At 32.6% G+C, this 72,089-nt stretch overlaps 1 protein-coding gene across 1 annotated transcript; it reads left to right on the forward strand.

Annotated features, from left to right (window-relative positions):
* Window positions 1-17,408: 17,408 nt before the first annotated feature.
* LOC143043821 (uncharacterized) lies at window positions 17,409-27,253 on the forward strand. The gene is made up of 4 exons (XM_076215999.1): window positions 17,409-17,587; window positions 19,622-19,740; window positions 20,664-20,751; window positions 27,117-27,253. The coding sequence occupies exons 1-4, from the start codon at window positions 17,482-17,484 to the stop codon at window positions 27,251-27,253; spliced, it is 450 nt and encodes a 149-aa protein (XP_076072114.1). The 5' UTR covers window positions 17,409-17,481.
* Window positions 27,254-72,089: the final 44,836 nt, after the last annotated feature.

Consider the following 72,089-nt stretch of genomic DNA (forward strand, 5'->3'; position numbering starts at 1 on the left):
TAATTTTCTAAATCATATCGTCTTATTGTGGTTAACATGTTAGAAATATAAATTAAAAACCCACCGCCAGATTTTCCAGTTCTGTCTTTTCTGTTTGTATCCTACCCCTTAATATCTATTTCCTTATTTTGGACAGAATCTGACAAAAATATTTCACTTAAACACAGCACATCTGTGTTAGATTTTGATAGCAAATATTTAATTTCAGAAAACTTTGGCAATATATGATTTATGTTTAAGTGACATATATTAAGTGACTTGTGTGGACATATAAAAGGGTTTGTAAATGGAGATGATTTGAAATTAGATAAAAGAATATGTGTTGAAGTACATAAATGAAAAAAATAACAAAACTGTTATGAAGATGAAATGACATAAATAAGCTTCAATATTGCAAGATTTAAGAATTACGATTTTACCGATCAAGGAAAGGTTTCTGATTCTCCACATTTTAATTATTGATTCCATTTTTTCTATGCATATATCTAAATTAGAACAAACCATTTCTTCAAAAGCGTTCAATTTTAAACCTAAAGTTTCAAAACCATCTGTCCATTTAATAGGAAGGGAACCTTCTTTGTTAAATTTATTTCTTCCAATCCATGTTGCTTTGGGTTTAGAAAAATTGACTTTTAACCCCGAACACTTCTCAAAAGCATTAAAGGAATCTAATAAAGTTTGCGCAGAAAATACATCTTTCAAAAATCAAGTGGTATCAAAAGCCAACTGTGAAATTTTTATTTCAGTATCTCCAATTTTTATACCAGATATCTGACTGTTCTTACGAATACTTATTGCCAGCAGTTCAACGGCCAAAATAAATAAAAAAGGAGACAAAGGACATCCTTGTGGAACACCTCTCTTAATTTTGAATGGACTAGAGCTAAATCCATTATTAACGACAAGACTAGATATATTTGAGTATAAAGTTAAGACCCATTTCCGGAACTTGCTACCAAAATTAAAACAAACAAATGCTTTTTGAATAAATTTCCATTTTAGCGTATCAAAAGAGTAGTCGACTAGTAATATAAGCCCTGGGTAATGTTTGAAAGTAGTAAACAATATAATAGCAGCAATAAGTCGTAGATTTTCACCAATATATCTACCAGCCACATATCCCGTCTGGTCCGGATCTATAAGTTTCGGACGAAATGATTTCAGTCTTTACGCAATAACTTTGGCTAAAAATTTGTAATCAAAATTTAAGAGATAAAGACGACGCCATTTCGACAAGAGTGTTCTATTGTTATATTATTGTTCGTTTCTGTGTGTGTTACATTTTAACGTTGCGTCGTTTGTTTTCTGTTATTTTTGAGTGTAATTTCACATTGCGACAAGACGTGTCACGGTACTTGTCTATCCCAAATTTATGTATTTGGTTTTGATGTCATATTTGTTATTCTCGTGGGATTTTGTCTGATGCATGGTCCGTTTCTGTGTGTGTTACATTTTAGTGTTGTGTCGTTGTTCTCCTCTTATATTTAATGCGTCTCCCTCGGTTTTAGTTTGTTATCCCGATTTTGTTTTTTGTCCATGGATTCATGAGTTTTGAACAGCGGTATACTACTGTTGCCTTTCTTTATCTATCTTTATCTTTCTTTGGAATAAGAGTTAGAATACCCCGTCTTTGGTCTGTTGAGATGGTTCCGGTCTCGAAGGAATATTCATAGCTTTCTAAAACATATTTTTTTATATCAATCCAGAAAAAATTGTAAAACTCAGCGGTAAGCCCGTCTGTACCAGGGCTTTTATTATTTTTAAATGTTTTTAAAACTTTAACGCATTCAGATTCTGAAATATCTGCATCGTATATATCCTTTTCCAGACCTGTAAGCTTAGGAATAAAATTTAAAAAAAAAGATAGAATCACCTGAGTATATATCAGGGTCTACTTTTGATGAGTACAGATTTTCGTAGAAATTTCTCTCTTCGTTTAGAATTTTTTCTTGTGACAAAATTTCAATGTCGTTTACAACTAATTTGTTAATACATTTATTTTTATAATTGCGTTTTTCTAATGATAAGAAATATTTTGAATTTCTTTCATCGCCTTCGCAGTGTTTGGCGTGTGATCGTATAATAGCCCCTCTTGTTTGATTGTTTACTATTTCCTCTAAATCTTCTTTAACAATATGTAATTCAATCAAAAGTGTATTTATATCTTTATCTAAATATGTACGAGAGAGATTTTTTTGAATTTCGTCTTGTCGTTTTTTTTTAAATTGGACTCTCTTTCCCGCAATTTCATGTTTTTATATTTGGAATATTTGACGGTTGCACCCCTTATTTCACTTTGTATGGAATCCCATTTCAAATTTTTATTTTCTAATTATTGTGATTTATCATCACATTCTGGTAAAGTATTTTTGACTATATCCACATAATCTGTACCTGTCAATAAACCCGAGTTGAATTTCCAGAAACCGGGACCTCTCTCGCTAAAGTTTTCGCCGGACAGTGTCAATTTGATAAGACTATGATCAGATTTTATAGACGGGACAATGGATCGTTTTGTAACACTGCTTGACAAAAAATTCGATATCAATCAAAAATCTAAGCGACATTGTATAAGAGGGGTTCTTTGACGCCAAGTATATAATCAAGAATCAACATTTTGTGTCCTCCAAATATCACATAACTCAAATTATTCTATAAAATCTTCTAATTTACTCGTACATTTGACAGGTGTGTTATATTTTGAACCACCGATTTTTTTCTAAAGATGGATTTAGTATCGTATTAAAATCTCCACCCAAAACAAGATTTTGATCTAACTTTTCCTTTAATAAAATCTTGATTTTTTCAATATATCCAATTTGTTCATTTTCAAAATTTTTGGTGGGCGCATAATAATTTACAAAAACAAAATCTGTGTTATCAATTTTAACAGTTAGAATGAGATACCTTCCGTTTTCATCTGCTACTTTTTCCTATAATATATAGTCTGTTGAGCTGTTACACAAAATAGGAACACCTTTAGAGTTCGTTTCCCCGTTCGAAAAATAAATATCTCCACCCCATTTTCTTTTCCATATAGTTTCGTATGATTCAATACTATGTGTGTCTTGCAAGAAAATGATGTCGCTTTGAAATTTTTCAACCAAAGGAACATGGATTTGCATTTAAAATCGTTTCCAAAGCCATTTACATTAAGAAAAGTTAAATTGATACAATGATTAATGTTAATGTATCTAATATTCATTGTTCATTCTCAATAAACACATGTAACTTTCATTCATTAATAACAGTAATACACTATAGATGAAACCAGTTACGGTTTAAAGTACATGTAACTTTCATTCATACTTAAAAGGCTCGTCCATACAATTTACAACCTTTACTATAGATGACCCAATTACGGTTTAAAATACACGGGCTAGTCTCCTTATAGAAAGTCTAAAGTATTGTCAAAAATTTCCACATGTTGTTCTTCTAGTGAGAATAGATGATTGTTGACATTGTAAATTGTACGATTAGCTTGATAATGGATTGGCCTTGGTAGAATTGAGGAAATTACCAGCTTAGTTCTTGGTAAGCTTTGCCTGACTGTACAAATCAAATTTTTGAAGTCGTCCATAAAAGCATGAACAGAGTCTCCATGTGATACATTGGTTGTGCCCACATGAATAACAATAACACAACCAAGTCTGCCTTCTGATATGGACTGAATTAGGAAATCTTCAATGTCTTTGATCCGTCCTCCTCGGATAGTTTTTACTTTGGCATTGATTTGTTCAGTTGACATTTTCCTAGGAGACATCTTTTTTAGAGTTGAACTCCAAATAAGAAATAAGTTTTTCTTGTCAAAAGTCCGATGAAAATGCGGATAAGTAGAGTTGACTTCACGGTCAGTGTATTTTGTATTTATTGGGGACCTTTGTCTTTCCACATAGGTAGGACTTTGAGCATCATGGTTGTTACCTAGGTTTGTCCTATTTAAAGAAACTGACTTATTAGAGCTACTTGTACTTAACGTATAACGGATTATTTTCGAGGATGTAAAGTATAAGTAATATTTTGGCGATTATTATTTTGGCGGATTCAAAATTTGTATCCATACCTTAGCATGTGCACATTTAAATTGTCGGAATTTATTTTGGCGTTTTGTTCTATCCGCGAAAATAATCAAAAATGGTACGCTCCGCGAAAATAACCCGCTATACGGTAAACTAAAAAGGTATTGTATTTTTGTTACTGAAAAGAAATGCTTGTTTCATTTCATTCATTGAATAAATTTTGCAAATTTTCATTGACATACCATGGCCGTGTTACATGTAGACTTATTAACAATTGTAGCGTACATGGTGTTTTTATGGTATTTCCCTCTTGAATTTGCCTTTTAGTTCATACCTTTTGTTTTTCTTTTTTTATATGACATGAAATTATACATGTGCTATAGTTACTTTAGGGGGTACATAACTCCTAATGAAGTTAATTCTATGAAAATCAGCAGAACGTTTTAATTACATAATTTTGGTAAAGAGAAATCAAACTTCGCAATGATAAAAACGCAGTATATGTATCCAATGAATTTTTTTCTGTAAATTGTGTGGTTATAATTATTTGATTTGTTTTGTATTTTAATCAACAGATCAAAGTTTCCTGGTTTCGATTTTGTCATTTTTTTTTTATGAAATTTAATTCAGCCAAATCTATTTTAGTCAAAGTGTTTTGTAAGGGTACATTAGTCAACATTGTTTTAAATTGTAATCACTATAAAACAAACACATGTGTAACAAGGAAACCCAAAAGGGCACATAGACAAATCACATAAGCACAACTGTGAGTTACGAATGCAAAAATTTACCATAGCACATTAGCAGGATGTATAGGTACAGAGCCACGGCAAATGGCTATCACCAAAGGCATATAGACAAAGCACATCAGCAAAAATGAAAGACAAAAATACAAAAATGTACCATAGCAGAATAACATAATAACAGGATGTTTACGTACAGAGCCAGATCAATTGAATATCATTACATAGGACTATCTATTGCCACCAACCGAATATGTCACATATGACTGTCTATCGCCTCCTACCGACGATGTCACATATGACTGTCTATCGCCACCTTCCTACGATGTCACTTATGACTGTCTATCGCCACCTACCGCGACGATGCCACATATGACTGTATATCGCCTCCTACCGACGATGTCACATATGACTGTCTATCGCCACCTTCCTACGATGTCACTTATGACTGTCTATCGCCACCTACCGCGACGATGCCACATATGACTGTATATCGCCTCCTACCGACGATGTCACATGTGACTGTCTATCGCCACCTTCCTACGATGTCACTTATGACTGTCTTTCACCACCTACCGCGACGATGTCGCATATGACTGTCTATCGCCTCCTACCGACGATGTCACATATGACTGTCTATCGCCTCCTACCGACGATATCACTTATGACTGTCTATCGCCACCTACCGCAACGATGCCACTTATGACTGTCTATCGCCACCTACCGACAATGTCACATATGACTGTCTATCGCCACCTTCCTACGATGTCACTTATGACTGTCTATCGCCACCTACCACGACGATGCCACATATGACTGTATATCGCCTCCTACCGACGATGTTACATGTGACTGTCTATCGCCACCTTCCTACGATGTCACTTATGACTGTCTATCACCACCTACCGCGACGATGTCACAAATGACTGTCTATCGCCTCCTGCCGACGATGTCACTTATGACTGTCTATTGCCACCTTCCTACGATGTCACTTATGACTGTCTATCGCCACCTACCGCGACGATGTCACATATGACTGTCTATCGCCTCCTACCGACGATGTCATATATGACTGTCTATCGCCTTCTATCGACGATGTCACTTATGACTGTCTATCGCCACCTACCGCAACGATGCCACTTATGACTGTCTATCGCCACCTACCGACAATGTCACATATGACTGTCTATCGCCACCTTCCTACGATGTCACTTATGACTGTCTATCGCCACCTACCACGACGATGCCACATATGACTGTATATCGCCTCCTACCGACGATGTCACATGTGACTGTCTATCGCCACCTTCCTACGATGTCACTTATGACTGTCTATCACCACCTACCGCGACGATGTCACAAATGACTGTCTATCGCCTCCTGCCGACGATGTCACTTATGACTGTCTATCGCCACCTTCCTACGATGTCACTTATGACTGTCTATCGCCACCTACCGCGAAGATGCCACATATGACTGTATATCGCCTCCTACCGACGATGTCACATGTGACTGTCTATCGCCACCTTCCTACGATGTCACTTATGACTGTCTATCACCACCTACCGCGACGATGTCGCATATGACTGTCTATCGCCTCCTACCGACGATGTCACATATGACTGTCTATCGCCTCCTACCGACGATGTCACTTATGACTGTCTATCGCCACCTACCGCAGCGATGCCACTTATGACTGTCTATCGCCACCTACCGACGATGTCACATATGACTGTCTATCGCCACCTTCCTACGATGTCACTTATGACTGTCTATCGCCACCTACCGCGACGATGCCACATATGACTGTATATCGCCTCCTAAAGACGATGTCACATGTGACTGTCTATCGCCACCTTCCTACGATGTCACTTATGACTGTCTATCGCCACCTACCGCGACGATGTCACATATGACTGTCTATCGCCTCCTACCGACGATGTCATATATGACTGTCTATCGCCTTCTATCGACGATGTCACTTATGACTGTCTATCGCCACCTACCGCGACGATGCCACATATGACTGTCTATCGCCTCCTACCGACGATGTCACATATGACTGTCTATCGCTTCCTACCGACGATGTCACATATGACTGTCTATCGCCTCCTACCGACGATGTCACTTATGACTGTCCATCGCCACCTACCGCGACGATGCCACATATAACTGTGAGCATAAAACTTACTCAAGCATATAATTGAAGATTAAACCAGTTATCAACAATATCTTCTATTGATTTTACAAATGTATTTTACAAACAATTGTTCTTTTTGTTCATCCGATGCAGAGTAATGTATGCAAGAGATTAAACTAACAATCATACTTTCAACACGGTCAACCTCCTTTCCATGACAAAATCAATTTGCTAACTTGCTACATGTATGTGTAAAATAGACCATTGTTATGCATCTGTTGAGTTAGGCCTTTTACAACTGATGTTTATAGTTTGTTCTCATGTTGTACATGATGTACTGTTATACCACTGCTATAGATTAGGGGAGGGTTGGGATCCCGCTAACATGTTAAACCCTGACACATTTTGTATGTGTATGACTGTCCCAAGTCAGAAGCCTCTAATTTAGTGGTTGTCGTTTGTTTATGTGTTAGATATTTGTTTTTCGTTCATATTTGTACATAAGTAAGTCCGTCATTTTTCTCGTTTGAGTTGTTTTACATTGTCATTTCCGGACCTTTTATAGCTGACTATGTGGTATGAGATTTTCTCATTGTTGAAGGCCGTACAGTAACCTATCGTTTTAAATTTCTGATTCATTTTGAACCATTTACATTTAAGAGAATTTTCAAGAACATGGTTCCTCAATGAAATAAACATTATAGCTTTTGAAGAACTGGTCTTTATCGTGATACATGGACTTCCCGTAAGATAGTGATATTGACCGCCACAGCGATATTGACTTCGCCTTAGGGTCAGTCATGCCCTCTATCTTAGTCAATACCACTGTCCTGTGGCCAATATATCATGATAAGGACCAGTTTTTTTCAATAGTTATGATGTATTTTGCAAACAAGACAGATGTTATCCTTCCCAAAAGCAATTTATTTTGAAATAGCAATTAGAAAATATCATACACTTTTCTTTTAGTTTTGATATTGAAAAGAAACAAAAATAAATGTTGTCGACAAATGTTGCATTTATGTACAGCCTACAGCTCTGACATGTCGATATGAATACACACAATCTATATAGTTTTACTAGTATTCAAACACATGTCAATTTAATATTCTTATTACTAATACTGATTCAAATCAACTGCAGACCAAACAGTGATAAAGAGAGATAAAAGCATATGTTTGTTTATACCAAAGTTAAAGACTTTTGAACTAATACATTAATAATACAAAAGAAACAATCGGCTAGGATCGTCCTGTTTTTAAAGATCGTATAAATAAATTTGACATTTTCCGACAATGTACCTACATTGTATATATGTTGTTACAATACACCCTTTAAAGCTTGCTGTGCAGTATGTGTTTGCTCATTGTGAAGGCTAAACAGTTATCTCAAGCGGTAAAGTTCTACTTGATTTGGTATCTCATGGAGAGTGGTCTTACTGACAAACATTCCGCATCTGCAATATGTTAGAACCTGATAACAGTCTGATCAATCTAAATGCATTTCTTACTATAACAATACCATATGAATTTGAGAAATATGTTGCCTACATGATATTATAGGTACCATTGACGCGAAATTCTTTGATGTCAGAACAATGCCTTTCAAATACATATTAGAATATTCTTCAATAAGCATTCGTGTATAATATTCACAGTATTTAAGAATTATTCATTAAATACCTTTCTTTTCTATGTTTTCCTTATAATGTCGTGTGAACAAACAAATGCACGAATGTATTTATAAAACTGTTAAAGAGTATATGGTGCATTTTGTGCATGTAGATGCACATGAATTGTTTTACATCATATTTGAGTTATACAACATGCATGTATAGCCCGTAACCGTGTCTATCGATTGTAGGGAATGCAGACATCGTCACCTACTTGGTTCATCTCAGTTTTCGTGCAGATTGACATGCAAATTGACAGTTATCAATCAATTAATAAAGATTTGTTTATGTTAATTTAAAGCAAAGCGATTGGGTTATAATAATATCCAGTGAATTGCGACAAGCCTGTTCCTCCTTATTTACGCTTCATCATAGTTCCATACCTGTTTTATCAAACCCCAAACCCGCTGGAAGGATGGTAAAACATAACAAGGTATGTATTATCATATATTACTATATTATAAAGTATAATAATTTCACTAATAAGCTTTTTCAATTAATCATCTTAATTTAATCATTTGGTATTTATAATTATGTTTATTGATATATATAGGAATTTCATAAGATCTTATTATATAGTCTATTAGAAATTCGAATTTAAAGTTGTTTTTATTTATGTCAACACGTGTTGTTTCAGAACAGTTTTCCATGTATTTGACAAGCAGATATTTGTAGAATCTTTTCATTTCATGAAGTACCGTATCACGGGTTTTTTTTCGAGGATGAAAATTTTTGCGATTTTCATTGAGTAAGGTATAAGTAATATTTTGGCGATTATTATATAGGCGGATTCAAATTTTTTTTTTAACAATACCTTTGCATGTGCACTTTTAAATTGGCGGAAGTTATTTTGGCGATTTGTTCTATTCGCTAAAATAAGCAAAAATGTACACTCCGCGATAATAAAACCCGCTATACGGTAAACAAACAAGGTACTGTATTTTTGTTGTTCACATTTCATTCATTGAATACATTTTGTTCATTGGCATACCATGGCCGAGTTATATGTAGTTACATATTAATTATTGTATCGTACATGGTGTTTTTATGGACTTTCCCTTTTGAATTTGCCTTTGAGTACATACCTTTTGTGTTTCTTTTTTATTTCATGAAATTATACATGTGCTATACATTGTAGTTATTTTAGGGGTACATAACTCCTAATGGAGTTTATTCTATGAAAATCAGTTGAACGTTTCGATTACATAATTTTGGTACAGAGAAATCAAACTTCGCAATGATAAAAAAACGGTATATATATCCAATGAAATTATTTCTGTAAATTGTGTGGTTCCAATTACTTCATCTGTTTTGTATTTACATCAACAGATCAAAGTTTCCTGGTTACGATTTTGTCAATTTTTTTATTAAATTTAAATTAGCCAAATCTATTTTAGTCAAAGTGTTTTGGAAGGGTATATTAGTCATCATTGTGTGATAATTTTAATCACTATAAAACAAACAAATGTGTTACAAACAAAAACACAAAAGGGCATATAAACAAAGCACATCAGCAAAAATGAAAGACAAGAAAACAAAATTTACCATAGCACAATAACATAATTACAGGATGTATACGTACAAAGCCACGTCAATTGAATATCACCACAAAATAGACTAAACAGTAAAATTAATATTCTAAAACTACAAATAAAAGATTACTATAACACGTTAAAAAGATGATAAACAACGCGAGTACTCTACTTCTAGACCATCATGTATTATTTGTGAAGTTGATACGGAATATTTATCAACAAGGTTTTGGTACCTTCTGATGAACATTTTAGAAAAAGGACGAGACGTGTTTTAACAAGTACCTGGCTCATTAAATTTCTACCCAGACACTGGTGACATTTTACTTAGTAGCAGCTGCACGCTTTTGGATACCGAATGAGTTGGGAAATATACATCCCATATGCAGGTGAAGCTTGAATATTGATGCTAAGGTGAAAGAATGATACTGAGATGACCGCGTATGTCGAATTCGAGGTCCAAAAGTCACAAGTCCAAAACGAGGCGGAGAAAACCGTGTCTGTTTTTTTTTAATTTCTAGATCGGGGGAACATATTAATGGGATCAAATCAGAAAAGTTTGGATTGTAAATGAAAATTTCATCTGAATATGAATGATCTGGCTTCTTTAATCCCCTTGTTTTTGAAAAGTGCCTGAAGAAACTCTGACTTATTTGAAGATGTCGGCAAGGAGAGGCACACAATTTGTTCCAATAGGAATGCCAACAATTTGTTCTTTAAATTTAACAAATGTGTTGTCAATAAGAAACACCAGCATACTAATCATCCTTATCACTTGTTCCTCTGTGTAGCAAATTTTAACTTGTTGTTCACTATAAACTAAATATGCCGTATGGTATCCCAAAGTTATAAATGTAAAGCATATGCTACAATTTTATGTTGAAAAGCATTGTGGATTTTTTTCTGTTTGACTATTTTCAATTTCACATGTGAATGGTGATATACCGGTTTGAAAAATCAAAAGATTTGATAGAACTAATTTCAGAAAAAGTTCAAGATTTAGAATTATCCACAAGTTCTTTTGAGTTGTTTTAGAATCCACATACATGTAAGGTTAATACCACATCGCGCGTAAGCAGTTTCAAAGTATTTCTGAATATGCAGATAAGCCGACAATGTACTGTTGTTTTTATGGACATTTGTGAAACTTAAGTATCCAATATAAACAAGGTAATTCCTCCGATTTTCAGTTCAATGTTATTTCATTGAAGCCATACAAGACGACGTATAATTCGCCAAAATCTCATCCTTGTCAAATGTTAAGTTTTTGTATGTGGGATTACCTGAGTGCTCATTTATTCCTAATTCTGTTATAAAACACTCGTAGTAGTACGATTTACAGACAATATAATTTGAAGCATTGTCCGCAGGAACAACAACATACTTATCGTGAAATGATAGACATTTCAGAGCTTCTTTGCGACGTTTTATTAGGGACTTGTTTGTTTTGACCCATTCTGAGAAAGTGAACAGTTTAGCCCATGCTCTGGCGTTGTCCTCATAGAAATTCATAATTATTTTGAAATAATGGTTCCGATTGATATGTTGGGGTTCTCTTAACTTAGGACCATGCCATATCACCTTTCGGAGATGTGCATGTTGAACGATGTTACGATACCCAGCTATAAAACGACCACAGGGGCAGTAAATATAAGACGAGTGGTAACAGTCACGTATCAGAGAGTGTTTGAGCTATCGATCTAAATCAAGGTTCTGCAATGCTTTTTTATAGTTATATACTTTAGGTGCAATAGCTTTGGTGTAACTAACTGTAAGAGACAATAGGAATAGACTGATTTTGAAAATAATGTGAAATTTCGACATACCTCCTTGTGATGTAGGACGTTGCTGATGTTGATTGCATCAATTCCTTTATTGTTCCTAATGTGCTCCTTATATTCTATTGAACTGAAAACAATCATCATACCTTTAATGTCTTTAAACAGAATATCGTTATTCCTTTTGCCTTATTTTTGCTCCATAATTCTCGTTTCAAGACGTTACAATGGATGAGGAGAATTGTCTAACGTAGGAAGACGTTTGTTGTGCTCACTGACCAAAAAGATTCACATTGTAATGCGCAGCTGATATTCAATGGGTAGAACAGCCAATCTTATGATTTACCATGTTTTATTGAAAACCTAAGCTTTAAAATATACCGTTGAAACAATTAAAATTGAGAATGTAAATGGGGAATGTGCAAAAGAGACAACAACCCGACCATAGAGCAGACAACAGCAGAAGGTCACCAACCAGGAATTCTCGCACCCGGAATGCATGTTCTACAAAGGAATTGGCCAGTAGATTTGCAAAAATTCTGGAAGCAGTGAAAGAGGGTCTTCCGAAATAATGTGAAACTGTTTACTCGCGTAGTAATTTCAAACATATGTGGATTCAAATAAAAACTATAAAGAACTTCTTTATTATTTGAAATCGCATCTTTCTGTGAAATTAATTCTATCAAAACGTTAGATTTTTCAAATTTGTATACCGCTGTCACCCATATGAAATCAATACAATCACGTTAGTAGAATTTAATGCATATGAAAATAGACAAATTATAGATATGAAAAGGGGACATGATCTTGTTAGATGCAGGCCTATGCATTCAGCTCATCCAATCAAGTTCTCACATGTGAAGATCTAAAAGGATCTTATAATGTACGGACTGTTGCGATGTTCGTTCCGTGACAAATGAAAAGAATAGAATTGATAAATCTACCCTTCCAATCTCTGTTATTAAGGGGATTGTTTGAAATACTTTTGATGCTGTTCTCGATTACTTTTCTTTTGGACCTTTTAAATCATTTATTTTTTTATTCGAGCTTTACTAAAAAGTTTTTTGTAAGCAAATCATTCGTTGAAATTATTTTGCAGACGAATGGTTTGTCATACAACATTTTATTGTTGAAACTATGCTAAGATCATTTTTGGTTTCATCACGTTAACGCTACATAAAAGCGAGAGTTTGGCAAGCCACAAAACTAGGTTATACCATGTTTTTCTTAAAATGTTCTGTACCAAGTCAGGAAAATGGCCATCGTTATGTTATAGATCGTTTCTGTGTGTGTTACATTTTAATGTTGTGTTATTGTTTTGTTGTAGTTCTCCTCTCATATTTGATGCGTTTTCCTCGGTTTTAGTTTGTGACCCTGATTTGTTTTTTTTTTCAATCGATTTATGAATTTCAAACAGCGGTATACTACTGTTGCCTTTATTTAATGCAGTGAATATTTGTTTTGTTTTGCTATCCATCAAGTTTTATCAACATTTATTTGGGGACGAAGTCCCCAATTACGGTAGAAAAATCAATAAAAAAAAAATTTAAAAAAATCGGGAAATTTTCCCGAATTTTTCATTTTACTAATGAACTTAAAATCGTTAAATTTTTTTTCAGATCTACTTCCTGTTCCGGTCTTGTTGGCATGAGACTTTAAATAAAATGTATATTTATCAACATATCAACAAATATAGGAAGGAATTCAACACCCAATCATTTTTAATAATTGTTTGATATGAAAAAAACGTTACCTGATAACAGCGTTTCTTTGTTTACATTGAATATGACGTCATAACTTAAATAACGTCACAATTAAATCCCTAACAACAGAACCAATATCGGAAACGTAATGATATTTCCGTTTATCAACATGTTTGAATAAAATAAAAAATTAATACAGACTTCGTCCCCATTCACAGGTAATGCCTGCCTCATATGAAATTGTATTATGATACATTCGCTCCAAAATATTGTTAAATGCCTACAATTTGACAACATGTATAAATGTATTTTTTCGTTCTTTTCTTCATTTTATGTCTATGATGCTTTCCTTTAATTTCTTTTGTTTAACTTATACTTGTGAGTAATGTCAATGAAACTGCTTTAAACGTAATTTTTTCCAAATTTTATATTTACTACAAACATTTTTTCTAAAGCATAAGATCGATAGCCAAATTAAGACATTAAAATTCCATGATGTATTTAGGTAATATAGACTCGTTCACTAAGAGACTTTTTCGACATTCGCCCCTCCATTATAAGCACTGCTTGCATACATAAAATTTGTTTAAACACCAATCCCTTCTAACTCACATTAATACTTGTACACCGTCTTGTTGAATTGTTGCCATGGATCGAATGATTCAAAATTAATAAGTTTTACCCTGAGGTACATGTAGATTGACAAGCACTTCAATAACGGATGCGTTTTTCAAATAAGACGTCAACGTTTTACCACTGAACCGCACGCCTTTGCAGTAGGTCAACACATGTACATAAACACAGTATGATATAATATTAAACATTCTATTTTATCATTAATCTGAAGGGGGAATATCATGGCTCATAATGATCAGGTAAGGTTTTGTACAGTCATTTTGGTGTTGGCTGAATATATATATATATATATATATATATATTTTTGTTTCATGAAAATGAAAAGGTACATTTTTTTATAAGATAATATTTTAATGAATGTAAATGAAATTTTATCGTTCTTTCTACACAAATTGTAAGATTTAAACTTGTCCTTCGATTTCTAAATATCTAAGTAATCGAAATCAATAAAACATTGCAGTTAATCTGTTTTTTTTCATATTTTGATTGACTGTTCATATTTATGTGATGTTGGTATATATTTTGAAAGATCTTCATTTGTATAACGTGATTTTATTGCAAACTTATATTTAAATGAAAGCAATATGTGTATTCAATGACATATAAATAAAAATGGTGTAATGTTTGTTAAGTTTTATTTCTGTAAATATTAGAGCAAACATATTCCTGAAGCACATGTTTGTGAAACCAGAGTATGAATAAACGTGTATGTCAACAAAAAAGGAACCCATCGGCATACATAATTTGCTTACCATAAGTATATTAGATGTTAAAGGACTTTTCCTATATGTAACCATGAAAAACGACTGCATAAATCGAAGTTTGAAAAAGGTATGTTTGTTGTCTATAATAATGGTATACTAAATAAAAGTAATTAAATTTAAAAAAAAGCATATATACCGTTTAGACCACCGAATCATGATTTATATGCATATTGACTGTAAGATAAGTATGTACGGACTGTATCAATGTTCCATCATTCTTCGTTCTGTGACAAATGAATAGAATATAATTGATAAATCTACCCTTCTAATCTCTGTTATTGAGGGGATTGTTTGAAATACTTTTGATGATGTTCTCGTTTATTTTTCTTTTGGACTTTTTGGTTTGATATTGTTTTATCTGAGGACATACGATACAGTTGCAGGGAAGTAATGACGTTGCTAACGTAATTTGTTATTTTCGCGACGTCAAACTATCACTTATCGGGAAAAGATTCAGTTTTCTACTGATTTTTACCATTCAAACTTATTTAACTTGAAAACGAGTTCATGGACCCCTCTTTTTTAAAATGCCATTTGGTTTGATAACGTAAGAAGATTATGTGTCTCAATTTTCATGAAAACGTAAATAGTGTTTTTTTTTTTTTTAATTTTATAAGTATACAGCAAAAAACTATGTGCTTTTTCCACATTCATGAACATTTAATAAATATGATTTGTTTGAAAAACCAAATTGCAAAAACTTAAAGGACATTTATATAAAACAGAATTTACAAATACTTTAACAAAAAACAGCTTGTGATTATCTTTTAATGCAAAAAGGTTATGTATTTCTGTCGAAAGGAAAATTACGTCCACAAATCCGAATTTTGAGCAAATGTTTAAAATTTCGACCTCATTTTACTAAAAAAAAGTAGCATATGAAGGTATATTTTTTTATTACATATATTTGATTTAATCAGGCAAAAAATAGCCTATATGCAAATTGTCAGCAAAATTTCAATATGGAATCAAAACTGTATCGTATGCTCTTAATCATCCAATTATTTTTGTTTGTAGTAAATATTCAGATAATATATGTTGCTGCCAGGAAATCAATATTGAAAAAACGTTCGGGTTAATTTTAAGTTGACCTTCCCTCCTTGAAAACATGCATTACATGCCAAGGTTCAGTGTTAAGGGCCTTACTTTGACCTATAATGGTTTACTTTTACAAACTATGACTTCAATGAAGAGTTGTATCATCGGCACTGATACCACATCTTCTTATTTCTACTTAATCGGTGTTTAATTTATGTGCAGTGTTTTGTTGAATGTGCTCTTAGGTTTCGTCATCTTGTGGTCGTTTTGGACATTGTTTTTGTTGGGGATTTTAACAAGGTTTTTTGTTACGTTATTTTAAAATATCTAAAATAAGGGGTTAATGCTAGTTTGCTAAGTAAAATATTTTCACTTACAGTGTTTTTCAATATTTTAATGAAAAGTAAGAATAAATTCTCATTATTTAATTCACAATTAACGTGTAAAATCAAAGGATGAGCGATTTTTTTCATACGGCAGATAAGTCTATCGTTTTTGAAAAGACGCTAACTGTAATAGTTCTGTGCCTTCTGTAGTGATCGTAACATAACGACTTGATTATTTTGGATAATCAGACAAAGACATGATATGTCATTATTACAAGCATTATGTCTTTATCGAGTGTTCTAATCGATATAGTCACCTCAATCAGTCTGCGACTCACTGCTAAAGATTTTAGGGAGACAAGTTCCGGAAAGAAGTTTGACATGTCACATAATGTCAAAATACGTTAAAACCAATCGTATCTGATATCAAACAAGACACCAATACAGCTTAATTACCAAATAACGTTTTTTTTCTTCTTTTTCTAGCTTATTATTTCAGTTTTAGTTATATTTTTCTTCCCACAATGTGGATGCGTTGTATTCCAGCCCCAAGAGCAAGGAGAACAGCAAGATTTCCTTTTTATTGAAGACAGATTCGATGCAGGGGGTAAATTTTGTTATTATTGAAGAAATGTCTTCAAAAATGAATTACTACTATCAATGTCAAGTATTCCTGACTATGATATGTTCTTATATTCTATTGCATGTTTACAAAGGGTGTAGAATGACCACGCCTCCAAATAATCACTTATGATTCAAATCATAAAAAAATACTTCAATTATTTCAAACAGTTTGCATTCATTCCAGTAGAGTACATACATCTTTGCTCGGACGATATTTTAGAGCTTGAATTTCCAATCATTATTTCCCTGTGAAAGCTATTGAACGACATATCTTTTAGAATTTTGATATAAATTTAAACTTGTAAGATCGAAATAAATCATCTGTGAAAACGAGAAGAGGCATTTACCTAATGCAGAATGTTATCTAAGTCGATTGAATATATATATATTATTTGTCATGTAATCTTATTTCTTCTTAATCCACTGTAGGTCCTGGTACAGGAAATGGTTTAGAATCTCTCCTACAATTATTTCCTCTCTTTCTTATTGTTTCTGTGATCGCTACGATGGGAATGACGAGTCCTAGTACAACAACTGCTGTAAATTGCAATTGTCAATGTGATGTAACTTTACCTCCAACAACCCAATCCTCACCAACGACAACAACAAACAGTACGTATTGTTGACAACACAGTTATCTATCTTTAAGTGAATGTTAATAGATGGAAACGTTTTATTATTTCTATCTTGTTACCCTTTATGTAGTATTATATTGTCCTCAGTGCGATATACACTTGAATTATTTTGGTAATACATTTCTGGTGCGTCTATAGAAATCATACACAAACATTGCTATAGATAGTAAATTTGCATTGTCAATCAGATTTATTGCAAATACATTTGAATATGTATATCCGCCTCTTTTAAAGTAGGCACTTACATTGTAAGCAACACAACACTTTCGTGTTACTACGTCTTTAATTTTCTATATTGTATGGTGTGTAATGTTTGTTTGTCTTTATGATTGTTAATGTTTTATTTGTCTTGACATTGTTATTTTTTTGGACTTACAAGTTTAAATACCACTTGGTTTTGTCGTCAGCCTCTCTTTTACAAATGCCTCCCTCAAAATGAATTGGTATAAAATTGGAAGTAAAAGTACCTTGAACTGTCCTTGCTCAGTCAATGATACAGTTTCCGAAAGTAGAACGTTTTTAACATTTTCATTATCTCGTTGTTGCACAAACAGTGCTCCCAACATGCTAGAATAGTTCATACAATGCTAGGACATATCTGTACTACTGTATATTAAGGTAGCGTTCATATAACCTAACATCATCGTCTATACATCATTCGTGTATCTTATTTCGACTTGTATTGTTGTGTTTCGTCTATCGTATGGTTAGATTTTATTTCATGAATATCTAGTACTGGTTAAAACATTTGAGACTCAGAAACCTTTCTGATTTGGTTACATTTATATATATAATTTAAAGGTATAACAAACACGGGTTCCTCCACCTATTTTGTTTTACTTATACTTCGAATTTGACATAAGTGGTCATCTCAGTACTAAAATCTAAGACAAAAGAGACGATTTTAGTTTTGAAATTATCCTTTTTTTCACATTTAGTAACAATATATCAACTTTAATTGCAATTGGATAAACATTTAATAACTTTTTTGGTCTTGAAGAGATAGTAGCTGCCAGGCAAACTTTATAAAATGCCACCAATGTCTCAGCAGAAAATTGATGAACTAGAGTTATTTCAAAGAACGTCTTCCGTATCAACTTCATAACTAATACATGGTGGTCTTGAAATATAGACTCTAGGATATAACGTTGGGTGTCGTCTTAACATTTTGTATTGTGTTGTAGTGGTCTTTACTTTGTCTTTGAAATTTTAAAGTATTAACCTTTATTGTTTTGACAATGTTTAGTCACAACTTTTTGACATGTCGCGGAACTTATAAATCCCGGTATTGTGTTACTGTTCTATGGTATTTTGTTGTATTCTTGTCTATCAATTTTTGATCATATGCCTCTCCTTATATTTTTTTGTTTTCCTTGTCGACATGTTTGTTTTAACTAAGGAATATTTTAGAATAGGAAGTTATATGAATAAAAACACAACCATTCGGATTAAATCAGACCTAGGTTTTTATTGGGTTCTTGTTGATTAGACTTTATTTTACATTGTCTTATCGGGGCCTTTTATAGCTAACTATGTGGTATGGGCTTTGCTCATTGTTGAAGGCCGTACGGTGACCTATAATTGTTAATGTCTGTGTCATTTTGGTCTCTTGTGGACAGTTGTCTCATTGGCAATCATATCCTATCTTCCTTTTTATAATTTAGTTTTCTTTGTTTGTTTTTATATTATGTTTTTTTTTATCTTCTTTACAATAGCGTTGTCGGCTTATTTTCAACACTTTAAATCTTTACGTCCCTTGTATTATATATTGTGCCTATCCTTTGTCGTAAAAAAAAGATTAAAAGCATTTGTTATAAAATTTGCAACACTTTAAATCTTTACGTCCCTTGTATTATATCTTTTGCCTATACTTTGTCGTAAAAAAAGATTAAAAGCATTTGTTATAAAAATTAAGCTTTAAACCCTGAGTGTGCTTAACGTTTTCACGATATCTTTATTTATGTTTCTTATTGTTTTAATACTTCAAAAAATAATTTTGTCATATTAATAGCACCTTGTGTTCCAACAAGTTGTCCTCCTGAGTATATGTTGCTTCCTGACGAAAATGTTAGTCCGAATTGTTACCTGTATAGCGGAAATGAAAATCGAAAATCCTGGGATGAAGCTAGAGTGAGTAAAATTGGATATAACAGAAATGTAAACTCGCTACTTAGTTTAAAATAGATATTGGAATATTTCAAATAGGTCCAACATTTTGTTGTCTTGTGAAAAATACTTTCCGATAATTGTTCTCTAACAAAAGTGGTAATTTTGCGACGACAGTGAAAACATCGACTTTGAGTCTACTGTTACGTCAATACAAAACTACTCAATCAAATAAAGGCAACAGTAGTATACCGCTGTTCAAAACTCGTAAATCGATGGACAAAAAACATAATCGGGGTTACAAACTAAAACTGAGGGAAACGCATTCAAAGCCGTGAATATGTCACAAGAATGAATCTGACACAATTGGTAACATAACACAATGGACGCGTTCTGATATTTGACTATCTAAGACTGTGTGTTAAAGATCTAAACATATTGTAATGGTCAATAAAAACGTGGTGGTGATCGTAAAACGTGTGTAGCGGTTATGTTAGTTCCTTATTTGAGCATTGTTTGTGTGAAAAGCGTAACAAGCTTATTAAGTCCAAATTGTATGAACATGCACGACAGCCAGGAATCAATGAGATATGTATACACTTGACGATTGATGCAGTGGTATAGTACTGCTAAGACACATTATATTGATAATTTGGGAGTTGAAATTATCAAGTTTATCAAAGATTTTAGTTAGAAATCGTTTAAGAGTATGTCTACTTTCTGGAAAAAAATACAGATATTTAGCAAACCTTCAAGTTTGGACGGTATCCTTAATCTTAACTTTAATGAGATATATGAGGTGGACGCACTCACTGAAACAGGGCTATTGACATAACGGATGTCAAATTGAACAACGATGAAAGAAGTTTTGCTTTATGCAAACCGAATATATTGTACTGTAATAAATATTTTTTCAACATGTTTTATGTTTACTTCCTCCATTTCAGAGGACATGTTCCATGACCCCTGGTGCATTCTTGTGGAATGCAAACACTAAGAAGGAAGCGGTTGCTGTAAGGAATAGATTTAGTATTGGTTAGTAAAAAGTCAATATTATTTTTTTATTTTTTTAACGATGAAAGGTTAGCGAATGCATATTATAATGATGAATGTGTCCCATTTATCATGTGATCATGTGACTAAATTAAAAAGAAAATTCATAAAGCTTTCAACAAACAGATCCGAAGATAAAACTGTCAATAACAGTGTGAGAGTACAACTGTTAGAACCAGTTCAAAATCCATAGAAATGTAAATGTTTTTTATAAGGGTTTCATCCGGCACTGTCAATGTCAAGAGATAGTGATTTCATCCTCCTAATCATTGACAGAGTGTTAGAGATCAACCATTCAGACTAATCATTGACAGAGAGTTAAATCAATCAACTTTTTAAAATAAACATTGACAGAGTGTTAGAGATCAACCATTCAGAATAATCATTGACAGAGTGTTAGAGGTCGACCATTCAGACTAATCATTGACAGAGTGTTAGAGATCTACCATTCAGACTAATCATTGACAGAGTGTTAGAGATCTACCATTCAGACTAATCATTGACAGAGTGTTAGAGATCAACCATTCAGACTAATCATTGACAGAGTGTTAGAGATTAACCATTTAGACTAATCATTGACAGAGTGTTAGAGATTGACCATTCAGACTAATCATTGACAGAGTGTTAGAGATCGACCATTCAGAATAAACATTGACAGAGTGTTAGAGATCAACCATTCAGACTAATCATTGACAGAGTGTTAGAGATCGACCATTCAGACTAATCATTGACAGAGTGTTAGAGATTAACCATTTAGACTAATCATTGACAGAGTGTTAGAGATCAACCATTCAGACTAATCATTGACAGAGTGTTAGAGATCTACCATTCAGACTAATCATTAACAGAGTGTTAGAGATCGACCATTCAGAATAAACATTGACAGAGTGTTAGAGATCAACCATTCAGAATAATCATTGACAGAGTGTCAGAGATCAACCATTCAGACTAATCATTGACAGAGTGTTAGAGATCGACTATTCAGACTAATCATTGACAGACTGTTAGATATCGACCATTTAGACAAATTATTGACAGAGTGTTATAGATCGAACATTCAGACTAATCATTGACAGAGTGTTAGAGATTGACCATTTAGACAAATCATTGACAGAGTGTTAGAGATCAACCATTCAGACTAATCATTGACAAAGAGTTAAATCAATCAACCATTTAGACAAATCATTGACAGAGTGTTAGAGATCAACCATTCAGACTAATCATTGACAAAGAGTTAAATCAATCAACTTTTTAGAATAATCGTTGACAGAGTGTTAGAGATCAACCATTCAGACTAATCATTGACAGAGAGTTAAATCAATCAACTTTTTAGAATAATCATTGACAGAGTGTTAGAGATCAACCATTCAGACTAATCATTGACAGAGTGTTAGAGATCAACCATTCAGACTAATCATTGACAGAGTGTTAGAGATCAACCATTCAGACTAATCATTGACAGAGTGCTAGAGATCGACCATTCAGACTAATCATTAACAGAGTGTTAGAGGTTAACCATTCACATTAAACATTGACAGAGTGTTAGAGATCAACCATTCAGACTAATAATTGACAGAGTGTTAGAGATCGACTATTCAGACTAATCATTGACAGACAGTTAGAGATCGACCATTCAGAATAAACATTGACAGAATGTTAGAGATCGATTATTCAGACTAATCATTTACAGAGTGTTAGAGATCGACCGTTCAAAAAAAACATTGACAGAGTGTTAGAGATTAACCATTCAGACTAATCATTGACAGAGTGTTAGAGATCTACCATTCAAACTAATGATTGACAGAGTGTTAGAGATCTACTATTCAGACTAATCATTGACAGAGTGTTAGAGATCAACCATTCATTATAAACATTGACAGAGTGTTAGAGATTAACCATTCAGAATAATCATTGACAGAGTGTCAGAGATCGACCATTCAGACTAATCATTGACAAAGTGTTAGAGATCTACCATTCAGACTAATCATTGACAGAGTGTTAGCGATCAACCATTCAGAATAAACATTGACAGAATGTTACAGATCAACCATTCAGACTAATCATTGACAGAGTGTTAGCGATCAACCATTCAGACTAATCATTGACAGAGTGTTAGAGATCAACCATTCAGAATAAACATTGACAGAGTGTTAGAGATCAACAATTCAGAATAAACAGTGACAGAATGTTACAGATCAACCATTCAGAATAATCATTGACAGAGTGTCAGAGATCAACCATTCAGACTAATCATTGACAGAGTGTTAGAGATCTACCATTCAAACTAATTATTGACAGAGTGTTAGAGATCGACCATTCAGAATAAACATTGACAGAGTGTTAGATATTAACCATTCAGAATAAAAATTGACAGAGTGTTAGAGATCAACCATTCAGACTAATCATTTACAGAGAATTAGAGATCAACCATTCATACTAATCATTTACAGAGTGTTAGAGATCAACCATTCAGACTAATCATTGACAGAGAGTTAAATCAATCAACTTTTTAAAATAAACATTGACAGAGTGTTAGAGATCAACCATTCAGAATAATAATTGACAGAGTGTTAGAGATTGACCATTTAGACTAATCATTGACAGAGTGTTAGAGATCTACCATTCAGACTAATCATTGACAGAGTGTTAGAGATCGACCATTCAGACTAATCATTGACAGAGTGTTAGAGATCTACCATTCAGACTAATCATTGACAGAGTGTTAGAGATCTACCATTCAGACTAATAATTGACAGAGTGTTAGAGATCTACCATTCAGACTAATCATTGACAGAGTGTTAGAGATCTACCATTCAGACTAATCATTGACAGAGTGTTAGAGATCTACCATTCAGACTAATCATTGACAGAGTGTTAGAGATCTACCATTCAGACTAATCATGTACAGAGTGTTAGAGACCTATCATTCAGAATAAACATTGACAGAGTGTTAGAGATCAACCATTCAGACTAATCATTGACAGAGAGTTAAATCAATCAACTTTTTAGAATAATCATTGACAGAGTGTTAGAGATCAACCATTCAGAATAATCATTGACACAGTGATAGAGATCAACCATTCAGACTAATCAGACAGAGTGTTAGAGATCGACCTTTCTGACTAATCGTTGACAGAGTGTTAGATATCGACCATTTAGACAAATCATTGACAGAGTGTTATAGATCGAACATTCAGAATAAACATTTACAGAGTGTTAGAGATTAACAATTCAGACTAATCATTGACAGAGTGTTAGAGATTAACCATTCAGACTAATCATTCACAGAGAATTAGAGATTAACCAGTCAGACTAATCATTTACAGAGTGTTAGAGATCGACCATTCACAATAAACACTGACAGAGTGTTAGAGATTAAATATTCAGGCTTATTATTGACAGAGGGTTAGAGATCGACCATTCAGAATAAACATTGACAGAGTGTTAGAGATCAACCATTCAGAATAAACATTGACAGAGTGTTAGAGATCAACCATTCAGAATAATCATTGACAGAGTGTCAGAGATCAACCATTCAGACTAATCATTGACAGAGTGTTAGAGATCGACTATTCAGACTAATCATTGACAGACTGTTAGATATCGACCATTTAGACAAATCATTGACAGAGTGTTATAGATCGAACATTCAGACTAATCATTGACAGAGTGTTAGAGATTGACCATTTAGACAAATCATTGACACAGTGTTAGAGATCAACCATTCAGACTAATCATTGACAAAGAGTTAAATCAATCAACCATTTAGACAAATCATTGACAGAGTGTTAGAGATCAACCATTCAGACTAATCATTGACAAAGAGTTAAATCAATCAACTTTTTAGAATAATCGTTGACAGAGTGTTAGAGATCAACCATTCAGACTAATCATTGACAGAGAGTTAAATCAATCAACTTTTTAGAATAATCATTGACAGAGTGTTAGAGATCAACCATTCAGACTAATCATTGACAGAGTGCTAGAGATCGACCATTCAGACTAATCATTAACAGAGTGTTAGAGGTTAACCATTCACATTAAACATTGACAGAGTGTTAGAGATCAACCATTCAGACTTATCATTGACAGAGTGTTCGAAATCGACTATTCAGACTAATCATTGACAGACAGTTAGAGATCGACCATTCAGAATAAACATTGACAGAATGTTAGAGATCGACCATTCAGACTAATCATTTACAGAGTGTTAGAGATCGACCGTTCAAAAAAAACATTGACAGAGTGTTAGAGATTAACCATTCAGACTAATCATTGACAGAGTGTTAGAGATCTACCATTCAAACTAATGATTGACAGAGTGTTAGAGATCTACTATTCAGACTAATCATTGACAGAGTGTTAGAGATCTACTATTCAGACAAATCATTGACAGAGAGTAAGAGATCAACCATTCAGAATAATCATTGACAGAGTGTTAGATATCAACCATTCAGAATAATCATTGACAGAGTGTTACAGATCAACCATTCAGACTAATCATTGACAGCATGTTACAGATCAACCATTCAGACTAATCATTGACAGAGTGTTAGAGATCAACCATTCATTATAAACATTGACAGAGTGTTAGAGATTAACCATTCAGAATAATCAGTGACAGAGTGTTAGAGATCAACCATTCAGAATAATCATTGACAGAGAGTTACAGATCAACCATTCAGACTAATCATTGACAGAGTGTTAGAGATCAACCATTCATTATAAACATTGACAGAGTGTCAGAGATCAACCATTCAGACTAATCATTGACAGAGTGTTAGAGATCGACCATTCAGACTAATCATTGACAGAGTGTTAGCGATCAACCATTCAGAATAAACATTGACAGAATGTTACAGATCAACCATTCAGACTAATCATTGACAGAGTGTTAGCGATCAACCATTCAGACTAATCATTGACAGAGTGTTAGAGATCAACCATTCAGAATAAACATTGACAGAGTGTTAGAGATCAACAATTCAGAATAAACAGTGACAGAATGTTACAGATCAACCATTCAGAATAATCATTGACAGAGTGTCAGAGATCAACCATTCAGACTAATCAATGACAGAGTGTTAGAGATCTACCATTCAAACTAATTATTGACAGAGTGTTAGAGATCGACCATTCAGAATAAACATTGACAGAGTGTTAGATATTAACCATTCAGAATAAAAATTGACAGAGTGTTAGAGATCAACCATTCAGACTAATCATTTACAGAGAATTAGAGATCAACCATTCATACTAATCATTTACAGAGTGTTAGAGATCGACCATTCAGACTAATCATTGACAGAGTGTTACAGATCAACCATTCAGAATAATCATTGACAGAGTGTCAGAGATCAACCATTCAGACTAATCATTGACAGAGTGTTAGAGATCAACAATTCAGAATAAACATTGACAGAATGTTACAGATCAACCATTCAGAATAATCATTGACAGAGTGTCAGAGATCAACCATTCAGACTAATCATTGACAGAGTGTTAGAGATCTACCATTCAAACTAATTATTGACAGAGTGTAAGAGATCGACCATTCAGAATAAACATTGACAGAGTGTTAGATATTAACCATTCAGAATAAAAATTGACAGAGTGTTAGAGATCAACCATTCAGAATAATCATTGACAGAGTGTTAGAGATCGACCATTCAGACTAATCAGACAGAGTGTTAGAGATCGACCATTCAGACTAATAAGACAGAGTGTTAGAGATCTACCATTCAGAATAAACACTGACAGAGTGTTAGAGATCGACCTTTCTGACTAATCATTGACAGAGTGTTAGAGATCAACCATTCAGACTAATCATTGATAGAGTGTTAGAGATCGACCATGCAGACTAATCATTGACAGAGTGTTAGAGATCGACCATTCAGAATAATCATAGACAGAGTGTTAGTGATCAACCATTCAGACTAATCATTGACAGAGTGTTAGAGATCGACTATTTAGACTAATCAATGACAGAGTGTTAGAGATCGACCATTCAGACTAATCATTGACAGAGTGTTAGAGATCGACCATTCAGAACAAACTTTTACAGAGTGTTAGAGATCAACCATTTAGAATAATATTCTTCCGTAAAAGAACATTAAACTGACAGGACAATATTTCAAAAGTTTTTTGCAATTTAAAGCAGATTTTGACAAATTTAAATATTTTAAATCTTTTGAAATATAAACTACAACTGACAACATACAGATTCAGATTTTGTATATTCCCATTGCTTTGTTATTTTTGTGATTTTGTAATCTGCGGAAGATTTTAATTTACTTGATATATGTAATCTTCCCTAAGAACGTATCACAATTTCATCGTTTTTGTAGCTCGAGGTGATCCCTTGTGGTCTGGTGGGAAAAAGGACAGTAATGGAAAGTTTGTATTCGAAATAGACAACACGGAATTGGTTTATGATCAGGAGAATATACCATTTGGAAGTAACAATAAAATCTTAGACAACTAAAATAATTGTATATACTAACACAATGTAACATAAGCATGAACCAGTTTAAAATCAATTTGCTTTTAATTTTTTATTATGCATTTTTTGCTTTGATTGACAACCATAGTATTTAAAACAATATCTTAAATGAAAAAAGAAACACGGAGTTTAAGAAATTATAATAATTAAGTGTTTTTATGTAGGACTTGCGGAATTAACTCAGTTTGAATCTTATTATTTTGACTAGTTTGGCGTTTAAGTTTCTTCATACAAATAGTACAGAGTATATGGCAATACAAATAGTCATATATGTGCATCTGCCGCACATTTTATGAACCATACACATGATACATGGTATTAACCACAAACATAAGAACATTTACAAATCTTACATAGACAAATTCTTTATTTTGTTTCTGACGCTTATATTCGATAATGCTCACTCATGAATTCAAATACACTCAAATTTGAAAGGAGTAGGTCCAGTAAGACCCTTTTTTGGCCCCAAAATAAAGCAGTTTTACAAAATTGATAAAATGTAAACTTTTAGTTAATTATTGGAACGTAGAATGCTTCTGCTACATAAATATGGGCTGTTTTTGACAAAACAATGCACACATATCGGGTACTACCATCATTAAGTCATGCTAAGTAACTGAAATCTTCCCAGTTTTAGCATTTTAGTTAAATTTATGACAGTTTCCGTCTGAAATTAAAGTGGTAACATTTGTGTTCATTCTTAATATTGAAATGTAAATTGTATTTGATGATTGTACATAACATATATAAAGGTTGAGGATGAACACAGATGCGGCCACTTTCATTTTTCACAAAAAAAAAATATCTAAAAAGTGACATTTTTTGGCATATTTGATAAAGTTTACGACAAAAGAGATGATTTCAGCTTTCCAATTGTGAACTTTCCATTTCTGAAAAGCAACATTACAGCAGCACCTGCATACGGTGTATATATCTCCCAATTGATACGATATTCTCGTGCTTGCATTTCCTATCATGATTTTCTTGACAGAGGGTTGTTGCTCACAAGGAAGCTATTAAATCAAGAGTTCCAAATGGTGAAGTTGAAATCATCTCTTCGAAAATTTTACGACGCCATCACGAGTTGGTTGACCGTTATGAAATAACCGTTTCACAAATGATATCCGATATGTTCCTTACATCGTAACTACAATCCTCTTCCCTTTCATGAATTTGACCTACCGGATTTGTTATCTCATAAGCAATACGACGGGTGCCACATGTGAAACAGGATCCGCTTACCCTTCCGGAGCGCCTGAGATCACCCTTAGTTTTTGGTGGGGTTCGTGTAATTTATTCTTGAGTTTTCTATGTTGTGTCAAGTGTATTATTGTTTGTCTGTTTGTCCTTTTCATTTTTATCCTTGGCGTTGTCAGTTTATTTTCGATTTATGAGTTTGACTGTCCCTCTGGTATCGTTCGTCCCTCTTTGATAGATTTTCATATTTAAGCTTGAAACGGAGCCTTTTAAAATTATCAAATTAGTTAAAATCTCTCACAAAAACTAATTGAATCAACTGAAATGGACACTTAAGTGTTTAAACACTTTCCAAAATCACTCATCGGATGAAATTGAAATTTGAGGCCGAAATCGGCCCTTACCGGACCTACTCCTTTGTGATTCACAGGATCATAGTTTTAAACAGTTATTAATCGCATTTCGATATTAGGGGTCTTCATAGTTTCATACACTGTATTCCGAGTCTATTCGGTTATCAAATATATCCGTCAGAAGTAATGGACTTAACGAATGGAAAGCAACCGACGTATAAAACTTTGGTATTAATAAGTGTCCGTAATTGTATGAAAGTAAACGATCCGGGTTCAAGAAGAAATACGACATCTAAAATGTTTTTCTTTTATGGGCGAACAATTTAAAATGAATTGCTAAAGCATATAATGCAACAATATCAGGATATATTTTACTGTATTTTTATCGATCTTACTTCTGTCTTTTCAGTTAAGAGTTGCGACACATAAACATTAATGTACGTTCTTGAGTTGATTATTCTCAGAATATCCTTATTTTATTTTATTTTAGTTAATATATATTACGTCGTTTTTATGATATTACAGATGCAATATAAACTTCTTTTTTTGCAGTAATACTTGACGTATTTGCTGCGGGTACTCTTACTGATGATTGTTTGATAATAGCTCCTTTGATCGATGTGTTTTGGATTTTTGGACCAATACCCTGTACAGATCTTGCGTCATACGTTTGCGAATTTCCAAGGGTAAGTATGACAGAATATTACAATATATGACTTTAACAACTCTTTTTATTCTTGGCTAAAAAAATATAAGCAGTCCTCTTTGATAAACAGTATATTCAACGTCTTAAGGGGTTAATATGCTTAATTATAACTTGTTAAAAACTTGGTTCTATTAATAATCAATAATCGACAGTAAAACACACGCTTCGCAGAGGTCAATATTCTAACACAATACAGTTATATCTGAATTAACGCTTTAGTGATGAGTCATTTTCAGGTTTGATAGATATTTGATTAGAATGGATTATAATTTCTATCTTTATTTAAAAGTAATGATATTAAAAGAACTAGTCAGACAATATTATGCTTTATACAGTGACAAATATTTTCTAACCATATGATTTTAATTCAACATTCTGGTATCATTAAATGTAGCTTTATGTATTGATTGTAGAATAAACATGAGATATGGACTAACTTTTACCATGTTGTGTATTTCAGAAGATTTGTCCATAGAAGTTATAAACGCTGCAAACGAATCACGGCATTTATAGATGATTGTTTAGTGTCTAAAATTTATCTAACTTATCTACAAAAATAATGCGTTAGTTTTCTCGTTTGATTTGCTTAACAAGTGACATTTTTGGGCCTTTTATAGCTGACTATATGGGATTTGCTTATTGTTGAATGCTGTATAGTTGTTAATTTCTCTGTTATTTGGTCTCTGGTAGTGAGCTATATTATTGCCAATCACACCACATCTTCTTATTTTTATTTTTAATGTGCTTGTTTGTTTCTAAAATCCATCTTATATCGTTGATATGTCTAGTCAATGCACTATTATTGTCTTTATACTGCAATCTAAAAAAAATATTGTTGTTTATTGCGTTAATGTTATTTATTTGATTTAAATATTCGCGAAATTCCCCCTTTAAAAAGCCTTTATATCATCATTTCGAAGAAATATACAGCATAATGAAATGTACATCACCTGTTGGAACCCACAATCGATGGTGAACGAAATCGTTTGAGTATGGACTAAAATATCAACAATAAGCATAAAAAATTATGATTTATAGGTTGCAAACAAAAAATATTAACAAATAAAATATTTTTTTCTAATAATTGTAAAAGAAACAAGTTTCAGTCGTTCCACGCATCGTTGTCTGCATTGGAAACCAGACCATGTTGAAGAGGTCGTATAATTAATTAAATATGATTTCGGCAACTTCTATTTAAATATTCAAGAGGAAAAGTGATATCGGGTCAGTGACTGTATATGACATAGAAATATACAGTCAACGCATTTTGACTGCGCAAATAGAACGAGTGCAGTATAAATAAGTCTTATCAGTGACGATCAGATCAAACTAGTTATAAAGCCAAATAAGTACAAAGTTGAAGAGCATAAAGGACGCAAGGTTGCAAAAAAGTTGTGCCATATACGGTGATATAAATCTATGCCAGGGATATGATAATCCTTAGTTTTTCGAAAAAAAGTTTTGTAAACAGGAAATTTATAAAAAAAAAAAAAAAAAAATGGCCATATAATCGATATTCATGTCAACACCGAAGTGCTGACTACTGTGGTGGTATTACCCTCGGGGACGAAACGTCCACCAGCAGTGGGCTGACCCAGTGGTGTAAATACATAAATTAGGCCGTTAGTTGTCTCGTATAAAATGTTTTACTCATTTTGGGGCCTTTAGTAGCTGACAATGCGGTATGGGCTTTGCTCATTGTTGAAGACCATACGGTGACCTATAATTGTTATTTTCTGTGTCATTGTGGTCTCTTGTTGAGAGTTGTTTCATTGGCCTTTATACCACATCTTCTTTTTGTATATAGAATATTTTTGGAATAGGGTATCAACTATGAAATGTATACTCCAAATGCAGGAGTAGATTGCTATGTCCTAAATAGAAAGACAACGGAAATTATATATAAGAATAAGGAGATCGATGAGGTGTGCTTGCCAATGAGAAAACTAGCTACTAAATATCAATTGAATCTGATGAAAGCAATTGTAAGAGAAAATTACTGCCTTTAACAATAACAAAAACAAACATGGCAATCACTCCCAATCTACCTATTCTATTTTTACTGCAAGTATATAAAAAGTAAGATGTGGTGTGATTGCCAATGAGACAACTGTCAACAAGATACCAAAATCACACAGACATTAACAACTATAGGTCACCGTAAGACCTTCAACAATGAACAAAGGCAATGTATGTTACTCGTGCTGTGTGAATGCAGTATAATGTGTTTCCATGTTTTCGTGCTTGTAGTGTATGCTCTAATATTTTTACATTTAGGGTTTTTTGCTTGTGGGATAGTCGTCTATCTATCTATGTCATTATGTGTCAATTGTTCTCTAATCAACCCAAATCTTCTTATTTTTATTTAAATCATATAGCAGGCTATCAAAGCACTGACAAGAAAAATATAAAATAATTTATTGACAAAACTTTATGAATATTGTTTTGTACATTAAAATTTTAAAGTTGACTTATCTGATTTAGTCTGTTACTGTAATATTTCGCAGATATTCCATCAGGATCTATTTATTGCGTCCAGATCATTTGTAAAGTTTCGAGAGAAAACAATAGTGCAACATCTTTCTTATACTAGTAGATATAACATGTATAAGACGATAAAATAAGATAGGAATAAACAACCGATGGAATACGGTTTCAACTATGAGACTAATACTCCTAAAACAGGTATCGATTGATTATTCCTAGATAAGATCAAACGAAAATTATAATTATATATGAAATGATGTGATGTTAATTAATTGCAAATGAAACAAAGATAAAAAAAAATTAAACAAAAATGTGTAACTGTACGGCCTACAACAAAGAGATAAAAACATATCGTACATCATGCTATTAAACGTCCCGATATGAAACAATTCAATTGATGTAAAAATGGTCTTAATTCATAATACAACAATTCACGAAAACACATGTGACAGACACGAACCAGCATCCATCTCTGAAGGACAGGCTTCTGATATATAACAGACACGGAGTAAAATATGTCTGTGACATTAGAATTTAAAAACAAAAATCACTTAATACAATAAATGTATTTTAGTTTTTCTCAGTTAACTTCACGTGCAGAAAAAGATTAATAACTTACACAGATATGTTGATTTGTTGGATTTACATCTTTACTTGATTTTCGATCTAAAAATGTTAATGGTATTTTAGATATTCTGTTGTAGTTAACAGACACTTTGCAGAAATGTCTTTTGCAGGCATTCAATGTTGACCTGTCAGATTCATCCTCGCTCATCCACTGTTTGTATACTGCAATTATCTTGTCTGTTTATACACAACTTTCACTATATATAACTTAGCATCACAGTATTTGTATTTTGTCTGCACATGTTTTATTTACACAGTATGATTGATATTCAATCTTTCGGTCGTTGACTTCCTTTTTAACGATACTTAACATCTTTCTAATCAACTAAATATTGAAGTTATTCGTTACACACTGTGTCTAACACACACCGGCAAAAAATGTTTGGACTCGATGGTATCTACATGTAATATCCGGCACGGTGACGGAACATTAATAGACATCTAAAATGTAGTTTTCTGTTTATTTATTTGTTATTTTTATGATATCGAAGAACATGTATACATATATAACTATTTTCTAATGTGAGGTGTAATATTTTCTACAACAGTTCTATATTAACGGAGAAATAAGTAAAAATGCATGTCAAAATGACGAATTGAGTGAACCATGTCTCAAATTTGATTAATATCTCGTTAAATTGTCCGGGAAATATTTTATAGTTCGTTTCTGTGTGTGTTACATTTTAATGTTGTGCTTCTGTTGTGTCGTAGTTCTCTTATATTTAATGCGTTTCCCTCAGTTTTAATTTTAAACCGGATTTGTTTTTTCTCTATCGACTTTTGAATTTTGAACAGCGGTATACTACTATTGCCTTTATTTGAGTAGGCATTCGTATTTTCCCACACAAAATAAATCATGCAGAGTTATCGTTCCTTGAGATTGTAAACGTTCCAGAGATATACTTCCGCATGCGTGTGCATAGATAAATTACTAATTATTTTTAACTTATATGTATATACATATAACAAAAACATTTTTATATTATTAAATTACCTTCTTTAAAAAGTATTTGATGAGTATTCATTGAAGAAATGAATTTATAACAAGCGATAAGGAATGTTAGATTGCACTTGATGATGTTTACGTATTCATCATGTTTATAGATCGTTAAAAACCCAAAACGAATATTATGTAATTGATATCTAGGCGATAGCAATAGACTGGAATGCCCTCACGGTCATCCGCTGTAAGAAAAATATCACATAAACTAAACATTGTTTATAAAAACAAAGTCAATGTGAAATGTAACCTACCAGACGGACTAGTACACATTAAAGTCATACAAATAAAAACTTAACCTTTACCAATTAACCAATAAAATAAGTTCAAGGTCGCATAATAATCAAGTGGCCATATTAACAAATATAGTTAACCTATTACTTATGGTATTAGAGGTACGGACTTGTGTTACATATTTGTCTTTCTCGTTTGAATTGTTTTACATTTGTGATTTTGGGTCTTTTTATAGCGTGAATATGTGTTTTGCTTATTGTTAAAGGCCGTATGTTGACCTGTAGCTGTATATTTCTGTGTTATTTGGTCTTTTGTGGAGTGTTGCCTCATTGGCAAACATATCACTTCTACTTTTTTCTTTATATGGAGCACGAAATATTAACCTCGGGTAGCAATACACAGTTAGCAGTTTATTTTTGCATTATGACCATGATGGTGAATTTTTGTACAATATGATTTCTAGATAGTTGAAGAATAATAAATCCTTCTAAGTGGGTATATATGAACATTTAGAGTTATAATAAAAGATCTGTGTGCGAGGTATGTTGCATTCAGGCCTTCTTACTTAAGACATATGAATCATCATACAAATAGTTCAAGCCGCCATGAATTTGCATCCATTGGTCTCGCATTTCGACTATTCTAAAATATCAATGTGAATTTTCAGACTAAACATGATAATCCATCTCTGTTCATTGTTCTCCCCAAGATTTTTTGATAGCGCTGTGGTAAGCGCGCGATGTTAGATTCATTCACCATTTTTACATAATGTTACATTTATATATCACTACCATGTTGGTAAATATACAAAGCCCTGCATTTTGTATACATATGCTTTCACAAAAATGGAAAAAAAAGTTACATTTTAAATATTACTAGAACACACCCGTGATATCGCGGGTCTATTAAAGTGCGTAAATATGCGTAAGCCTTATTTTAGTATTGGTATTGTCATTTGATAAATTCATGTCGATACACAGTTTTCTAAGCTTTCAAAATCTTTCTGTTTGAATTCGTCGACCTGGAACTTATCAAATATTGGTAATATTAATTATTTGGAAAACAAAAGGTCCTGGAATGGAGTATTTTTAATCAACAGCATTGTCCTATATTAGTTATAAATAAAATTGAATTACTTTATTCGCTGTTTTACGTCATGCCCACTAACAAATTGAAAACAGTACCTATACGCTTTATTTTAAGTCCAGATAAGAAAGTCTTACTGATTAAAATACTACAATAGGGAACAATTTGACAATGATCGAATTTAGTAGTGTCAACCCTGTGATTATGACCCGTGTATATAGCAAAATCCTAATTACACCGTTTGGTGGTGTGCCTATCAGATGCGGAACGTACAGATAAGGTAACAGGTGAATATACTATTGGTATCGGTATCGGATTGGACCCGGAACTTGTTAATTATTGGCAATATTAATTATGTGGAAAACAAAAGGGTCTGGAGTGGTGTAATTTGTAATCTACACCATTGTCCTATATTAGCTATATATAAAGTTGAATTCTTTGATTTGTCTATATAATTTTATTTGCCAATTGAAACAACTACCAGCTTTAAAGGTTGTGTTTGATAATTTTATAAACATTTAAATACTTGCCACCAGATAAGTTTGTCAAGATTTGATAATACTTCTTTTGGGACTTTCCCTCCCAAATTATCTCCCTTACTGACTTCCTATTCACACATGTGTCTTATGAATCATTAAATGCCATTCCTTATCCAAGCCATCCTCTGTTTACATTAGATTTAAAACAATATTTAAATAAAATTGATGATTAGTTGACAAATATCGATATTTTATATATATTTACACAGTTGTTTCGTTTCTGTTCTCTTATCCATTTGGAAAAGAGCGATGGATGGACAAGTACTCGTGAAAAAATGTAATGAATCCCTTGACAACAGGGATGCTTCCTAAAAGCAATACAGGTTCATCTGTTCGGTTGTAATATGATGTAGAATTTTTGAAATAAGGCATATTGGAGGATATGCTTACCCGAACAGATTCTGCCATGAAATTGACAGTGCGTCTAGAGCATAAGCTTGATTGTGAGGTAACCACGTGCAAAAAATCTGAGCTTGTTTGTTGTGGATTGATGCAAACAGGTCTATTGTTGGTGGTCCTAGCTTAAGGAATATTTTTGGCACTATAGATTTTTAAAGTGTCCATTCTGTGTGTCTTATTTTGTTTCTCGACAATAAATCCGCTAGAATGTTTGCTTTGCCCGCAATGTTGGCTGTTTCCAATTCAATTTGATGATCGATTGCCAAATTCCATAGTTCCCAAGTTTTTAAACAAAGAATTATTGATTTGGTCTCCCCTTGACGATTGAGGTATTGTACCCCTGTTGCGTTGTCGCAACGTATTAATTTATTTTCCCCCTTCAGTTGGGATAAGAAGTTTTTGTAAATACACAAGCATTGGCCAAATATAGAACTGATCAGGAAAAAAAGTATGTTTGAACTGACTAACATGTCCTCATTATAGTATATATTATCTGATGTATAAAAATAAATTCAACATGGATACACTTTTACATACACAAACAATAAAGTTGAGTTTGTGTGTTTGCTTATAATGTGCTAGGGCAATATAAGGGCTCAACAATAAGCAATATTACAAATGTTATAAGCACTAGTATTATTACACATGGCTAGCTTTACTCAATTACAAATAGCTATTATAAAAGTTCATTTTTTCATAGTTTTGGATTGCATATCCGTACTTTATTTTGAAAAGCGTAAAATTTCTAAAATGTCTTGAAGGAAAATGTGAATAAATAAAATTGCATTGCCAATATTGCTGTGATAGAATCTACTTAGAATTACTAACTGGACACACAATAAAAAATGAAGAGTCAAAGATTACCAAATGTTGGATTGAGTTATCAAACTCAACTGCCATACATGATAATATTGATAGTTACATAGGGTGCTAGTGACCTAATACTGTATATATGGAGTCAGAAAATTCCATATGGGCTGAGAGTTGACCCCATATATACCGTCTTACGTCACTAGCACTCTATGTAACGAATTTATCTTACCGACTATCTTAATGTGTAAAATTTAGACTAGTGACATATCAAAATGAGCAAGTCTTCAATACAGTTAGCATTAACATGATTAAGAAACTACTTCCTTTGATAATACAAAAACAGATGTCAACAATGACAACTTGTTAGATTTAAATGTGTTTTATGAATTTATTTTACTTTACCATCACTTTCTCCGTCTGTTGAAACTTTTAAGGTTTTTTCTCAGTACTGTTTTGTTTTTTCTAAAGGGACGTAACACCACTACTAACCGTGTATGAAATAAGCCTAACCTCCTTATTACCTTATATGTAATATAAAGGGACGTAACTCCACTACTAACCGTGTATGAAATAAACCCCGCCTCCAAACTAACCTAATATTAAATATACACGGTTTCTACGAGGACGCTTTTAACCAATCATATTCCTAGAAATGTATAGGAGGTAAGATAAATTATATTCCACAACTATACATGGTATATTCTGATATACGATTATAAATATCCATATTCGTAATGAACATTCATCATACTGTGATAAAGTTTATTCAAGTTCAGCTAAATTGAATGCAGATAGATTTAAATATATCTTAGCAAGACAATCATACAAGTGAGAGGTTAAACTAGCTATAGAACGAAGAAAATATCTCTACCAAGTCAGGGATACGGCAAATATTATCCATTTTATTGGTGTGTTTGGGTCTTTGGTTTTACCATTTGATAACGGACTTTTCGTTTTAAATTTTCCTCAATTTCGGGTTTTTAGTTATTTTACTTTTCAAATTTAACGATATACAAGATAACTTTTTATTTACAATGGACGAAATTGCAATAATGTTAATGTTGTTTATTATAAAATATACTTAAACATGTTTGAACTAACGTTGCAGAAATTTAAGAATTATTCATACCAAATCATAGTTCAAAATATATTATCAGAAATAGCACTTAAAATTGAGATTGGAAATTGGGAATGTGCCAAAAAGACAACAAGCCGACCTTAGAGCAGACAACAGCAGAAGTTCACCAACAGGTCTTCAATGCAACGAGAAATTCCCGCACCCGGAGGAGTCCTTCAGCTGGCCCCTAAACAAATATATACTAGTTCAGTGATAATGAACGTCATACTAAACTCCAAATTGTGCACAAGAATTTAAAAGTTAAAATAATACAAGACCAACAAAGGCCAGATACTCCTGACTTGGGACAGGAGCAAAAATGTGGCGGGGTTAAACATGTTTGTGAGATCTCAACCCTCCCCTGTACCTCTAGCCAATGCAGAAAAGTAAACGCATAACAATTGGCATATTAAAATTCAGTTCAAGAGAAGCCGGTCTGATGTCAGAAGATGTAACCAGAGAAAATAAACAAAATGACAATAATAGATAAATAACATCAGACTACTAGCAGTTAACTGTCATGCCAGCTACAGACTTCAATTAAACTGATTGAAAAATTATGTATCCATCATATGAATATCAGGCACAATCCTCTCCTTCCTTATAGAATACATAAAATTGTACAAAAAGGTCAACAATAATGGTTAGACAATCAGGTACAAAAAACATATAATTACCTTCAAAGAAAGTTCTACAAAATATAAACCTCAAAAGGAAAACCAAAAAAAGTCATACTTTATGAAAATAAACCATTATAGGTTAAGGTACGGCCTTCATCACGTAGCCTTGGTTCACACCAAACAGCAAACCATAACGGGTTCCAAAAATGACTAGACTAGTGTAAATCAATTCAAACGGGAAAACCAGCGTTCTAATCTATATAGAAAACCAGAACTGAGAAACATTTATGAACCACATCATCAAACGATAACCACTGAACATCAGGTTGCTGACTTAGGACAGGTGCAAATGAATGTAGCGGGTTTAAACGTTTTAATAGGTACCAACCTTCACCCGTACTTGCAATAATAGTGTAACATCACAAAATAGAAAGACACACTAATAGTTATCAATTAAAACGGCTTTACTCATTCAAAAGACATATGAAAACATACAAGTAAATATACACTGAACGAATAAATTTCATTTATGACACAATGTTATTACAAAATCAATTCAAATAAGGGGAGAGATAATAAACAATTTCAGGAAGTCAATCTAATCCTTCAACAAAATGCTGCCATTTACATGATTTACCGATGTAAACCTGGAACAAAATGACGTCAGATAAAAAAATATACACACGTAAATGAAAATAATGTTGTAGAGTAATGGATAACGGAAATAATTTTTTACAAAATAAATAATTGTGTTGTTCACGAGTGCAGGAGTGAAAATGTATAGTCATACCAAACAATTATCAAAGCTTGTGCTATTAAATAACAAATAGACAGTCTAACGGACTAAGGACCAAACACTGATACCTAAAAGTGCGTGTCAAACGTTCACCTGATTATATTTCTATCAGATTTCGATAAAGTTGTTGAAATTCTTCATATGTCGAACATTATTATCATCAAATTGTGGGTTAATTAATTGGTCTTTTACTATAATTTCAAAGATTAAAGTTTTCTAGAAACGACATGTTAAGACATTATTTCATTTGACAAAACAAGGTCCTGAACATTTGCTAGAAAGGAATGACAAATATGTGATTTTTCACTTTTTGATCCTGCCAAATCTTAACTAATTAGTTTATTTCATGAAAGAACAATGACATGATGACAGCTTATGTATGCAATTGATTTGTTTTCACTTGAAATTTAGAATATCAAAATAATATCTCCTCAATTATATCAAAATTCTGAAAGTAGAAAGTCTTTAAAATTTACCGTCAATCAAAATGATCGAGTGTAGACCTTTTTTCTAAAAGGTAAACTCAACTGTTTTGACTGAGAGATTAGGAGTTTTCTAAATTCCACTGTTTCCTTGGTAAAATCAAAAGTTTGAATGCTATCGTTTAAATACTTTGCAGCTTCTTTGCCCTACTCTGTCTTTATGTATTTGAACCTCATTCCATCCCTGTAACAAATGTAACAATATGTTAACATATTATATAATTTTAAAAAAGTGTGCAAGATAGAATAAAGATATAAAAAAATGAAGACTGAACAAAAAGAACCACAGCAAAAATCGTGGGTGATCTTAGATGCTTCCTAATGGTAAACAGATCCCGCTCAACATGTAAGACTCGTCGTGTAACTCTTATAAAATACATTGATAAGTTGAAGCAAGTAAAATTTACTCTAATCTTACACTCATACACATCAACACATTATACCATCAGTACCATTAATTGTAGATATTGTAAATGAAAACACGCTTTCTACGATAAAAGATGGACGAGATTGTTGCAGGTATACTCAACACAAACAATAAACAAATTTTAAAGCACATATAACATACTAAAACGAAAGCAAACGTGACATGAAAAAATTGAATGAAATGGGTTATGCAGTATCCAAATCGATTAAAATGATAAGAATCATAATTAATTCAAAAAATATGTTTTAACTCACACAATATTGAATGATATTGGCTGTGTTTATTTCTTTTACGGAATAATCAATTAACGGAAATCAGTTGCTTCAAGTTAATGTTTGCTGGTAGTGAATATGAACTCACACACATTAATTTCAATTCATGTGTAACTCATGTTGTTGAATGTGCATTGCTTGTTTAAGAAGTCAAGATAACAAGTCAACAAACAATATCACTGTGCTTAAACGGCTGTGGGTAACTTAAGTTACCCACAGCCCAAGATGGCGGACTCTAAACAATATGGACAAGGGACACAAAGCCATATAAAAGTAATAAGTGTTTTGTCAAATTAGACATTTTCAAGAATTGTGTGGACGATTTGCAATCAGCACTTTTAAACGGATGAAAGGAGACCTATGTAATGCATTTCCAGTGATAAAGTTAATATTTGTGTTTATCCTAAAGAATCGACAGATGTAAGGTGGTTGAGCCAAATAATCTCCAAGGATATAATATGTGCTAGAGCTGATACAACAACAAACCAACATATCATTGACTTAATACAATTGGTCCCCTAAAACTTCAGTAACTTTTATTATTTAAAGTAAGGTAATGTTTTATTATAAATAGACTATGACTAAGGGGTGGCTAAATAATCTCGAAGGAAATGAAATGTGCCAATTATACTCAAAATGCATACAAACACTGGCCTGGTGACGCCACATCAACACCATACATAGGCTGTCTTTAGTATGACAAGCAAACAAATATGATTTTAATAGAATCTGTAGTAGACGTTTTATTATAGTGGCAGATTTATAACTTAATTTGATATCGGACATCACTAACTAAGGACATAAATATTGTTGAAATGCGTTTATTTCATTTACTAAATGTGTATGTATATGTTAACACAAGGTGATGAATCAAGTTATATATTCATTAATCAAACAAAACCGGAGTCAGCTGAAGCATGCAACCCAGTTCCGGATTTTCTCGCTTTTTTGAAGACCCATTACTGGCCTGCGGCTATTTTCTGTTATTTGGTCGTTTTTCTTGTTTCTTTAATGCATTCCCAGTTTCCATTCTCAATTTTAATATATATTATGATTGTTCTTGCATTTGAAGAAGTAATGACAAATGTAATAACAAACAATTATAATAGAATGGTCATCATAAACAAACAAGATGTCTTATCCTAGAATTAAAGATAAGTGAAATGAAATTAATACGAGCGTTACAAATAAGCGGATAGCTCCGACGTACACCGGGCGTGGTAAAAAAGCATGTACGCTAGTCGTTTTTGATGCATTCAACCTGTCAATCATATTTGTATCGTGTGCACAACGAGCTTAAACCGAGTTTTGGGCGTACGAGAAGGGTACCTAACAGTTTATCGGGCGTTCAAGTAACGTATGTTGGCGTATGTCTGGCGTTTGTCTAACGTAGATGGAATGCACGCTACGAAGGAAAAACGTATTTTAGACGCGTCCCGGGCGTATCTGGGACGATAATCCATGCTTTCAGCGTGTCTGTGTCGTTTTATTATGGGGTTTTTGTTACGAACATACCCGCAAACATTTTAGAGAAAGTCGAACGATCTTAAAGCGTAAACAACGTGCCCTAATAGTTATTTAAGGTACCAGGATTATAATTTAGTACGCCAGACGAGTGTTTCGACATAAGACTCATCAGTGACGCTCATATCAAAATATTTATAAAGCCAAACAAGTACAAAATTGAAGAATATTGAGTATCCAAAATTCCAAAAAGTTATGCAAAATACGGCTAAGGTAATCTATTCCTGGGATAAGAAAATCCTTAGTTTTTCGAAAAAAATCTAAGTTTTGTAAAAAGGAAATTCATAAAAATGACCACATTATATTTATATTCATGTCAACACCAAATGTTGACTACTGGGCTGGTGATTCCCTCGGGAACGAGACTAAACGTGTCTTAAACTTATCTGTTTTCAACGCGCTTGTAGCGTATGTATTGCGTGCGTGTAGCGTACAGGCATACGCTAGACAAACGCTTGAGCTGGATGAATTTTTTAAAGCTTCAAAAATTTCTTGAGTTATAACGTTCACCAAGCGTATATCTTTGCATTTCGACGTACTTCAAACTTATGCAACGCGCGTTTAACGATTGCTTAGCGTTTCCTCTGGTGTGCAACTAACGTATATCTATCATACGGTGACCTATAGTTGTTAATGTCTGTGCCATTAGGGTCTCTTGTGGACAGTTGTCTCATTGGAAATCATACCACATCTTCTTTTTTATATTTACTGCAGGGTTTGTTACTCGTGCTGTTTGGATTCAGTAGAATGTGTCCCCGTGCCTGTGGTGTATGCCCTGATATTTTTACAGTTAGGGTTTTTTTTGCTTGTGAGAGAGCTGTCTACTTATTCTATTATCATGATTAATGATCTATTTCTTATACGGTATTTTTATCCTGCCCCCTTCTATAGTTTTACTAAGAGTTCTTATATTTTCTTGTATTATCCTTTTAATAGGTCCGGGACACAGTTGTCGTCCTTCTTTTGTTGCCTTCGAATATAGTCCCTAATGCAGACAGTGTTTTACATTTGATTCATACACCTTTCAATTTATTTCCTTATATTTTATGTATAATATAGTAATATGGAGAGGAAATTACATGTCTATACAGTTTATAGTAATTTTGCGTTAAGATAAGTTAGTGATCTGGTCCAGTTTGAAAAGGCCATAAACTATGATGTGTCCCAAAATTAATACACTAAACTGTAAAAATATTTTAATTTTTGTTGAAAGATTTTTGTTGTTTTCTGTTAAAGATAAATTCACCACGTCATAACTGTTTTCTTGGACCTATATTTGTTTCATGTCTGTCTTGCTTTACTTACGTCATTTTGTCGGGCTGTTCAATATAGTTTTTATAAGAATTCTTCGACTGTTTTATAAATTGTTTATATATATTCCGTTATTGTAACTCTTAATTCAATGTTATGACGTTCGGCCTCAGTTTACCTTCTCATAACCCTTCAAATAATCATGATTTTACGAAATGGAAAGAATATTAGATTTCAACTGCTCGAAACGGTCAAGAAACAACAAGGGCAATCGCATAAACAATTTGAAGATTCCTGTAAAATTACCGAACTGTCTTGGATTAAACAACTTCAAACAGCTTATCCCATGGGTCTTAATGACAATATACTTGGACCAGGGAACATATCTACTACTTGTTCTATTGATATCATGAATATTATTGATAAAAAAACAACGAAATAATAGGTCTCATGGGAAACGTATCAATCGAAATCAACGAGTTAAACATCGTATAAATTATACACTTGGTAATCTCCTATCTATATTTAAAAACAATGGTAGGCATTAATTATTATGTAAACTGGGTCAAATACCCATTAGTAAATTACACGATATTTTCAAAGAGTGTGACACCATCTCTTTCTTCAGCCCACTGTATAAATATTCTCGTATAATTACAGCTTTTTACCACCATAGGCTGTTCCCGCGTATCGACAAACCTGAAGATCATAAACGTCATTTTGTGAAAATTTTCTGAAAATTAAATATATTAGCAGAGGTATTGATTTTATCATTTATCTAGTATATTTAATGACTCTATCGTTCAAAACTTTATACCTCCCTATTTTGATAACATAGAACCACCTATAATTTCATACAAAAAAAACAGCAGAAGTTTTATTTTTAATTATACGTTGGTTACATCAGACGCGAATATAGATAATAACACCCCCTTAACTTGACACTGTGAATCGCCGTAGTTTAGATATGTTCCCTATGGCCATGTTATTACAGGGGAACTCAATATCGTCCAGGACAGAGAGGTTAAAAACTTTTTGAAAAAAAATATCGTCCTCCATCTAAAATAGATTGGAAAGAGTGTCGTCAAGTCACCAAAGATGCTCTTTCCTCGTTTTGTGAAAAGTGGTGTAAACGGGGAAAATCTGATAGAAAATCTCTTGATTCTGATTTTAATAAATGTCAAAATAAAAGAGAATATCACATTACGAAAATAATTTAGAAGTAAATAATAGAGAACATAATACACCTATTTCCAGAATAAGAAATAAACTTTAAGAACTTTCAAGAGGTTTGTGTTTGTTCCGGCCGACAAAGCAGCCAACAATGTGGTGGTGGTATGCCGTAAATACTACACTGACGTTCTTATGAATGAAATTCTAAATTCCTCTACATTCCAGTCCATCCGCTCTACAGAGAGTCATATAGTAAACCAACATATCACATCCACATCAAAGCTTAAGGCTTCTTCTGAACATTTGAAAGTCCCTACTATATATTGGCTACCTAAACTACACAAAAAAAACATTTAAATATCTTTTCATCTCGGTCTCTAGTAAGTGTTCTACAACTAATCTTTCAGTGCTTTTAACAAGTTCATTAACTACTATATATATATTAAAGAGCTTATCATAAACTATTGTAATAAAATATATGAACATAGTGGTATAAACCATTTTTGGAGTGTAAAAAATTCTTTAGATAATTTACGTGCCTTTGATGGTCCTTTTGATTCTGTTGACAGTTTTGATTTTTCTACTCTTTACACTACATTTCCACACTATCTTATTAAACAAAAGTTTTCCTATCTAATTAAATGGTCGTTTGGTAAAGCTGAATGCAAATATATTTGCTGAAACTCATTTTAAGCCTTCTTCTGTAATGAGAAAGGTAAACATGCTAGATATACTTACTGGAGGTGTGATGAAATGATTGAGGCTGTTAATTTTCTCCTTGATAATATTTATGTACGTTTCGACGACAAAGTTTATCGACAGGTTGTAGGTATCCCCATGGGCACCAATTGTGCTTCTTTAATAGCAGACTTGTTTTTTTGTACTGTTACGAGTCACAGTTTATGACTAAACTCAGTAAGACCCGTCGAAATTGCATTTAATTGATAAATTCAACAACACTTATCGTTATCTTGATGATATTTTTTCGTTAAATAATCAAGAATTTTCTCAATATACTACTGAAATTTACCCCGAAGAACTTACTTTAAATAAATAAAATTTATACGGTAATAACTGTCCTTTCCTGGGTTTTGATATTTCGGTTTTAAACAGGAATCTCCACACTAAAGTTGACGACAAAAGGGACGATTTTTCGTTCCCTATTGTCAATTTTCCGTTTTTAGATGGTGATGTTCTTTTGGCACCATCTTACGGTGTTTATATTTCACAGCTCGTTCGCTATGCCAGAGTCTGTTGTGACGTTTTCGATTTTAACGAACGCAATCTATGTATTACTGGTAAATTATTAAACCACTGCAGGGATATCGTTACTATAAATTACTTAAAACCTTTACTAAAATTTTCCATAGATATGAAGATTTGGTTTTGAAGTTTGGTTGTTCCTGTAGAAAATTTATTTCTAACGGGATAGCACACCCTCATTTTTACGGAAATGTTGTTAACCGTGCCCTGAAATTTAGAAATGATCCTTGTAAACTTGTCGCTCCTTTGAATAAACTTATTCTAAAGGGTTACAAATTTAACACTGTAATAAGATAATTGAATATTGTCTTTATTGGTATAAATATTTTGTTTGTTATCAGTAAATAAAAAGCAAACTAAATATTACTAGTACACATTCATGGATCTACAATCTGTCGATACCTGTAAATTGGCATTGCACGAGGTCATGTTTTTCTCTGACTTTTTATGACGTCTTTACACTAAATTCATTGGATGTTGGATGTGTACGGATTGATATTTTAGTCTTCGATGCATGATTTTTTTTTATTAGTTGTTAGTGGCTTTGAAATAGCTGTCAGATAACTGCGAGTACTCTCAGATCTGTTTGTAGTGTCTTTTTGTTGTCGGGATGTACAAGTACCCGGCCACGTCCACTTGTATTTTTGTCCATCTGATGAGTTAAGCCTTTTTCAACTGATTTATATAATTCGTTCTTATGTTGTACTGTTATACCACTGTTCCAGGTTAGGGGAGGGTTGGGATCCCGCTAACATGTTTAACACCGCCACATTATTTATGTATGTGCCTGTTCCAAGGTAGAAGCCTTCAGGGGTTGTCGTTTGTTTATGTGTGATATATTTGTTTTTCGTTCTTTCTTTTAAATAAATAAGGCCGTTAGTTTTCTCGTATAAATTGTTTTACATTGTTATATCGGGGCTTTTTATAGCTGACTATGCGGTATATGCTTTGCTCATTGTTGAAGGCCGTACGGTGACATATAGTTGTTAATGTCTGTGTCATTAGGGTCTCTTGTGGACAGTTGTCTCATTGGAAATCATACTACATCTTCTTTTTTATATTTGTAATTTTTTTCTGTACGTCTGGTGCACGCCGGTCTACACGCCAATGTGTGACACCGGGAAAAAGAATTCTACATTGAAGTTTTTAAAACGCACCAGCTTTGTTATAAGCATTCACACTTTTAAATGATATATTTACCGGTTTGAAACAATAAGTGGAACGGAAACAATAGCATGCAAAAGTCTTTTGATTGTATTATATAACTTAATATTCAAAAACAATCTGGTATGTACAGGCAAAATCAGGATGAAAGTATTTATGCACGATACATAGTTTTAATCAACCACGATTATGTGCCTGGAACAAATCAGACTATCTGAACCGTTTGGTTATTTGTCCGTTCTTTGTATCTTTTTTTTTTGTTGGCTTTTTGTATTGATTACCTGAACAGTTTTTTTCTTGACACATTATTTAACATACATTAAAGTTCAAATAAATAAAAAAAAAGAAAAAAAAAATAAAACACGAGAAATATAAGTTAAATAGACATTGACGTAAAATGAACTTACCCACAGTTCCCACAGTAGCTGAAATAATTTATAACAGATGAATGATTTAGGCATGGACCATTATGATATGCATATTCATTATATGAAACGGAAATAATACTTTTGTTTTTGCTTATCCCTTGTGATTGAATTTACCTTTCAAAAGATGTGAAAGGAACAACGGGATATTCAAACTCGTAAGTCGAAAAAAAAATGGCAACGTCAATGCACAACGGGAAAAACGAATAGACTTGAAAAACAGTAAACACAAAGTTAACATAGGGAACTAAGGACCGAGAAACACGAACCCCATGAAATATCCTTTACGGTCTTTCATTGCAGCATATCATTTGTTGGTTGATCATCCTTCTAAAATTAGTAAAAGAAAATAGTACGTTTCCCTCAGTTTTAGCTTGTAACCCGGATTTGTTTTTTCTCTATCGATTTATGAATTTTAAACAGCGGTATACTACTGTTGCCTTTATTAAGTCAATCGGTTCAGATTTCAAACTTTTCATGTATCATTGACTTCGGTTCTATATGAAATTATCTAATTCTAAACCACGATCTTCTTTGGGTTTTTTTTATCTCACAAAGAAATCCAAAATTGTATTCTACATTCTATTGTCTACAACTGTGCCTGTAATGAAATAAGCACAATAAATGTGCATAGTTAACAAACTTAGTCTTTATAATAAATGACTATCCACACTCAGTAGCCACTGTTTAATAAGATAATTGACAACATATCGTTTTCTTTTATGTATGGTGTCTTTGTTTTATTTAAAACTGTGTTACATTGCAGATAAAATATATCGTTGCGGTAAAAATATTCAAACTCACAAATTGTTTCCGTAGCCGTCAAGAAAACTGAAAAAAAAATAAAGATGGCAATATTGATAAGGTAAATGCAACAATAATTTGAACAAATTTGCCAAAATTGTGTAAGCAAACAAAGAAATCTCACTAAAAAGCAAACAAAAAGGATGTGGTTGACAGTTAAATTGACAATAAAGGTAATACAAACGTTTGAATATAATCAATGACTATATGGACAAAGTCGTAGAAACAAACGAATTTGCAGTTCATAGTACGTAACATGTATTGAATACTCTTCTTCGTTAAGGTTCAATTCAATATGACAACCTATATGTATATATCATCAGTATGTGTAATCAATATATTTGCCTTTAGCGCAGACGCATTAATACAAATTAGCTGTTGCGCGATTCGAGCAGTTAATTTAAACGAACAGGTAAACTCAATTATGTAACAGTAAACCATAGTTTTACCCCGGCCATAATTCAAATGACAGTACCATGCAGTTATCTTTGTTTCAATGATAAATTAACAAATCATTTTATTTCGAATAGTATTTCGGTTTTTAAAAAAATTAAACAAACATTTGGCCAACTTATTGTTTTTGCAACTTAACAAGATGACGCCAAATGTCGTCCGGCGTGAAATATTTAAACCATGGGTTTTCAGACGTCTTCATATATATAACAGGCTAATGTAAGACCCCTTTTTTAATTGGAGAGAAACGCGAGGTTTTTTGTTCAATCTTTCTTTTATTTTTAAGTAAGTTGTTTTTGTGTTTTGTACCTAACTTTTGAGTCAAGACAATAGCTACTGATTTGTAAAGTTCGTTTTAATGTTGTGCTGTGACACCACAGTTCAGGCTTAGTGGAGGGTGATGTATCACAAACATGTTTAACTTCGATAAATTAGTTTCGTGTCTGTCTCACTCATGGAGCCTGCATTTCAGCTATTTTGATTGGTTTATATCGGTCATATTTGTGCTTAGTTAACTGTTTTATTATAGTATCAATGAAATTTATTACATAAAATTGAGAATTGAAATGGGGTATGTGTCAAAGCGACAACAACCCGACCATAGCCTATGCAAGTAATTCAAAAACATCAACATTAATATAGTATGTTTTCTGTACATTTTTCTACTTGTTTTGCTTTCCTTATACTTTATTACTAATTCTAGACTTTATTTTTAGGTAAAAGAAATACTGAACGATCAAAGTTTAAAACGGAAAGATCTTTATTATCTATTATTTTAGTAAAATGTATTTCATGACATATACACTACAAACCATTAAAAGTCTGAAGTGGCCTATATCTGTACTCGACTGTACTGATTTTTACTCGACCAGTCTGAATTCGTCTGAGATTTACTTGATAATACTCGACTGTAGTCTGAACCATACTTAACAGCCTGTATGTGTACTTGACCAGAACTTAACCGTTGTATACGAGTCTGAACCGTACTCGACCTAGTCTGAACCGTACTCGACCTAGTCTGAACCATACTCGACCAAGTCTTAACCAAACTAGACCTATTCTTTGTATCAATCAACTGAATTTTATCAATTTAGGATTTTTTTAATAAAAATGAAATTTGAACAACAACTTGAAATTAAAAATGTATTCAATACAGTCTTGAAATCAAAATTTCACAATAATCAATCATAGTATAACTTCAACTCAATATTAATCAACACTTACATAATAATATATATCAACTTTTAAAATATAAATAAAACAAGCTGATCAAATAATCTAAAAAAATGAATCGTGACTAATATTTTCAATATTATTCAAAATTTTATGAATATTTCGGAAGTATTTTATGGTAACGGGACTATTTTTACCATTAACTGAAGCCTAGTATAGATTTATGGTGTCAGTTGAGTTCAGGTAATAATGCAGTGAATGTTTTTTTTATTAAGATATATATAAAAAAGTATATAAAACAACTTAATAAATTTAAAAAAAGAGAGAGCTTAATTGTTTTGTTTTATTAAACCAAGAATTTAATATAATCATTATAAAAGAATTTCCATAGCAATCCTTGATAACCTTTTTAAAAAAGGAAATGTATTTCAAAGTAACAGTAAAAAAATTGTTCAATTAATTTAAGTATTTTTTTGTCAAATTAACATGGCATACATAAAGCACTTTAATATGTTCTAATTACCTCAGTACATGTGTGTTTTACAGGTAAAAAGAAAGCCCTATTTTCTTAAATTCGTGTATTACTTATCTAGTACATACATGTATATTCGAAAGGCCTTGTTATTTAATTTAAACAGGATGTTGCAATTTTGAATCACTGTTATTTAGAATTTAATACCTCTGACCAGGTGTGATCTTATTTATGAGTTTGCCCCCAAGCAGAGGTTATACTTTATATTTCACAACTAATCAGACAAAAAACAATTTTATTTATTTATTTTATATTATCCCTTTTTGATATAAGTTATATATAATATATTTTTTTTATCCTAAATATTATCAGAGATATATTAATTTTATAAGGTTAAAATCTTTTATAAATTTTGTTGGCTGTTGTTATATATGTCAGTTAAAAAGAAATTTATTATAACAGTTAAAAAAGTAGAGATTTTTTGGTCTAGTATGGTTCAGACTGGTCGAGTATTTTTCAGACCTTTGGTTAAGTATGGTTTAGACTTGAAAAATAGGTCAAGTACATGTCTAGAATGGGTTAAGACTGTTTCAGACTGGTGGAGTAATAGTTCAGACTATTTTCAACGGCAAAGATAAGGGTCAAGTACGATTCAGTACAGTCAAGTATGGTTCAGACTGGGGTCGAGTAATGTCAAGTAAAAGTCAGACCAATTCAGACTGGTCGAGTAAAAATCAGTACAGTCGAGTACAGATATAGGCCATTTCAGACTTTCATGGTTTGTAGGGATTATTATTCATTTGCTTGCAGATTACATATTAACAAAACAAACACTAGTATACATATTTGTTTAGAGTCAATTAAAGGACTCCCCAGGTGCGGGAGGTTCTCGATACATTGAAGACCCATTTGTGGCCTTCGGCTGTTGTATGCTGTATGGTCGGGTTGTTTTCTCTTTGACACAATCCATATTTCAATTCTCAATTATATATATATATTTTAACAAAATAACCAATAAAAGAAGGAGCATAGTGTATCAATATGAAGTTTCCATCAGTTTTATATACCTTAGCTGATATCACAATAGTTAAAAACTACTCATACTAGACAGATATAGAAAAAAAATTATGCTCGTTTATAGATGAACGTTAATGTTTCAATTGATATTGGAGGTTGCAACGTCAACTTTATCATGTATATGGTGTTGGTGTTTTTTTCTTAAAATTGATACTCACTGTCTGGGTTAACTTCTATAAATAAAAACGTAAGATAGAACACATTAGATACAGTTAAAGAGTTTTTCTTTTTTAGTTAAATATATGTTCTGCTTATTAATATTTAATCGTCTTTACTTTTTCCTATATAAATGTGTTGCTTTAACTTTTTCACTGGATGATTACAGACTAATTTTTAAATGGAGAAACGTGTGCCTTATTTTTTTCATATATCCTTTAGTATTCAACACGTGGTCGGCAAAATGAATCGTTTTCTTAAATGCTGAATATCTGCATGAAACTTTCCTTTAAGAGTTTAAATAAAACTGAATTTTTCTGAGCGTATAATAGCAGAGGGAAAGTCATGATCCCAGGTGCTCCGGAAGGATAATCAGATTTTATTTTAACAACATTATCAACGGTTGATTTAATTTTCGAAATCAGACCTCATATTATTTGTCCTTGAATAAACAAATACAAGAATCAACATTTTTTGTCGACTTTACGCAAGATAAATGTAAATGAAAACTTAAAGAGCCATTTAAACGACAGAGAAGAAAAACAAGTGAATGGGGGAAGACTGCTGGCAATATGGTACTGTCATTGACTGAATACAGTTACGAAACATTCATTTATTATTTGTTCTTTACAGTTTATTACTAATACTCACTGAGAGGATATGTGTTCCCTAATAAGCAATTACACACGTATGATTTGTTGAAACATTTCATTCGTATTGAAATACAAAAGATCAACCAAATTCATAGAAATATGTAGTGATGGTCGTGATTATTATATATATTTCATCATTTATCACTTCACTTTCCATAGATTTGAATATATTTTGGCAAATAATATTATTTCCTCTCATAATACATTTGATTCGATTCAAACCATACAATAATGAAAGAGTTATTAGTTTTATTTTTAATTGTTTATGTGTATTTTTTTATTATTTCTTCATTTTCTGGTGTTGTCAGTTGATGTTAACTTTTTATAACATATTTCTTTCAAAATAATGCTCTCTTATCAACATGTACTTGTTACTGTGATTCATGGATTTTAAATTAAATTATATTTACTCAAACATGCTATTTTGAAGATATTGGCATTTGTTGTCATTGTGTATGTCTGACCCATTATGATTTAGTATGTGTTAGGTCTGTGTATTATAATTAATTTCCCTGTGATCATGTTGCCTAAACCCTTTAGTTATTCATCCAAGTTTTCCCATTGCACCTTTATACATTCACACATCTTCCTACATTCCACCAACATATAATGTTTTACTTACCAACATTCTGAGCATTGGTATATGTACACTGTCTTTGTTGATTGTTCCCTGTAATACGATGTACAAAAGTTTATTCTGATTGAAGTGAATATAACGACAATAAAACTAAGAGTACGCATAACAATATCTCAAATTGGGTTTTGTTACAGTTGGTCAGACATGTTCGCTCAATATAACGCCATTATAATAATGACAATTTGACCTTTTTCTTTTTTTCTTTTTTCATCTCAGATGAAACGATAAACTAGAATGAACACAGTTTTAGTAAGTCTGTATTCTAACTGATTAAAATTCAGATAATGTACCGACTCTTCTCCTTGAAAGATCTGAAAAAAACTCCGTCTTCTTTCTGTTGAAATACATTTCGGGATCCTGTTTTGTTTTTGTTATGATTAACACTTTGAAAACTCTTCAATAAAACATGTAATCGACTAAATCAAAATGTAGTAATTACTACTAGAATAGAAAGAAGAACAGAGTGTTCTCAGATCTAAATAAACTAAACCTCAAAACAAGATCTGTATTATCAAATTGGCGTGTTAAGGTTAACGTGTAACTCACTGATTGTGTGTACGTATCTTGTGTTTCACTTGCTGTATGTGTGCGTGTGTCGCCTCTAGCACCACTGTACCATTGGATACATATGCATACAACGGTAGATGTGTAACGATAACACATGAATTTCAAATATATTATTTCAACCATAACTTGATAAACAATAAGTGATTCATTCGTAAATGGATTAGCATTAAGTCAGGCGAAGAAGCGAACACAAAAACTAATAGGTATACACTTTCAGGAGTTAATAACTTACTCAAACAATACGTCTCCAAATAGATTGATTATGTCTCGTTCCGATACATTCCTTTTGATATATTTTATTGTCGGCATGACTGGTGACTGATTTTCACTTGTACCATCTACCTCGGATTTAATATGTTGCAGTTGTGTCTGAAGTTTAGCTTCATCGGCAAATTTCTGGCTCTCGGTAAAGGCAGTCTGACAATATCGGAACTGTTCAAAATCATTTTGAAACCAAGTTATAATGGGTTGTAAGGCCTGCAGGTTTTCTGTTTCTTTTTCTTCCAACGATGTTACAAGGGCTTGTACTTTCTTGTCAATCCACTGCTTCATTTGGGTTTCCTTCTTCTGTAACAACACGAACAGCTTCTTTTATGTCGCTCTTGAACTTTCCCTTGACCTGTTCAATGTGTTCTTGATGTTTTTTCAAGTTTTTAATCTTCAAGTCAATTTTCTTTTTCAATTCAGCCTGTAACTGCTCTACTGATTCGTTGATGTCAGACGTTATATGCTTTTTTGTGTTTTTTTACGATACACATTTTATATATTGAAAAGTCACAATCAATGCAGTGAAATAGAAAGTGTTCGTTGTGTTCTTTGCATAAAGGTTTTCCTATCGGGTTGATGTTTGCCTCAATTAGAAAAGTATGGTTTCTACATATTTTGTATACATACTTCAGAGCAGATTGTGCCATCATTTGTTGTGTCCTTTAGATAATCCCGACGCAGGTATCTCTAATTAAAAAAAAGGATGATTGAAATACATACAAAAAGATACAAAATTAATTTTAAAACTGATCCAAAACATCTAAGGACGTTAACTTATAACTTATCATCAGCTCAGTAGTCAGTACTTCGGTACTGACATGATTTAAAAAACGTTTCTAAAATTGTCCGTTTGTAAATTTTGTGAAATTATTAAGAAACTAAGGTTTCAACTCCCTGAGGCAAAGTTGGATTTAGATGAATTTGGCTATATATTTTAGGTATTTTAGGTAATTTTGAGATTAAACTCTTCAACGGTTTCGGTACTTATACATCCTCGGATTTCAAATGTTTGGCTTTGAGCGTTCCTGATGAAGGTAAATCCAAAAAAGCACTTCGGACGCATCAAACGTGTTGTTTTAATTTTTTTTGTTATACAAATTATTTTCTAATTCTCTGATCAAACATGTAATGATTTGAATTCATTTTCAAACAATTAATAATTATACTTATTATTTATTTCAAGAGGGTTACACAAGTGAAACAACTACTTACATGTTTTACTTTACTTGTTCAATCTTTTAAGCTTATCTATGCATTATCAATATTTGAATGTTTCTACCTGAGTTACGAAGAATGTTATACGTTACTGTTGATAAAGTGTTATCTAATAACGATATATTTAAACCACTGTGTTATATTCGAAGGATAGGTTTTAATCAGTTTAACTTGAACGTTTTTTATGTTTGTAATCCCCCAACATATCGATTTAGATTCATAAACAATATTTATATAATATCAATTTCTATCATTTTGTTAGGTAGGATGGAATATGGCACATATAATCATTGAATAAAAAAAATTGCAGTAGAAAATAATACTTTTATGAATCACATTGATGTAGAACCAGTACAAAAGCATTTTAATGACCTCTTTAAGCGTGTTAATTTATCACATATAAAGGTTTATAATTTATATGTTGCATAGATCCAATAATAGTTATGCGTTTTGATGAAAGTATAACCGTAGCCTACTGTCTTTGTTGAGTGGGGTTTTCTTTTGGTAAACTATTCTGTTTTGCTTTTGAAGTAATTGAAACTTACTTCATTTTTTTTCATCATCCAGAACACACCGCGTCTCATGGTTTACGTACTGCTTACCTTTCTTTTTAAAAGTTACCTCTCTGGTTTGAAGGTTACATTTGCTGAAGTAAACAAAATGGAAAAAAACACATGAAAATTAGATACAAGTCATACAATACTTCTTCAAAACTTTCACCATTAACACGAATGTTCGTTGTAACCGATTACTTCTTTATAAACATGATCTGCAAGTGTGTAGTATTTTCTCGCCTTTAGTGCGGGAGAATGAGGTTCAAAAACAACTGTATTAAACCAAACACCTTGCATTAAGAATTTACTTCTACTCCGATAAGTGAAAGTTAGATTAAAGATCGGCAAAAGTCAAAATAATGTGTATGGATAGGATGACATGATAACCGCTGCCCAGGTATTTCGGATTATATATATGACAGATCTATGAAATGTTTACCACAAAGTTACGCAATTTTTTACTATAGTCATCCTACACATCTAAGTACGTTTACTTATCATTATGCTTCCAGGTAGTTTTGCCATCGTGTGACAAATATTTAATATTTAGCTTCGCTTTATTCTTAGATTTCTTTTCAGAAATTTTGTTTGTAAACATGCATCCCGTTTGAATGGCTTTATACTAGTAATTTTGAGGCCCCTATATAGCTTACTGTTCGGTTTGAGTCAACCCTCTGTATTGAAACCTGTAATCTGACCTAAAATGGTTTACTTCTTTAATTGTGACATGGATGCAGAGTTGTCTGATTGGCACTCATACCACTTCGTCTTACATCTTGTCATGTAGATAAATAATTTACTGCATATAATGTGTAATTGAAACATCAAATTGGGCTCACATCTGAACGATATTTGTTAACTGACACAATTACAAATAAATTTTATAAATTATGCATGCAATTTTTACGAATTATGAAAAAGTACAAATCGTTTTGAATTCCTTAAACATTTGGAATTATTATAAAGTTGATGTTTATATAATTAAACTTTGGATATTTTAACACTCTATGCAAACCTTTGCCTTATATTCAATATCGACTTGTGTTCATATGCAAATTAAAGGGTAAAGTTGTAGTAATATGATCATACCAACTGTTAAGAATTATTGATGGGAGGTTATATACCATGCAAAAGAGGCAATTGTAAGTGCTGCAAAATCGCTCACATCCAATCCCAATTGGTCAGAACAGTCACAAAGAAAAAATACATATTTATGACATCCAATTATAAAATGCAAAATTTTATTTATGTTTTCTGGAACTTGCCGGTTGCAATATGTTGGTGAACAGAAACACATCTAACATCCAAATGAATAACCATCGGTCATTTTATGAAAAAGAACGAAACTGTCCAATCACGAGACATCTTTTAAGAGAAGTACAGAATTTTGAAAATGTCACATTTCAAATAATTGAGAATAACTCAAATTGGGACACACAAGGAAGACAAACAAGAGAGAGATTTTAGATGAACCGAGTGGACTCAATGAGAGAGAGACTAAAAAACATTTACAAGCAAATCAAGACTATAATCTTGAACTATAAACAATTTATAGGACACTAATAACTTTGTTAAACATTTACTCAAACTTTGTGTAGTTTAAGCTACAAAAATAGTGTTTTGTCATACATTCAACATCACTATGTTAATCAATCGTCTACCTTTAGACGATTTTGTTTTTCAATTCAATTACCTTGTTTACACTTTGAACATGTACAGTTAAAGATGTTGTTGTTTGTTGTTTTTTTGGGGTTTTTTTTGCAAATTACGTTTTTTTGTTTCATTACTATATATGTCGTTGTATAATAATTGCCGGTGTCTTTGCTTGTTACGTGTGCATTCTAACATTTGTTCTTCAATTGGACAAATATCTGTGTGCATGATAAGTTATTACGATGGCCCTTTCCCGTATACCCATTATATACATGTACATGTGTTGATTTTGGTTTCTCTTGTCCATCTAAGATATAAATATTATAAATGATATATATGTTGAATTTGACAATAAATTTGTTGTATCAATGATATCATAACAATAAAGAAAGTTTATTTTTTTCGAATATCTAATGACAAATGCAGGTAAAATGAGAAATTCTATTCATCCAAGGTTAAATAAAGTTATTTCATCTGAATTTTTTTGTTGTTGTTAATGTTTAGTATACAATATTTTGGGTTCAACTGTTTTAAATTGAAATTGGAGAAAAGAAAAGTACGAAAAATACTTTATAAATACGACGGTAAATGTAAATGTGTATGCTAAACTCGCTGCAAGCTTTGAGTATTACTATTGTGTGCAGGAAAATTGGTACGCTTAATGTTATTGATAGCTATGACAAATATCAAATTTAACATGTTTAACTGTGAGATGAACACAATCCTTCCATGTATCACTTCTTACATACTTTTGTTTCAAGATATCCATCAATTCATTTGTAAAATTGCATATTTCTAAACTAAATCAAAAATGACCTTTCAACAGATAAAAACAATTATATTTGCATTATTGTTATAGTTTAAAACTCTCTCTGAAGTATTCCTTATAACAATTTAATGCGGTTATAATAATTGATGTGTTCTTAAATCTGCCTTTGTCACACTTGGTCCGTGTATATCTGCGTCCATTCGTTTTTCATTTTTCGTTTTTGATTTCATAAAAACCAAAATAAAAAACGAAAGTGTTTTCATTTTTCGTTTTTGATTTCTTAAAAATTAAAATGAAAAACAAAAGTGTTTTCGTTTTTCGTTTTTGATTTCACAAACAAAAAACGAAAAACAAAAGTATTTTCATTTTTCAATTTTGATTTCTCAAAAACTAAAATCGAAAAATGAAAGTGTTTTCATTTTTCATTTTTGATTTCACAAAAACAAAAAACGAAAAACGAAAGTGTATTTATGTTATCTTTCCAACACAGTTTAATTGTCATTCAAAAAATGACAATGTTGTTATTTGTCATTCATTTAAAGGTCGTTAAAGTATACATGCACAGCGGTTGTCAGATCAATACTACTTTAATCGAAGATAATGTCGACGGATGCAAAAGTCTTTAGCAATCGAAACAATATGGATGCGTGAACTTTATTACTTTTAAGTTTAGAAAGGTCGATCCAAGATTATTAGAATTGATGACCAAGATCCATCTGCCAGTATTTTACGAACTACGAGGACGATAATGTATTTTGCTTGATTCAATTTTCAAAATTTCCGCAATTTCACAATTCAAACTGGAATATTAAATTGGTTTGTCATAAGGAGCCTATAAGGTATTAATTTTGCTTATTTGTGAAGACTATAAGGTGACATTAACTAGAGGTCGTTGATGGGGGATTATGGAATTGGGAATAGTGGACAAAACATATAAATAATAGAGACAATGGACCAAGAAATAAATAAAATAGCTAGAATAATGGTGTTAAAATGTAATGATAAGAGAATAATTGTCAAAAAGTATAAAGAATAGAGAAATATGGCATAAAATATCACAGAATACAGAAATTAAGAAACCCGAATCCAGACCATCATACTAGTTGCCTTAATGAACGTTAGTTTGTCTCTGGGAGATTGCTATTGGTTATCATATGGTTTCTCTTTATTTCTATGTCTATTAATTCAGAAGCATGCTTTCATTATTTACCAACATTTTACATATCACATTATGAAAAAAAGACTATTATTTTGCAAACTACCATAGATTTCCGGTTATTGTTCTGCATAGACCACACCACATTGGAGTCCCTGTAATTTTTTTTTCAAGTGGACCGCAGTTACCCACCCTACCCCATCATTACATAAAAGTTAATAAACAAATGTCTACGGAAATACTTCTGTCCGAACAATGTGTAAAGGGGAGCTTGGTAGCTGATGTCTGCTGGAGAAAAAAATCAAGGTTGCTGTTTAGCTTATTTTCTTTCAAAGATAGGTCCAAAGTTGGGGTCGAACACCGAACCCCTCCTTACCGAAAATGTAATAAAAATTGTCCTCACTAGGTGCAAAGTGAAGCTGAGTAGCTGGGGTCTACAGTAGAAAAATTCAGGGTGTTGTTCTGCTTAGTTTTTTTTTCTAAAATAGGTCTAAAGTTGAGGTCGTATACCCTACAGAAACCATTACCAGACAGTTAATAAAAAACATCTGCGGCAATACTTTTATCTGCTCTAGGTGAGAACGTAAGCTAGAGATCTAGGGCCTACTTTATCAAAATTACAAGTTAATTTATAGCACGGATCAATCTTTTTTAAGCTAATAAATAATTTACTTGCCCACCATACTTTGAATACAAAAAATAAACCTTTTGTCCAGTCATATTTAAGCGAAATCCACTAGTTCAGAGGTAGAATGTTTTGTAAAAACAGTTTTGTGTGGCAAAAAAAAGTTAAAGCACGAGTGCAACTTTCTTTTCTTTTAATGCAGAATTATTATTACTTTTCATGAACTATTTGACAGGATGCCGATAGTAAGGAAAGCTATTTCACCCAATAGTGCAATTTTGCCATCATTAAAAAAAATCATAATTATTTACGATTCTATAAACACTCCAAGTGTTGACTATTTAAAATGTAAAGCGGGCAGTACGCTGTGTAATATATCGAAAGCGATTGGTTTTGGCTTTATATAACTAATAATAACATAAGATGTATGTTTCATTATAATTCGTTATTATGATTGGCTAACTGCACATCTCATGTTACATTACACAACGAAAATCATTATTCATGATGACACGAGGTCCCACAAAGTGCAAAGGTGAATTTAATAAAAACTTGATAAAAATCGTGTTTTCATGATCCTAGCTAAAATGTAATTATAAATATTGAATGCTGCTTTTTGTAACTTCATGGGGTTGTAAAAGCGTTGACCGTGCGTACATTTTCAGAATGAAGCGCTTCCGCTTTTCATACAAAATGTATTTCGGTCATCGCTTTACACCTCAATGAAGTAACAAAAAAAAAAGCATTCAATTCTTAAATAAACCAGAAATGAAATTTTAAAATTCATTGAAAAGTGTCTTTGACTGCTTAATTATATTTTAAAAACTGATGATATAGTGGTTATATATTAATAAAAACATTTTAAGTACGTTTGAGTCTGATGCAAAATTTGTTTTTATATATTTGAAAACTGACTGCTACCGACTGGTTGCTTGAGCCTGGTCTCACAAACTCCGCATTTTCATTACAGCCGATTACATTGAGTGTGTAGACAAAGGTAATATCTTTGGATCGCTTGTTTGTTAGCTGAACTATGAAGTAACTAGGTAAGGTATACCATCCTCCTGTAGAAGGAGCCTAGTCCTACAGACAGATTGATTGGTTATTTGTCGAACTAGTCTACTCTTAAAGGAGGGTAGTTTACCTAACCTAATAATACAAGCAAGCTAACCAAGGATAGGCTACCTTTGCCTACACATTCAGTGCAATCGGCTGTAACTTTTTTACATTACAGGTTGCAACACCTTGCCAAATCATTAGGTTCCAATAAACGTTTGGAAAATTTAGTTAATGTGCTTTCCCATAGGGTTTTATGCAGAACAATTACCGGAAATCTATTATGGAAACTTGCAAAAACAATATCAAAATTGAAATCTAAGTGAACAATGAAGTTACTCACATCAAAAAAGGTTGAGACATTGAAGGCCAAATATTTTTTTATTCTTGCGTGTCTTATTATAATCAGACGGTAAATTTAGAGTTTACAAAGAAATTTAATATTAAGACAAACATTAATGTCGAGTTTCATTGGTGAAATTAACACTACAATACAAATAAAGGATTCTCAAATGATCATGACTTTTGCTTGTAGTAAAATGATCAATGAATGAATCAATCAATCAATCAATCAATCAATCAATCAATCAATCAATCAATCAATTGATCAATCAATAAAATTGAGAATGAAAATAAAAAATGTATCAAAGAAACAACAATCAGCCTAACCAAAGAGCACAGCCGAAGGCCACCAATGAGTCTTCAACACAACGAGAAAATCCGGGCTTCAGCTGGTCTCTAAATATAAATATATACTAGTAATGTGAAAATGGACGTCACACTTAACTTAGACAAAAAAAACCATAAAAAAAACTAACAAAGATCAGAGTCTACTGTCTTGGGACAGGCGCAAAAATATGGCGGGGCTAAACATGCTTTGTTAGATCTCAACCCTCCCGCTATACAATTATATCTAGCTCATGTAAAATAAACAAACACACAACAATATGCACAGAGAAACTCAGTTTAAACGAAATCCGAGTCCGATGACAAAATAGTAAACAAAAGAAACTACACAAAACGAATATGATTCATAAATTAACAAAGAACTACTAGCAGTAGCTGACATGCCAGCTCCAGACCCCAATCAAAAATATCGAAAGAATATATAGATATAAAAAGATGTGCATGGTTTGAGTGCCAATGAGACAAGTCACAGTGTGTAGAAGGAAACTATTATAGGTTAAAGTACCCTCTTCAACACGAATCCTTGGCTCACACCGAAAAGCAAGTTATAAGGATCCTCCACAGTGACTAGTGTAAAACCATTCAAACGGGAAAACCAAAGGTCTAAACTCTATATATAACTAGTGGCTCTGAAGAGCCTGTGTCGCTCACATTGGTCTATGTGTTTTTGGTGATGGTGATGTGTTCGTAGATCTTACTTTACAAAACATTGTTGATGCTTACAATTATCTATATCTATAATGAACTTAGCCTAGTAGTTTCAGTGGAAAATATTTTGTAAAAATGTACAAAATTATGAAAATTGTTAAAAATTGACTATAAAGGGCAATTACTCATTTTCGTCATGTTGACTTATTTGTAGGTCTTACTTTGCTGTACATTATTGATGTTTACAGTTTATCTCTATCTATAATATTCAAGCAAATAACCAAAAGCTGCAAAATTTCTTTAAACTACCAATTCAGGGGCAGCAACATAACAACAGGTTGTCTGATGTATCTGAAAATTTCAGGGCAGATAGATAATGACCTAATAAACAATTTTACCCATGTCAGATTTGATCTTAATGCTTTGATTTTTGAGATATAAGCCAAAATCTTCATTTTACTCCTATGTTCTATTTTCATCCCTGGCGACCACATTGGTTAGTTGGCAAGGTCACCGGACACATTTGTTATACTAGATATCCCAATGATGATGATGGCTAAGTTTGGTTGAGTTTGGCTCAGTAGTTTCAGAGGAGAAGATTTTTGTAAAAGTTACGACTACGGACGACGGACGCAAAGCTCACTTGACACTTCGGGCCAGGTGAGCTAAAAAACGAGAAGCGAGAACGACATCAACAAACGACAACTACCGTTTTTTGTGTGATTTTTTTTATAACTAGACCAAATATTTCATGATTTTTTATTATCTAGGACTGTATTTTTGATTAACAATTGATAACCAAGTTTAATAAAATCATTTGTGTGTTTATCAAACATATTAACTTTGGCTTGAAAGACGTCTATTTAATTGTTGTCGACTCGCTCTGCTCGGTCGGAAAAATTGACAAGAATAAAATCCTAAGATTGAACGCGTTCGTTCAACAATCTTATTAAAATTAATATATATATTAATTTTCTCATACACATAAGTATTACGAAATTAGAGATATACATTTTGATTAGATTAGTTCGTCTAATTTACAAATGTAGTGTTATCTGTAGTAAATTTACTGACTTCTTTAATAAAGGATTTGAATAAGAATGTGTCCATACCACATAAATGCCCCACTCGCACTATCATTTTCCATGTCTAGTGGACCGTGGAATTGATGGTCAGAACTCTATATTTGGCATTGAAATTAAAAAGATCATATGATATAGAATATGTGTACTGAGTTTCAAAAAAAATATATCTGTACATTAACTTCACTTTCAAGTATAGAGATGTGATTTTTTTTCTGAGACAAGTGCTTGTGACAATCCAAAAGAACTTGCAGTCATTCGATGTGCAGTATTTCAGTACTTTGATTTTTTGAAAACGAGGTAAAAATACCCTGCCACATTCGGTATGTGTTTTGTTAGACTTTTTTTTCCCTTCTTTTTTGTATCGATCTCATACGTTAAGCCCTTTTCCACTGATTTGTAAAGTTTGTTCTTATGCTGTGTTGTAACAAAACTGTTACAAGCATGTTAAACGCCACAATATATTGCATGTGCCTGCTCCAACTCAGGAGCATGTAGTTCAATGGTTTTCGTTTGTTGATGTCTTTTATTTGGTTTTTGTAATTCATGTTGTTTTAAAATAGGCTGTTATTTTTCTCATATTTTTCAATTCATGGACTATTGTAGCCGACAATAGCGTATGTTTTTTCTCATTGTTGAAGATTATATGGTTGCCTATATATAATTGCTTACATCCACTACATTTGAACTTTTTGGATAGTTGACTCATTTGCATTAATACCAAATCTCCTTATTAAAAGTTGAGGGGTGTGTGTGTTTCTTTGGAAAATTTCAATGTTTTTCTCCCAGGTCACCCAGTTTGAATAGAACATTTTGACATTTTGCTGTGCTCTTGGAGTTGAGTTAAGAGCCAACCAAAGCTCACGGCCTGTTGGTGGGTAGTTGATGACTATATGGTAAGCTCTGGATGTCTTTTTGAGTATTGCATACGGTGATTTGGTAATGTCTTCATGTCATGCATTGTCCCATTACTTTATATAGACAGCTTATCAGTTAACCTTATCTATCAAGTAGCTCTCCTCGCCTTTTGTATAGTAAGACGAAAAACAAGATATAAACTGACGTAGCTTGGTATATAAATGTATATTTAATATACTCATATAAATATAAAAAAGAAGATGTGGTATGATTGTCAATGAGACAACTCTCTACAACAGACCAACATAACACAGAAATTATCAACTATAGGTCATCGTACGGCCTTCAACAATGAGCAAAGCCCATACCGCATATTCAGATATAAAAGGCCCCGAAATGACAATGTTAAACGATTCAAACAAGAAAACTAACTTATTTATGCACAAATATTGAACGAAAAACAAAAATGTAACACATAAAAAAACGACAACCACTGAATTACAGGCTCCTGACTTGGGACAGACACATACATTTTGAATGTGGCGGGGTTAAACATGTTAGCGGGATCCCAAATTCAAGTCAAATTGATATTTTAAAACAACACAAAAGTTAAAAAGTGTAAAAAAAAATATATTTTAATGGATGTTGAAAATATTATTGTGTTTGTGAGTGGAAAACTACTTAAAATTGTAGAAATATTCAAAAGTAGCTCTCGCGTTTTTGTTCTGCGGCTACGTTAACGGAACATCAATCAAGTAATCGATCTTCATGACTATGGCTTCAATATTTAATGGTATAAAATATCATATTCTGCTTGTCGTAGACTCAAAAAGACTTCAAGTTGGAATAGATCTACGAAGACTAAAGAACGTTCATGTGTGGTTTATCAATTGTACATACCCACGAAACCGACGTCCAGATATTGTTCGGAAGATGTTTTGAGAAGTTCCGATGCGACCGGACAAGTAAAATTAAACTGTTACAGTATATTACAGAACACAAAACTGGCTATCTTTGCTGTAATTACAAGTTAAAAACCTGACATGGTTTACATTAAAGCTAAAAATCCCAATCCCACAGCATCAAATAATTTAAAAAAAAACATATGACCTTTAACATTGGAGGTCTAAACTAGCATTGAGCCGTGTCCGAAATAGAAAATAAAGAGATGTGGAGTAAATGTACACGGTACAAAATCGCACACAATATATAGAAAAAATACAAATTATTAATGAACAGGGCTTTTATGCCAGTTCTTCATCTTGAAAGGAGCTGGAGGGTCTTCAACGAGGATGATCCTCATTATACAAAAGTAACATAGGTTAGTGCATCGGACTATACAAAAACATAAGTTCCTGGTTCGATCCCCGTTCCGGTGAGAAAATTTCCAATCCACTATTAAAAAATATGTTTAAACTAACAATATCCTACATATGTCTTTTAATATTGTTCATACATGTAAATACTAAAGGTCTTACTCTGTATCTATATATTTTGCTCCGAGACCACAACATAATAAAATAGATAAATTAAAACTTGCGCTTTAGATTAATAAAGGGTGTGAAAGATTTTGTATCATTTTTTCCAGTTCTTCTGGAGTCCTTGAGCCCTGCCCTCGCCAACAATATATAGTTTGCTTTATTTATAAAAGAGGCTAGTTACGCTACAATTTTATCATCTTAGATTAACCTCTCCAAACTTAAAAGTAAAGATCACGCACCCTTATTGTTTAGATTGATAAAGACTTTTGCATCCGTCGACATTATCTTCGATTAAAGTAGTATTGATCTGACAACCGCTGTGCATGTATACTTTAACGACCTTTACATGAATGACAAATGAAAAACTCCAAATATCGGTGTGAATTAAAATACTTTATTTCATCTAAATCATGATTAGATTTGCTTTTTTTATTTGACACTATATTGATTTTTATCCACAAAAATATTTTAGAATAAAAAGTTATAATATACACTTTGATTTACCCATTAAACCAATGTCGCCGATAAACGTATAACCTACCGTAACGTATCTTAAGGTACAGTCAAAACATATTTATATGATTGGAAATCATGCCCAAAGTGACTTTAAGCAAAGTTGATACATCAAATTTTAAAATCCTGCCTTTAACTAATATTGCAATGAAACGAAAAATAAAAAAAAATCTTCTCTTTCTCTTTTTTTCGATTGTCGCATATAAGAATCCAACCTACGTAACGTGTATTTTGGAACGCACTAACCAAGAACAAATCAAAATGATGATTATTTCATTGAAAGCACCCATAAAGTTTCTCAATAATCAGTTTTGAGAAAGCAACTCAACAATATTGTTACATATTTCCATGTATAATGTAATTAAAACTAACCTCCGTTTAAATAACCTCCGTGACGCAGTTATTTACAGTTAAGTTGTTAGACTTTTTTTATCAGTATCAGCGGCTGCCGACACTGCCGAAAGTCATTTTTGTAGCAGACATCATTTATTATAAAGAAAACAGACAAACAAAATACAGATATTGAGAAAAAAAATGTTGTTTTGAGAAAGGTAGGTTAACTTGTTTTTTCCCTATTATGTGAGCAACATTAAACGTTATATCAGCCATTTTCTTAGATTTAAAATAGTCTACAACACAACTTGTGTAATTACGACGACAATCATAACTTTAACAGCGATTTATGGCAAACATTTTCAAGATTACTTAGGACTCATCAATGTAACGGAGGTTATGCAAATAAAATAAATCTAAAGATGCATGTAAACACGATCATACCAATTGAAATTCTTGTACATTGTTATAGATACCAAATCAGTTCATCAATTATCACTAATAAAAATCAAAAAGTGATGTCAATCATAGACGACATCATTGATTTACGTTACGGAGGATAGAAATTTAAGGAAAAAAAGTTTTTTTTCTCTAACAGGACTTTACTCTTTTTAGATAACGATTTACTAAGAAAAATGTTTAATTCTGTTGTCTTGTTTGTCATTTAATTCCAATATTTACATTCATTTATGTTTGCTGTTGGTAAGAACTGGAATTATCCGTTATGGAGGTTTTAAATGTCGTTACGGAGAATAGAAATTTTCGAAATGAAACTATTTTGACTTTAAAACTTCATAGTTGAGTATAATACATACATTATGGTGTGAAGGAAGATGACATTATCTGTATAGAGCTAATAAAATGAAGTTGAACAGTATTCGGTTTAAGTAAAACATATTTTTGAGTGAAAGTTTATGAATCGTTACGGAGATTTTGACAAGAACAAGTCCATTTGACTAAAAGAAACATATGACTTGATAGAAAACAGTTTTTTAGTTTGTAATGTCAATAAATTGTTTAGAAAAGCTAGCAAATAATACGTATGAATCAGTTTGCTATGGTGGTAAATGTAATCCATTTCACATGAGCCTGGATTTAAATCTTGTGTTTTTCTCTAATGCAATTTTTAAGATGACTTTATACAACACTTACCTCCGATACGTTCATTCTTACCTTGTCTTACAAAAAATGCTAAAACTAGAAAACAACTAAAATGGTGTAAGTAAAAATTAAAGAAATGACAGACTAGATATAGACACAGAAGAAAACAACACTCTCTCTCTGCTCAGTTGAAATTAATTTTTTAACAGTGTCTACATTCGAATTGTACCCATTTTTTGGGAATGACTGAATATGGTTCCTATAGGAATTTCGATTGTTTGTTGAAAAACAAATTATGCATCTATTTTGTATGTGGTCAATACAACACATAGCGCATTATCAAATAATTAATTGTTTAATCAGAAGGTTTTACATTGTCATATCGGGGTCTTTTATAGCTGACTATGCGGTATTGGCTTTGCTCATTGTTGAAGGCCGTACGCTGACCTATAGTTGTTAATGTGTGTGTCATTTTGGTCTCTTGTGGACAGTTGTCTTATTGGCAATCATACCACATTTTCTTTTTTATACTTATAGTTTTAATTTGATAACAATTTAAATGATCGTCTCATTGAAATGAATTAGTGGAAAATAAACTCATCATCGATTCCAGGACTACATTTTGTATGTACGCCAGACGCGCGTTTCGTCTACAAAAGACGTTTCGTCTACAAAAGACTCATCAGTGACACTCGAATCCAAAAAAGTTAAAAAGGCCAAATAAAGTACGAAGTTGAAGAGCATTTAGGACCAAAATTCCTAAAGGTTTTGCCAAATACAGTTAAGGTAATCTATGCCCGAGGTAGAAAAGCCTCAGTATTATCATCTTCGTCATAAAAGCCGTTTCAACCATTAATGCAATACCAATTCTGAAGTTACCCTTATCAAGTTTTTCAAATCACTTCTACATATTCTATTTGATCTGCATGCTCCAATTTGATGTAGGTGCCCTTGCATAATGTTCGTATTAAAGTTCAGTTCTACATATTGTAGTTACTCGTAGATTTGTTTTTGTATTCCTATGAAGCAGAATTTTTCTAAGAGCTTGTACAGAAAGGAGAAAAGAAATTAGCCCAGTCTTTTATTGTTTTGACTACTTTATGTTGGCGAAACTCGTAAAACTTTGCTGAAAAGAATGCATCAACACCGGTCTGATAATAAAGATCCTCAATTTAGGGTTCTTTATAACCATTTTAATCAACCGGAACATGACCCTTCTTTATCTATGAAAGTACGCATCACTGAGAAAACTTATCACCACACATATAACCCTGTACTAAGTACTCCTTTCCGCAAAGATAGAGAAAATTTCTGGATAAGGGAATTAGTAACTGCACTGCCATATGGTTGCAATGATAATATTAAAGGAATAGGACATTTTTTAAGTCCTGCCTGCAGTGATGTTAATGTAATGAGTTTATTTAATACTACCTAAAGACAACAACGTAGTCAAAGGCAAAAATATTACCATCGGCCTAATGTAAAAAAGTCTTCCAAATCTAGATCACCCTCTGGGAGCTCTGATGACCTTCTTTCACATCTTCATCATCCACTAGGGTAACATTACATCAGAACTATTTTCTTTTCACTGCCAGTTAATGTTCTAAAACGTTTGAGAGATTATGCACTTGACAAAGGAGGCACCAATACATTTTCTGCAATATACAGACTAGTCAGTATTATTTGTTATGTAGCTCTTTTCTGTCTTTTCAAACCAGTAAGATCGGAACATTTGCATGAGGAAAAGAGGACATTCCTTCCTGTTGATTTTGCCAATAGAGGAATTGATGCAATCTACATCACAAGGAGGTAACATCTAAAGTTCCTATCTATTTTCAAAATCAGTCCGTTCCTATTGTATCCTACAGTTAAATCAAAACTATTGTACTTAAAATATTTAACTATAAACAAGCATTGCAGGACCTTGACTAGAACAATACCTAAAAAAAAACTCCGACATGTGACTGTTCCCACTCGCCTTATAATTACAGTCCCTCTGGTCATGTTATCACTGGGGATCTAAACATAATTCAACATGAAAATCTCAGAAATGTAATTTCTCATGGTCCTAAGTTTAGAGAACTCCAACACATCAATTGGAACCATACATTCAAAACAATTACGGATTTCATTGAGGACTACGCCAGAGCATGGACTAAGCGAGAGGAAATTGAACTGGACACTTTGTCAAAATGGGTTAAAACTATCAGGTCTCTGATAAAACGTCGCATTCACAAGTTGAAAAACTGTGTGAACGATCAACCAAAGTCCATTTTCAGAGACAAAGAGGCTATGAAATGTCTATCATCTCTTCATGATTAGTATGTTGTTGTTCCTACAGACAAAGCTTCAAATAATATTGTATTTGTATGTAAATCGTATTACTACAAATGTTTTGTAAAATAATTGGGTATAAAGGAGCACTCAGGTAATCCCACATACAAAGTTTTAAATCTAGGTCTTTTTCTGAAATTAGTTCTATCAAAACGTTTGCTTTTACAACCGTGTATACCACCATTTCCCATGTAAAATTGAAAAATCGCCCAAAAGAAATAATCCACAATGCCTTTCAAACTAAAGGTGGTAGCATACGCTATACATTTATTACTTTGGGATTTCATAAGGCATATGTCGTTAATAGTGACAAACAAAAAAATAAAACATGCTACACAGAAGAACAAGTGGTCAGTATATTGAAGTTTTTTATCGGCAATATATTTGTTGAGTTTGGTGGTAGACTTTTCCAACAAATTGTCGGCATTCCTATGGGAACAAACTGTGTGCCTCTTCTTGCCGACCTCTTCTTATTTTCATTTGAATCGGAGTTCCTCCAGACACTTGTCAAAAACAAGAGGGTCAAAGAAGCCAGATTATTTAATTTCACTTTCAGATATATTGATGATGTCCTTAAATAAACACTCCGATTTTTTCTGATTGGCTTCATTTGATATACTAGTATCCCCCAGGACTAGAAATTAAGGAAACAACAGACACGGCTTCCTCCGCCTCATTTTTAGACTTATATCTCGAATTTGACTTACAAAGTCATCTCAGTACCAGAATCTATGACAAACGAGACGATTTTAATATTGAAATTATAAATTTCCCCACCCTAGTAGCAATATACCAACTTCACTTGCATATGGGATATATATTTCCCAACTTATTCGATGTTCAAGAGCTTGCAGCTCCTACTCAGACTTTGTAAAACGTCAGTGTCTGAGTAGAAAATTGATGAACCAAGGGTATGTCAAAGAACGTTTCGTCCTTTTTCTAAAAAAAAGTTCATCGGAAGGTACCAAGATCTTGTTGATAAGTATTCTGTATCAAATTCACAAATAATACATGATGGTCTTGATGTGTAGATTCTGCGTACTGATGTTGTTTATCATCTTAGCAACGTGTTTTGTTGTTCTTTCATTTTTCTTTGTTTTATTATTAATAATACTTTTACTGTTGGATTGTTTTATGTGATATAACGGGGTTCCGTACTTATACATCCCGTCAATGTGTTTGTATTGTATTGTATTGTTCATATTTTTTGGTGGTGTGTATATGCGACTTTTTGTATGTCTTTCGTTCTTATAAAGGGACTCTGTACTTTAAAAGATCCCGTCAGTATGATATTAAGATTTAATCATTAAGCATTAAATCAATTTAATAAATTAAGATTATCGTCTGCTAAACTTGAGTTATCTTTTCTTTAATTTTGAAGGACTTGAGCGTCTTTCATTTACCTACATAATTTCATAAGCGGTTTTCCCGCTTTTATTTGGTATAAAATTGCATGCTTTTCGTGATTTGTTCATTGCGTGATTTGAACTGAAGGAACACAAAACCCACCCTATCCCACCCTTGAGAATATTTTCTGCTCTCTGTTGTATATTTTCAGATATCGTTAAAGAAGCGTCATGGATTGGACAGAATATAAACTGAATATATTGATTACTGAATGGCTGAATTTATTACAGTTGGCGTCTGGTAGCCCAGTTGCCATTTAAAGAAAACATATGATGGTTGCCCTTCAATGTTTTAATCTTGGACATTAATGAGACATTGTCGATGAATGCAAATTCATAGGCCGGTTGATAAATAGTTGTACTGTCCTAATAAATCCATGACAAAAAATTGCCAAAAATTCAAACTTACTATTTGTTGTTTTTTATTATGATTATTATTTAGTTTGTCTTACAATTTATCTTCATTTGTATAACGAAGGTAATCTGGAGTCATTGGAAATATTACGAGTGATTTCAATGAATTTGGGTTATCTTTTATCTGGTATATCGAATTCCTAAATCTATATCTTTGGTTTCTTTCGAATATTTAATAATATTCTATGTTATGTCATTATGATATATTTCTATTATGAATTACAAAATACGTTGAACCACAAACGATAAAATCATTCAATTGCGTAGTGGAATTAACTATTTGTGGATTCTTATAAATTCTATATAACTTTTGGACTATTTCAAATCTCGGTCTATTTCTGAAATTTAAATTTGAGAATGGATATGGGGAATACTTCTGATTACTTCTGATTTTTAACCCTGTATGCTAACATTGCCTATGTGAAATTTTAAAATTGTTTGTATGTACATTGAACGACAAATTTATGTTACGTATAAATTTTCTCACGTCAGACATGCAAATCAATGAATGTGTTTGTAGATAGATGTTTTTGTGTTCTGTTAAATGCTTCCTTTTAAAATTGTTACACGATGATGACTGCTGTACCCATATTTTGACAATTTTATTTATAGTGTTTGTTTAGTTAACGCATCATTGTAAATATAACCAAATTTGATGAGACGGTCAACAAAGTGAGAGGATTAGCGCTACAAAACCAGGTTTAATCCACAATTTTCTA

This window comes from Mytilus galloprovincialis, chromosome 8 (assembly GCF_965363235.1).
Source record: "Mytilus galloprovincialis chromosome 8, xbMytGall1.hap1.1, whole genome shotgun sequence".
In the NCBI taxonomy this organism is placed as follows: Eukaryota; Metazoa; Mollusca; class Bivalvia; order Mytilida; family Mytilidae; genus Mytilus; species Mytilus galloprovincialis.

Bases quoted from the DNA above. Each gene is read 5' to 3' on its own strand.
- LOC143043821 (XM_076215999.1), top strand. From the start codon at position 17,482: ATGGGAATGACGAGTCCTAGTACAACAACTGCTGTAAATTGCAATTGT. The intron at 17,588-19,621 runs GTACGTATTGTT...TCATATTAATAG, and splicing joins ACCAACGACAACAACAAACA to CACCTTGTGTTCCAACAAGT. The intron at 19,741-20,663 runs GTGAGTAAAATT...CCTCCATTTCAG, and splicing joins AATCCTGGGATGAAGCTAGA to AGGACATGTTCCATGACCCC.